This window comes from Periplaneta americana, chromosome 6 (genome assembly GCF_040183065.1).
Source record: "Periplaneta americana isolate PAMFEO1 chromosome 6, P.americana_PAMFEO1_priV1, whole genome shotgun sequence".
Classification (NCBI taxonomy): Eukaryota; Metazoa; Arthropoda; class Insecta; order Blattodea; family Blattidae; genus Periplaneta; species Periplaneta americana.
The window spans coordinates 27,419,215-27,491,303 of NC_091122.1; the positions used below are offsets into that span (position 1 = coordinate 27,419,215).

The following is a 72,089-nucleotide window of genomic DNA, read 5'->3' on the forward strand; positions in this document are numbered from 1 at the left end:
AATGACTTTCATACTCCATCGGCAAGTCTATCGTGCTATCAAAAAGGAGTGCGTTATATGGCAGTAAAATTTTTTAATAGCCTCCCTATCGATATAAAAAATGATACTCAAACATAAGATTATTTAGGGCCAAATTAAAGAAGTACCTAATTTCTCACGCCTTCTATTCTGTGGGTGAATTCATGGCATTCAACAACGCTTCATGAAACTGATACTAAAACTTTGTGTTGTACTAGTAGACTATAGTGTAAAACATTTCTGTATATATTTCATATAATAGGCTAATATTAAGATTTTTTTTATATGTTCCATATTCTAGTTGCGAAGCGATGTATGAATACCCTGGAATGTAAATAAATACAATACAATACAACACAACACAAAAAGCTATGTTCGCTGGGACAGATGTCTCGTTTCATATTTATTACCCACTGTTTCACCAGTTTTTTTTTTTTTTTTTTTTTTCAAAGGGAACCTGCAAGAAAAGAAAAATACTGTACACATGGTATGGTATGCTGGGCTTTGTTATACATTTATGCATGAAAAAAAACGCTGCTAATTAACAAATCTATGGACTTAACTTCATAAAATTTACGTGAAATGTAATATCATTAGCCTTTTTTCTTCTGCTGTTGCAGTTCTATCAAGCAAACACAGGAGACATATACAGGGACATCACTTTATTTTTACCAACATTTTTAACATTAACCTGGCTATACTCGGAAACACTGTTGCCCCCTTCCATTACAGGAGTTTGATGTTACTACTGCAATATGTAAACAAATCATTTTACTAGGTATAGAAGGAGAGAAAAGTAGTGTATCCATTTATGTTGTAGGGAAATACAATATTACGATTTTCAGTTTGATCATCACTTTTACGGAATTTATGAAAATACAGTAGAGTAGTAACATTTTTTTTTTTTTCAAAAACTCAACTTTTTAGGCGGCTATGTTCGTTATGTACTGTCTACTTTATTTAGCATATTAATTATTGATGTTAACATACAATATAGAGAGTGCATTTAAATTGAGGGGCTCATAAGTAAAGGGCTGTAAGTGCACTTGTTACTTTTTGAGAAAATGGGGTTTAAATATTTAAGCTTTCGTAAAACCGGTGAAATTTTTATTTAAATTTTAATGTGTGATGCGATTAAAATATCCCTTTGCCACTAAAACTTTAGATACTTTAGCTTACACTGGATGCACTTAACTCATGTTATTACAAATGTCACTAGCATTCCTTTGCTTCCAGCCACCTCAATTAAAAATAAGCTAATCTGAATTTTTAAACAAGTTGCTGAAAATGGTTGCCGTTCATTACAATGCAGGCTTCAATTCTTTACGCATATTATTAAAAACATTTTGAAGCATATTCTCTGAAATTTAATTTATCGTTTCTTCAATATAATTTTTTAGTACGATATTATTAATATAGGTTCTTTCTTCTATAGAAAACGCAACCATATTTCTGAAACACACTATACACTGCAGTGTTTACTTCAGTGCTTGAAGACTTCGAATGCAACAGCGGCCGTAAGTTTGTGTGTCTGACGGGAGCAAGGACATTAGTGAAGGGGTGAGAGTGAAGTACATCCAGAAATGCAGGTACAATAAAAATGCAAGTAAAAATAAAATGATGTCCCTGTATATTTTTTTTGTTTCTTTTTTTTCCCGTAGCTTCTATCTATCTCCGTATAGGCTACACAGCAGACGAAATTATACAACGGAAGGCGCTTATTTAATTTCTTCCGTATTTCGCGGCGACACCTCTAAGAGTCTCTACAAGCCAACTTGGCCACTCTATAATCTCTCTTGTAACTCCTTGAGGATTCCATTTCAAAGCGCGCAGAAACCAATTGCTCCTACCGGTCATATTGCAGTGCGAATGAAGACGCCATTTCTCGTGAAACTCTTGAAGAGTAACGTTGTTCGTCTTTGAAGTACGGTTTAATCTACATAGTTTTTAAAATATATCACTGTTGTATTCGTACTAAGTGTATTTTCAGGTCATTCTTAAAGAATGAAATGGCCTACCTCTCTGTCACGTCTCTCGCTATCTGTTAGTGAGCGTGAAGGTATGACATCATGCGCTAAGCAGGCACGGAAGCGCTGTGTTTAGTCTGTTGTAACTATTAAACGTACATGACTGAGCGGACAGATGGCATTACATAGCTGACAACATTCTGATGGAGGTAGATAAAAAAGTTACATTTTTTTCTTCCACCATGTTAATAATGTCAAAAGAAGTGCTTATACCAATTTTGGCCACTCGACCGCAATTACGAGGCCGTCCAGAAAATGATTTTCCCTGGGGCTTTTTATAGGAAAAAGCACAATTACATGGAAAGATTTATTGAAACAGGTATAGCAATTGTTGCACTATTTGTCAACATATCCCCCACTGGAATTAAGACATCTGTCATACCATGGGATCAATTTTTGTAAACTTGTATCGTAGAAGTCAGCCGTCTGGGATCGGAACCAGCGTTTAACAGCCGTCTGCACCTCTGTGTCGATCCCATGATATGACAAATGTCTCAATTCCGGTGGAGAATATGTTCGAAAAATAGCTCAACAATTTTTCCAATGAAATTGTGTTTTCTTTCTGTTAACGGGCCCTGGCGAACTTATTTTTTACGGCTCTCGTAATTGCGGCCGAGTGGCCAAAATTTGTATAACACTTCTTTTGACATTATTAACATGGTGAAAGGAAAAAATTTAACTATTTGCCCCCATCAGAACGTTTACTTGTGAATCATAGTATCTACAAGAAAGCGGCCATTCAGACTCAATCACTCCCACATTAAAGAAGTGGTAAGGACCAATAAGCCCGTTTGAGATTTCAGTGATAGCTTCTATGGTAATCCTCCGTATACAGACTTACAAAAATGGCGAAAAATTGTAATTGAATGTTGCGTTAAGGAAGGAGAGTACATACCTCGGCAGAGAAGTTGAGTTTCCCACCCTCTTTGCATGCCTATTGCATCACGTGACATGCGACAAGAAATCGATTACTCAACACACTCCGCTTGTTGAGCGAGCATTGTATTCTGAAGGTCATGGGTTCTTGAATAGTTCGATAATCTTTTATTCAAGCTTTAATTTCGTGATCTTTTAGATAATATGGGCAGCTAATTTTTTTTGCACTTTTTTATCTGCTATGGAGCTGTAACAATGTGGCCAGTTCGAGGGAAGATTTCAGGATGAGCTCATTAATAGTTCCCTTGTCAGTTTTAAAATAATTATCATTTCGCTGTAAAATGTAACACTAATAACATCCTACAATATCCTCTCAGCATAATAACAAGGGATGAGAATTTTATGTTCTAAAATCATGTCAAATTTTCATTTAAACATGCTCTTAAAATCACCTAAATATTCGCTTAAAATTACCCAAATATTCTTTTAAAATTGCCCAAATATTCCCTTAAAATTACCCAAATATTCTCTTAATATTACACAAATATTCTCTTAAAATTACCCAAACATTCCCTTAAAATTACCCAAATATTCTCTTAAAATTACCCAAATATTCTCTTAAAATTACACAAATATTCTCTTAAAATTACCCAAATATTCTCTTAAAATTACCCAAATATTCTCTTAAAATTACTCAAACATTCCCTTAAAATTACCCAAATATTCTCTTAAAATTACCCAAATATTCTCTTAAAATTACCCAAATATTCTCTTAAAATTACTCAAACATTCCCTTAAAATTACCCAAATATTCTCTTAAAATTACCCAAATATTCTCTTAAAATTACCCAAATATTCTTTTGAAAACAAGAAATATTTCTCTGAAACATTAAATTGATTAATGCAATATACGAAATAACACTTATATTTTATGAAATTAATGTTCATAAATCATTTTCCTTTCAGTTTTCTTTGTACAACGTTTAGGCCAACTTGAAATGACATTGTGATACCGAACAATCTCCATATCCTACTCTGAGTCTCAATCTTCTGTCATTTAACATGAATTTAAAGGCTGAGAAAGTCGTCTCCACTTCATATGATGTCACTGGACATATTTTGTAAAATGGGATGCACTCTGTTGCTAACCCAACTTCATTGCTGAATATTACTTGACCATCACTGGTGTCCACACCTGTGGAGTAACGGCTAGCGCGTCTGGCCTCGAAACCAGATGGCCCGGGTTCGATTCCCGGTTGGGGCAAGTTACCTGGTTGAGGTTTTTTCCGGGGTTTTCCCCTCAACCCAATATGAGCAAATGCTGGGTAACTTTCGGTGCTGGACCCCGGACTCATTTCACCGGTATCACCTTCATCTCATTCAGACGCTAAATAACCAAAAGATGTTGATAAAGCGTCGTAAAATAACCTACTTACGACCATCACTGGTTAACGACTTATCTTCTTTCACCCACTGATTTAGCAATCAGTTACAGCTGATTCTTAACTTTCCCATTTAGTTTCCAAAAACTATTTTACACAATGCTTTCTTAAACAGTACTACACCGGGATTTATCACAGGTCAGCGGTCGATGAATTTAATATTTCAATATTCAAAAGAGGACGGCGAGGCCCTCAAATAAAAATCTAGATTCTGTTCTGATGGTTGAGAAACTTTGACTCTCACTTTGAGAGAGGAACAGAGATTAAGGGCGTTTGAGAATAAGGTGCTTAGGAAAATATTTCGAGCTAAGAGGGATGAAGTTACAGGAGAATGGAGAAAGTTACACAACACAGAACTGCACACATTGTATTCTTCGCCTGACATAATTAGGAACATTAAATCCAGACGTTTGAGATGGGCAGGGCATGTAGCACGTATGGGCGAATCCAGAAATGTATATAGAGTGTTAGTTCGGAGGCCGGAGGGAAAAAGACCTTCGGGAGGTCGAGACGTAGATGAGAAGATAATATTAAAATGGATTTGAGGGAGGTGGGATATGATGATAGAGACTGGATTGATCTTGCTCAGGATAGGAACCAATGGCGGGCTTATGTGAGGGCGGTAATGAACCTGCGGGTTCCTTAAAAGCCAGTAAGTAAGTAAGTAGGCCTAAGTAATAATAATAATAATAATAATAATAATAATAATAATAATAATAATAATAATATCAGCAATGAATCTAATAAAAAAAATAAGACTGATTCAAACTACAACTCAGAAATACGTATAATGAAATAAATATCGACTGACTGTGCCGGGGAAAAACGGGACAGCCCTGAGAAAAACCCCATTCCGAGCTTGAGCACGGATAAAGTACATATAATATATTAAGCATATTATGCTTAGACAGATGCAGTATACTGAGTATGAGGATTCGGAACCGGTTAGAAGGCTCAAGCTGTTTCCAAGTATAAGCAAATCTTGATCGAGTATAACCACAGTTTTGCAAGGTTCTATTCCCCATATTGATCTTGTTTAGGAATAAAAGTGAACTTAAAAGTAATGAAGAGTTACATATATTATATAATTACCGGTAATGCCGAGGCGAAGAATAGCAGATAAACCGCTACAAGCAGAAGCAGAGAACGTAGCATTTTGCTGTAGTCTGTAACTATGAACATCGAGACCCTCCATGTTTGCTTTTATAGTCGTCCACACGTAATAAAATTGCAATATCGATGTATGCTCAAATGAATACACGTGTCTGACTAATTATACAACATTTGTGTCAACATTGTGTAATACAGATACCGTAAATAGTAAATATTCGATCATCACCAAGTGTTGCATATTATTGCATTTTGCATACAATGTTATCACAGTTGCACATGTTTATCGTATGCAACTTCTGCCAATATATATGACGACATTAAAAAAGTCTGTGGCAGAGGATTTTTTAAAACACATTTTTACTTCTGCACAATTGCACACATCGCTACCGAAATTACCGGAATAATATTGTTTATTATTATTATTATTATTATTACTATTATTATTATTATTATTATTATTATTATTATTATTGGAAAAAGGAAATTGTGCCAGAACAATGGAAGGAGTCCATAATCGTACCTATCTTCAAGAAGGGGGACAAGACTAACTGTGGTAACTTTCGAGGAATATCACTTTTGTTGACGTCGTACAAAATTTTGTAGAATATTCTTTGAGAAGATTAACTCCATATGTAGATGAAATTATTGGGGATCATCAGTGTGGTTTTAGGCGTAATAGATCAACTATTGATGAGATTTTTTGTATTCGACAGATAATGGAGAAAAAATGGGAGTATAAGGGTACAGTGCATCAGTTATTCATAGACTTCAAAAAGGCATATGACTCTGTTAAGAGAGAAGTTTTATATGATATTCTTATTGAATTTGGTATTCCCAAGAAAGTAGTTCGATTAATTAAAATGTGTCTCTGTGAAACGTACAGCAGAGTCCGTATAGGTCAGTTTCTGTCAGATGAGTTTCCAATTCACTGTGGGCTAAAGCAAGGAGATGCACTATCTCCTTTACTTTTTAACTTTGCTCTAGAATATGCCATTAGGAAAGTCCAGGATAACAGAGAGGGCTTGGAATTGAACGGGTTACATCAGATGCTTGTCTATGCGGATGACGTGAATATGTTAGCAGAAAATTCACAAAAGATTAGGGAAAATACGGGAATTTTACTCCAAGCAAGCAAAGCGATAGGTTTGGAAGTAAATCCCGAAAAGACAAAGTATATGATTATGTCTCGTGACGGGAATATTGTACGAAATGGAAGTATAAAAATTGGAAATTTATCTTTTGAAGAGGTGGAGAAGTTCAAATATCTTGGAGCAACAGTAACAAATATAAATGATACTCGGGAGGAAATTAAACACAGAATAAATATGGGAAATTCCTCTTATTATTCGGTTGAGAAGCTTTCATTATCCAGTCTGCTGTCAAAAAATCTGAAAGTTAGAATTTATAAAACATTCATATCACCGGTTGTTCTTTATGGTTGTGAAACTTGGACTCTCACTTTGAGAGAGGAACATAAGTTAAGGGTGTTTGAGCATAAGTGCTTAGGAAAATATTTGGAGCTAAGAGGGATGAAGTTACAGGAGAATGGAGAAAGTTACACAACACAGAACTGCACACATTGTATTCTTCACCTGACATAATAAGGAATATTAAATCCAGACTTTTGAGATGGGCGGGGCATGTAGCACATATGGGCGAATTCAGAAATGTATATAGATTGTTAGTTGGGAGGCCGGAGAAAAAAGGACCTTTAGGGAGGCCGAGACGTAGATGGGAAGATAATATTAAAATGGATTTGAGGGAGGAGGGATATGATGATAGAGAATGGATTAATCTTGCTCAGGATAGGGACCAATGGTTGGCTTATGTGAGAGAGGCAATGAACCTCCGGGTTCCTTAAAAGCCAGTAAGTATTATTATTATTATTATTATTATTATTATTATTATTATTTACTTGTTTATTTAACGACTCAACTAAAGGAGTTAAATGTTGTCCCTGTCAGAGACAAATTAATGCCTTTTCAGAAGGTGACGTATTTTCTTCCGCGAGGGGGGGAAGATCCCTTTCATCCTCCCCGTAAATTCGCACCCTGCCTATTTTACATTCTACTAAAACGATAGATTGAAAATATATAAATTGAGCGGCGTTTGCATTGCTTGTTGTGGACTTTCTACAATTGAGGACATCACCCGAATAAGGACGTATAGAACAAAATGCGGTTCTGATATAAACTAATTTCAATATTTGTCAGTTGTCAGGTTCATCATATTGTGTCGAAAAAGTATAATTTAAACAGTGAACAAAAACTTTTTCGACACAACTGTGATGAACCTGATAGCTGACAAACATTGAAATTAGTTTATATCAATTCTATATATATATTTTTTTTATTTTAAGCTTTCTTTTATTTTTATGATTATTTGGATTCGTGGTACAATATCACGTTTGCGTTATGACGTTACTGCATTTTGCTCTATACGCCCTTATTCGGGTGACGTTCTCAATTGAGGCATTGACATGGGAAAGGTTGTAGTCAGAAAAAATCGATTTTTCGTTTTTCAATGCAAAAATAGTAAGCGCTCGTGTTAATGACGTGGAAACAATGGCAGGTCAGTAGACGTAGGCCTAGTCGATTCGTTCCAATGCTCTACGTAAGACGGTATGTGTGTCAAGTCCACGGGGTATGGCTTAGGGAAGATCAGACCTGCAGAACTGTAGCTCTTCAGAACGACTGTATTCGTATCTCTTCTACCCCACCCACCTTTTCTACCAGTGCGGTCATAGCGTTCTAGTTACGCTCGGCCGCATTATCATTTATTCTCGCGGCGGCAGGTACACAATATGCTATCAAGAATTACAAATGAACAGATAATAAAATCCTTAGGAACATACCTTTGGAAAATAAGAGAAAAATGAATGAGGGAAATAAGTAAGTTAAAAGACATGTAAAATAAATTTTAAAATGTATGTGTGCATATAATGTAAGAAGGTCTACCTATGTATATATCGTCCTATTTCTAGTAAAACCGATTAAGTCAGTCCATTTTTTGTGTAAAATAAGTTAAGTACAGTCCCCGACTTGTCTTTCCGTGCTCTGTATTCTACTAAAATAGAATAAGTCCGAAATGTTGTAGGCAACAAACCAATTACTTTATTTGAAGAATTTATTATTATTTTTCGTGCATTAATAAAGTTTTAATTCTTGTTTTTTTTTTTTTTACAAAACTTGCATTACTGAACTTAAGTGGTTTTACTAGTAATAGGGCGATATATAAATTGTATGTTGATAAGTGAGTGATAGCTATATGACCGAAGACCAATGCTGTCATTTAGCATTGTAACGCACTGCAGCCAAATAAATAAATAAATAAATAAATAAAAACCACAGGCGTAGCTCTGTCGGCTAAAGCGCTTGCCTGCCGATCTCGAGTTGCGTTCGGGCGCGGTTTCGATTCCCGCTTGGGTTGATTATCTCGTTGGGTTTTTTCCGACCCTCAACCGTAAGGAAAATATCAGGTAATCAATGGCGAATCCTCGGCCTCATCTCGCCAAATACCATCTCGCTATTACCAATCCCATCGACGCTAAATAACCTCGTAGTTGATACCGCGTCGTTAAATAACCAAGTAAATAAATAAATAAATAAATAAATAAATAAATAAATAAATAAATAAATAAATACGCGTACTGCAGTTTGAAGAGAACTGGAACATGGCAAAATCCAAAGGAAATGGGAATATGATTATTTTATTGTTCAAGAAGACGAAAGAATTGCTTGTTCACTGTGTCTCATCCAATTTATTTCTACTCGCCATTTCAATATTAAACAACATTTCAACAAAGCCCATATTAAGAATTATGGAATAGACGAACTTTCGGGTAAGTTCATTATTACGAACTGTATATTGATTATTTATTTATATACTGTTAAATTAAGAACGTCACTCGTTGTGTTCATTTTGTATTGAAATTAATAGTGACTTTCAAGGTTCATTACTTAAATGCTACAAATTTATGTTTCCGTAAGTGATGATGGGAGGAAATTTTTGAAAATCTACAGCAGGTTAGGTGCAAAGAAATCTCAAAGAAACTACCGACAGGGAATCTAGCATAATTGTAAACCCTGAAACGAGATAACGCATTATAAATACAATGACTTTATTACAATCCTTTTTGAAAATTACAGTGACGCCACTAATGGAGCTTTCAGTCGTAAAAAATGTAAATAACTCTACGCAGAAGTCGATCATTCCCAATAGAAGTGGAGTGAGGCTGACGTCATATTTCCCCTACTTACGAGTTCTGCAGGTCTGGGGAAGATAGTGAGTCACCAATCGCCGACGCGTCTGACCTGTCTGTCCCACTCTGTGACAGCAAACAGAATACTTTATTGGTATTGCCTGTCTTGAAGATTGATTCAGATGTCCTAAATGCCTCGGAAAACTATTCCATTCAGAATGGTAAGTTTAATCATCATCTCAACTACATGAAGTTCATAGACATTCTTCTCTTTTGTACCTAGGTGCTGCATTTATTTCGTTATTTTCTTTGTGCAGGCTGCTTGTAGGTAGAGATGGTCGATATTTCACAAACCGATATTTTGCCACAGGTGTTTTTTTGTCACAGATAAACCTGTGACTGATGACGCGAAATATCTGTGACAAAATATCGCTATCGAAATCTGCTCCGAATTCAGTAGGTGGTGTTGATTCAGTACTCTGTGACTGATATTTTCCCCTCTGCGTCGCGGGTTTGCGCATGCGCATGATACAATAACAGGCATCGGGCGGTGATATGATTATTTTTTCGTGATATTTTGTTCAGTATTAATTTTTGCAAAGTGATGATTTGTTGCAAAGTCTCCTTCAGTCCGGTGGAGAGGAAGGACGTATTTTTCGCAGCGGAGAAAAGGTTAGAACAATGGGCTGTGAGTTGGAGTTGTACCGGGCAAGGATAGGCGGCTGGGCGGCCAGGTCAAGGATGCAGCGGAGCGTGAAAGGGACAGCTTTCGCAGGTCTGGCTGAGTGTCTCTTCTTTCACATACACTGGTGGCCATAATTCTGGAAACTTTTTGTTTTTGTACTGAATTATTATAACATCTGCATTGATTCACAGATATGTACAACTGAAAATGTTACTCGTGACTGATTCTTTAATTATGGGGTTATAATAAAGGTATTATATGAAATCCTGAATATTTTAGCAATAAATAATCATTACTATGTGGGAAATTATGTTCCTGTCGTTTACGTTCTAAATATTAATTTCAGATTTCATTATAATTTCCCATTATTTATTGTAATAAAAACTGGTCCATTGTTGAGTTTAAGATTATTTTTGATCAGTAGAAGCATTGTTGAGCACTGTTAGCATAAAATATGGACATTATTAATTTGTGTCTATCATTAGTCTGACTTAAGATTTCGTTAGGTGATCACCTGATTGCTTTACAACAAACTTTATTGATCATTTTATCACAATGGTTCCACGAAAGGATTTCCTTCGATCTTTCAATGCTAATCGACAAATCTGCCTCACATCTCTTGGAATTACTTTAGGCTTTCTACCAGTCCTAAGTGTTGTTTTACAAGATTTTGTGGATTTGTACTTCTGCCATACCTTCTGGACGCTAGACACTGTAGCACCATTACCAAGTTTTCTTGCAATTTCCTTGGATGTGTAGCCTTCTTCCCGAAATGTGACTGCCCTAGAAGGTATTCAGTCCTTTCGTGGAACCATTGTGATAAAATGATCAATAAAATTTGTTGTAAAGCAATCAGGTGTTAACCTAACGAAATCTTAAGTCAGAGAAATGATAGAAACACACTGATAATGTCCACATTTTATGCTAACAGTGCTCAACAATGCTTCTACCGATCAACAATAATCTTAAAATCAACAATGGACTAGTTTTTATTGCAGTAAATAATGGAAAATTATAATGAAATCTGAAATGAATATTTAGACCTTAAACGACAAATATAATTTCCTACATAGTAATGATTATTTATTGTTAAAATATTCAGGATTTAATATAATACCTTTATTATAACCCCATAATTAACGAATCAGTCACGAGTAACATTTTCAACTGTACAAGTCTGTGAATCAATGCAGATGTTATAATAATACATTACAAAAACAAAAAGTTTCCAGAATTATGGCCACCAGTGTAGTGATCGCGATATTACTAATTATTGGTGGTATCGAACTGAATCCAGGACCTGCAAGCGACAACGAGGCCACCTGTAATAAATGTGGAAGCTGCAGAAAGAATCTACGAGTAGGCGTGCTGTGCAACCAGTGCGAGAAGTGGTTCCATCTGACTTGTCAGAAGATCAAGAGGGAACAGACAGTAGAAGAAACGTGGCTGTGCAAGGACTGCGGGAACGAGGCAGGCAACAGGGAGCTCATCGGTCTACGGAACGAGGTGAAGAAGCTACGGGAGAAGCTAGAGACGGCGGAGCAACGGATCAAGTTTCTGGAGGACGAAAATAAGTTGTTGCGACGGGAAAAGGAAAATGGCGAAGAGAGGGAGGAGAAGAAGAAGCATGGTGCGGCAAGTGTTATCATCGGAGACTCCATCATTCGACACGTAGGGAATCTACAACCGGAGCTGGCGACAGAGTGTTACCCTGGGATTAGAGTGAAAGAGATGAAAAGCGTGATCGAGAATCAGGAACGAGGGGACCCGAAAAACATCGTCCTTCACGTAGGAACAAACGATTTGCGAAGAGGTGTTGATTATATCATGGCAGATGTATATGACTTGGTGATGGAAACGAAGAAGAAATATCCGGCAGCTGGGATTGTCATCAGTGGAATCGTCAGACGGAGGGATGTGAACTGGAGAAAAGTGGGTCGTGTGAATAAAGCTTTCGAGTGGGTAGCGGAATGTCTTGGTGCGCGTTTCGTCGATCCAAATTCCTGGATAGACGACAGATGCTTCGGAAGAGACGGAATCCACCTAAATCGGAGGGGAGCTGCAGACATGGGATCCCTCTTCGCGCGGGTAGTTACTACAACATGGCGGGGCGGGATCGAGGATCCAACAGCGGGCAGCGGCACCGAAGGACCATCAGTGGACGGCGGGGGCGTGGGACTACCAGCGGTCAGCGGGGGTGAGAGTGTACCTGCGGGAGGAGGGGTCGAGGGACTACCAGCGGGCGGTGCGGTCGAAGACCTATCCGCGGGCAGCGTAGACCTGCAGTGACGGCGAGGTGCCACGGGGATTCAGAATGTACAAGTAAGGACAGGCCTACTCTTGGTTTCACAAGTAAAGAACCTTCGTTGCAGGGTTGGGTTCAGGAAGCCATAAATCTGACTGACACGCTCCCCCAATTAGTGAAACTGTGGACAAAGATACCGCCAGGAGACCGCCGAGAATGCTGTGTTGTGAATTTTCCATTTTTGAAAGAATCCAACCAGTTGCAAAAGAAAATACATTTAAAGAGTCCAGCCAAGAGCAAACGTGGCAACAGCTTCCCCTAACTGGCCTGTCAATCACTGTCATCTGTGCAGAAGTGGTGTGAGGCCAGGGTTCTTTACTTGTGGAGCCGAGAGTACTAAGACTACTGCAGGTTAATTGCCGAAGTATTAGAAATAAACTTATTCCGTTTTGGAACTTGGTCGATGTTTATAATCCAGATGTAATAATTGAGACGGAATCATGGCTTAGGGAAGACATAAATGACTCGGAAATTTTTAGGTCGGATTATAGAGTCTTCAGAAAGGATAGAAGTGAAAATGGAGGGGGAGTGTTCGTTTGTACTAAGATAGAAATAAGTAGCAATCTTCTGTGGATACATGAGGAAGTTGAAATATTGAATGTTCAGATAAGAAATGGGCGGGAAACCTTAGATGTAATAGCATGTTACAGACCACCCAGTGAATTAAACAATTTAACTTTGCACAAACTAAATGAATATCTTAATACAGTATCAGAAGACCGAAACGTAGTAATTGCTGGGGATCTAAACCTCCCGAAAATTAACTGGAACGGGATTTCAGGTACAAATTCAGATGCACAGACCCTTGTTAATGAATTGATCTGGCGTAAAGATTTCACGCAGGTAGTAAATGGTCCGACGCGTGACAATGCCATCTTAGATGTTTACATACTAAGACCTGTCTCTCTCTTTGTCAACTCTGAAAGTCTTCATAAAATAAGTGATCACAATAGCGTCTTATTAGAAATCTTCTGGGAAAACACAGTAAATCCGAGGTCAAGTCCACTGTCTGTCTGGAATTTTAACAAAACCGATGTCCATGAATTACAAACGTTTCTACGACAAAAGCATGATGACTTTCTAAGGACTGAAGAAAATATGGAACATGTGTGGCATAAATTTAAGAGTATAATATTCGAGGCATTAGTAAAATGTGTACCTTCTAAAATAATTAAGAAAAATCCGGACCCAGAATATTACACTAATTATATTCGCTACTTAAAGAAAAACACAAGGTGCGCATTTAGCAAACGTAAACGAAGCCATGAGCATTGGGAAAAATATGTCGAATTAATTAAGAAACTTGAGTGTGAAAAAAGGATAGCTCAGGAAAATTTTCTGAAAACTATTTTAAAAGAAGATGAAAGTAACAATTGGAGACAGTTTTATAATTATGTACGCAGGAGAAAAGGAAAAAACGAAAGAGTAGTGCTTTTACGAAATCAGAACGGAGAAAGTATAACTGATGACAAAGAAAAGGCCGACTTATTAAATTCCTATTTCATTTCGGTTTTCAATAATAATAATAATAATAATAATAATAATAATAATAATAATAATAATAATAATAATAATAATCCCGCTGATAGGAGTGGTTGTGTCACAGACCATGAATGTGAACCAAATTCGACTTTCAAAATAACTTCCAAAGGGGTTAGAGAGAGAATAACGAAATTAAAAAATCGGAAGTCTCGAGGACCAGATAGTATTGCTACAGAGATTCTTAAATTAGGTTCCGAGGCCATAATTCCATACTTAATGCGTATATTTCATGTTTCCATAAACAATGCAGCTATTCCATGTGACTGGAAATCAGCTATAGTGGTACCCATACATAAAGGTGGAAATAAATTAGATGTCGGAAACTACAGACCGATTAGCCTTACATCTGTCGTATGTAAAGTCATGGAGCATTTGATATCGGATTATATTCGTCATGTTCTAATTGCGAAAGACTGGTTTTACAACCGCCAACATGGTTTTAGGGAAAGCTTCTCATGTGATAGTCAAATTACGTCGCTGGTTCAGGATCTAGCTGAAGAGGTAGATAGAGGCGGAAGAATCGATGCAGTTATGATTGATTTTTCGAAAGCATTTGATTTGGTGCCACATGACATATTAATAGATAAGTTAAGTAGGCTAGGAATAGATAAAAGAGTGGTGCTATGGATCCAAGAATTCTTAAACGGTAGAACCCAGAGAGTTAGAGTAGGTCATGAAATATCGGAAATTGGAAATATAAGTTCAGGGGTGCCACAGGGCAGCGTTCTGGGTCCATTACTCTTTATAATATACGTAAATGACCTATGCCAGAATATTACATCAAATATGAGGCTATTTGCAGACGATTGCATTAACTATAGAAAGATTAGAAATAATTCAGATGTAGATGCTATTCAAACAGACTTGAATAAAATTTATAACTGGGCGTTAAAGCATAGGATGAAAATAAATGGTTCTAAAAGTAAATCTACAACATTTTGTAAAACCCGAGAGGAAACTAGTCTTAATTACGAATTCAGTGGTGTTGTAATTCCGCAAGAACAATGTTGTAAATACCTAGGAGTGTATTTAAACTCCAAACTTTCTTGGGGAGAGCATGTTGATAATGTTACGGGTAAAGCATGGAGGGCACTTCACTTTATTATGAGAATCTTGAGAAAGGCTAGCCCCAAATCGAGGGAAATAGCATATCTAACGTTAGTGCGACCGTTAATGGAACACGGAACTACATGTTGGTATCCCTATAGAATATACCAGATAAATTCCTTAGAAAGAATCCAGTATAGTGCAGCGAAATTTGTTAAAGGTAAAAGAGAAGATGGAAACGATACGATAAAAGAACTTAAATGGGAAACTTTGGAAAACAGACGTAGGAAAACTAGAATAACATCATTGTATAGAGCACATCTAGGTCAGAAAGCATGGGTAGACATAACGGCTCGGTTAGAAAAGCCAACGTACTATGGTAGGAACAATCATGATTTTAAAATCAAATGTAGGAAACAGAAAAGGGATGTAGGTAAATTCTCATTTTTAAATAGAACTATAAATGATTGGAATGACCTACCTGCAGCGGTCTTTGAGGGCTGTCCTTCCTTAAGGAGATTCAAGAATAATTTAAAAAGTTGTATATAAAGTGAAAATTAAAATTAAGGTGACATTCAACATTTAATTTTTTAAGGTGACATGTATTTGTCTAAGCTGACGAGTTTACTTCCTTGGTTTGAATTGTAAATTATTTAAAACTAGCGTGTAAGAGGGCCTTAGACTAGAAATGTTTAGTTTAAATGTAGTTCTGTTTATAAGTATGCATAAGGATGTAATTATGTGACTTATTTGAACTGTTGTATCAGTGAAGCGAGGTGAGTCAGTGAAGTTATGGTTTTACAGTGCAGTGAACAGTTCCGATCAGTGATAATTTATAGCGTCAATGAAATGTGTTCTATAGTGTCAGTGAAATGTGTTACAGAGTGTCAGTGAAATGTGTGCTAAAGTGTCAGTGAAATGCGTCATAGTGCCACTACAGGGAATGAGATGAGAGTAAAGTGAAAGACTATTGAAACTTATGTAGGCCCTCTACATAATTATGTAGGTTGTATTGTAAAATTAGGTATTTTATTTTATGTTTTATTATTATTGTGTTAAATTGTATTGTGTATTATTATTGTATTGTGTGTAAAATTGTATATGTGTTGTAAAATTGTATTGTGTATTGGTTATCATTTTATTGTGCATTGTTAATATTGTATATACCACTGCCACCGGGTGCTTGCCCACTTGCAGTGTAAATAAATACATACATTAGCGGCATTATAATGATATAATCATGAGTCTGACATTTTGTTTTCATAGTCTGTATATATGTTTTATAAATGTTTTATGTGTTCCGCGAGATCTTTACATTTTCATATAACTGTGAATTTATATTAACTTAAATGTATTTTCCACTCAATTTTTACGTAGTAACAATATTTTTTCAGTTATACTTTTAATTACAAACAGAATAGTTAAATGAACCTACAACATTATTTTAATAACTTTACCTGTACTTCTGTCGTTTATGTATGATCCAGTTTTAATGTACATGTATAGCTCTAATACGAACAGTGCAACTTAGTATTAATTAAAATAATTGAACTTAAAATAAAATTCTTTGTAATATGTTCATTATGTTGTTTAAGTTTATTAACTCTTAGGAAATAGCACAGTGCTTCCTAACATTGGTACTCATGTGGAGTGTTATTTCACCCCAATTAATAGGCCTAATAAATGTTCTAAACTTGATATTTAGTGATATTTGTCTAGATATTGTTAAAATCATCAACTTGCGAGTAATTTTCAACTTTTAAATATAATAATATGGGGGAGTAAGCAAAAATTGGCAATTTTATAAACTCCAAAAAGATCTGACATCTAGCAGACCTGCTCCATCAAATCATTCTCATTGTATCAACATCTAGGTTATTTAGTGTCCGAATGAAATGACGGTGATAATGCCGGTGAAATGAGTCCGGGATCCAGGACCGAAAGTTACCCAGCATTTGCTCGTATTGCGTTGAGGTAAAACCCCGGAAAAAAACTTCAACCAGGTAACTTGCCCCGAAAGGGATTCGAACCCGGGCCACCTGGTTTCGCAGCCAGACGCGCTGACCGTTACTCCACAGGTGTGGACGATGTTAAAAAATAAATTAAAAAATACAATACAATTTTGCTCATTTTTCCTTCCTTTTTTGACGTAAAAATTGATTTATATGAAACATTTGAGAGCGCGTTTTGGGAAAGCCATTGATTTAATTCCCAATATGCTCAGTCGGTTTAAGAGAGCAATGTATTGTGATACGTAATAAATAATTGAAAGAATTTTAGTTTTGTTCTTTAAATGTGCAGGAATTTGTTTCGAACAACAGTAACTTTTCGTTCAGAAAGGCAATTTGAAAATGTTATATTTGTTCGGATAAAGTTTCTGCACATTTAAAGGGCAAACTAAAATTCTTTCAATAATTTATTATCATAATACACTGTTCTCTTAAATTGACTGAGCATATTGGGATTTCAGTCAGTGGATTTTTCAAAACACGCTGCGAAATATTTTATGTAAAACAATTTTTATCTCGGAAAGAAACCGTACTCACACGTGAGTGTTTTTACACCACCCACGAACAGAATCCTCAGCTCTAATGTGACGCCGTGCTTCACACTGAGGACTTTTCAATATACATTTAATATTTTTCAACATAATTGTTTCATCTACAACTTTTCATGTACCTAAGTACCTCTTTTCTTCTGGTTTTACGGAAGTCAGGCAAACCTTAAAAACAGCATGGTGATACCATTCAATACTATACAATGGCGAAAGATGATGAGACTATCATTACTGTACCAGGTCATACAATGAATACAAAAGAAGAATAAAAATATTAAGCCTTCGATCTGAGAAGGCTGCGTACAAAAGAGAGACTCCTTCAGATGTGGATGCCGTAAATGAATCGATAAAATGGCACCAAGAAGTGAATCACGTACTGACAGGAATGAGGCCTTAGGGACTTCAACAAACATTCCATAATGAGAAGGGCGCAATAAGGGTCAGGTTGCAGTGCAAGCCTTTGGGCCTTCCTCAAAAAAGGAGGTAAAAAACAACACTCCACAAATATATTTCAAAATTTATTTGTATATTGTTGATAACACTGTTACAAAACTTTCTATTCTGTTATTTACTGTTGTCATGATTCAGGGACATTTTTCGTTTTCATCCACCTTTGACGTAAGGCGTAGGACTAAACAAAGCAACGAAGAGCGGTACATAAGTTTGTCGCCACTAAAAAAGAAAAGAAAGTTGCATATATTTAATATAACAGAACTATAATACAGAGTGATTCAAAATTTATTTTTCTGGTAAGGCAGGTGTTGCTACAATTTAGTAGAATGCGTCTGAGTCTGAAGAAAGCAGAAAACGTGGTGTGTTGTGACGAGAATCCAAGCCCCCGTATACCGGTAAGGCATCATGTCACAAACACGTTCATGTCTGAGTATTTCTGACAAAGTAATATTATTCAACGCCTTGAAAACGGCACAAATGTTAAGGATAATGCAGGAGAGAGTAAGGTAATATTCTTTTTTCTTCATTTAATCCTTTATTTATTGATTTATTTCTTTATTTATTTCTTCATTAATTAATTAATTAATTAATTCATTTATTCCTTCTTTGTTCCTTCATATCTCCACTCACTTATTCATTCCTTTCTTCCTTTCTTAATTTATTTACTTATGTGTTTATATATATATATATACATATATATATATATTTATTTATTTATTCATGCATTTATTTATTATTATATTATATTTTCATTATATACAGTATATAGTCTAGTAAATAAAATTAATTTGTATTAACGTTGTATCAGATTCTCTTTTTATAATGAATCAACAACTCTTAAATACTCATTTCCGTATGATCTTCTTTTACTGTCCATACTAATCCTTGGCTTTCTTGTTCTACCTCAGTGGTATTCAATGTTTTTTGTTAGAATACCCCCAAAATACATTGTACCCCAAACTGAATTGCAATTAGGCCTACGTAAGAATTAACAAAAGACCATGATTGATGTACTCAAAAAAATTATTATTATTATTATTATTATTATTATTATTATTATTATTATTATTATTATTATTATTATTATTATACAGTAATTGTTGATGCAATAATAATAGTAGAATAATTATTTATGTAAAATTATATTCAAGTAAAGGAAAGCAATAGTTGATACTGGAAAACAAACTATAATATAATGCAATAATAAAATTATCAACAAGTATACTAAAATAAATTTTTACATACGTAATCAGTGGGATACGTTAGGAGACAACCTCGCGTTGCCCTTGGGGTACGCGTATCATAGATTGAACACCACTACTCTACCTAAACATGATGCTTGTCGATTGCAGGGGATTTGCTCCGCGTGTTATATCTATGTAGGTGAACATTTACTTTCTACTATATCGACGGAGCAGTGTATATATGTGAGGCGATCACATGTTGTAGTGCATTACTTCTTGACATTTTGTAGTGCGCTACATTAACAATTATGGATTGCAGTACGATTTTTCTCTTGTACACTTCTCGCTACAGGAAACGTTTTTAGTTGGTTATTTTATGACGCGTTATCAACTACTATGGTTATCTAGCATCTGAATGAGATGAAGGTGATAGTGCTAGCGAGATGAGTCCAGGGTCCAGTGCCGAAAGGTATCCAGCATTTGTTCTGAGTGGGTTGAGGGAAAACCGTGGAGAAAATTTTAACCAAGTAACTTCTCCATCCAGGATTTGAACCCGGGCCCGTTAGTTTCATTCTCAGACGTCCTAACCGTTGCTCCAAAGAGGTGGAATACAGGAAACTGACAATACACTCGGCGAAGATTCTTCTGCGATTATTGAATCCACGTTTATATTCTAACATGGGAGAACAGTTGGTAGAAGAACAATTTGGCTTCAGGAAAGGAAAAGATACGAGAGATGCAATTGGACTGCAGAGAACAATAGGCGAAAAATATTCAGAGAAGAATAAAGAAGTGTACTGTATACACTATTTGTGGACCTAGAAAAGGTTTTTGGCAGGGTGGATTGGAATAAAGTGATGGGGACCCTAAAGAAAATCGGTGTGGATTGAAAAGAGAGGAGACTGTTCAGTAATGTTTATATGAATCGAGTCAAAGTCAGGATAGGAGAAAAAATGTCAAAGGGAAGTGGAATAGGGAGAGGAGTTGGGCAAGAATGCCCTCTATCAGCCATCATGTTCAACATCTACTTGGAGGATTTAGTGAAGAATTGTTTTCAGAACATGCGAGAGATGTTAGTAGGAGGAAGAAGAATAAAGTGCACAAAGTTTTGCTGCTCATAAGGCGTTGTTAGCAGAAGAGAAGATGATACTAAGAGATATGCTACAGCTTTGAACAGCACGGAATGAAGATAAATGAAAACAAGACCATGGTTGGCTGAATAAAAATAAAGAAGGTAAACGTGCGAATTCTAAATACGACATTAAAACAAATAGACAGCTTCATATGCTTGGAGTGTACTGTAAGAAGTAACATGAGCTGCTGCCAGGAATTCAAAAGGAGGATAGCAATTTATTACAGAGGAAGTTTTTAATATAAAAAGGCGCATCTTCTTCGGACTTTTGGAAAAATAATTAAGGAAGAGACTATTGAAGTGCTTTGTGTGGAGTGTGGCATTGTATGTGGGCAGAAGCATGGATATTACGATGAAGTGAAGAGAATCGAATAGAAGCATTTGACATGTGAATATGGAGAAGAATGGAGAATGTGAAATGGACAAACAGAATAAGAAATGAACTCTATTAGAAACACTGAGTGAAGAAAGAATGATGCTGAAACCAATCAGGAAGAGAACAAGAAATTCGTTGAGTCACTGGCTAAGATAGAACTGTCTACTAAAGAATGTACTGGAAGGAATGGTGAAAGGGAGAAACGTTGGGGACAGATGAAGATATCATATAATATTCAACATTAAAATATATAGATCGTATGCGAAGAGATAGACGGAAAAAAGGGGAAGTCTGGAGAATGTAGACTAGTGTTTGCAGTGGAAGACCTGCCCTTGGGTAGAAAGCTATGAATGAAGTGAATACTTCGCGCGGCATGTGATAATCAAAAAGTCACTTTTGGTCGTCGTTGGATTGGTAGGGGAGGATGTATCATCTGTCCCCCATGGTCGCCGGATTACAGTCTAATGATTTTTTTTCTGTGAAGATGAATTAAGGATATCGATGTAACGTCCTCATACTAACAGAAGAATACCTTGCGCCACGCATCCACATTCCAGTTTAAACATTAACTTAATAAGCAGGCTATTTTGGTTTATTATAGGTGCAGAACACACTATTTGTGTACTTTACAATACTTATAATTTGAAACAGCCTGGTGATGTTTATTTTGATGGTTATTTTCTTCACATGGGTTTTCTTTCTTTGCCGTTCCTACACCTTGTATGCGCATTGGTACGATATGAATTGCATTAATCTCGTCCTGGGACACTTAAAACTTCGTACACATAATTTTTAATAAAGTAGATACACTCAGGGACAAAAAAAAGCGGACACTTCTATATTTGCTTGTATTTTGTTGCCAATTATTTCAAAATGAAATAAAACCCATTTGAACAAAACAATGTTTCATTTAGAACCTTATACGACAAAATTTGAAAAAAAAATCTCTGATGAGAAAATTTACAAAAAATTACAAAGGGCGTATAACTATGGCATCGTTTGGTCTAACTGTTTTTTCATTTTATGATGCCTTAAACATTAAAAACTCTTTTTAGTAACGGGTATTACCCTCTCTGGCTTGAATAACTGCATCCATACGTCTTGGCATGCTCTCAATTTGGTTAGCAATGTCTTCTAGAGGAATAAGTTCCCATTCTTCGCCAAGTGCTCGCCTCAACTCTTGTAACGATTCTGATCTCGGTAGTCTATTCTTAACACGCCGTCCCAGCATGTCCCACACGTGTTCAATTGGGTTCATGTCTGGACTCCTTGCTAGCCATGGAAGAACATGGATTCCCACTTCTTGGAGATAATCTCAGACCGCATGGGCAATATGCGGCCGTGCATTATCATGCATTAAAACAAAATTATCGAATACAAATTGGCCAAATGGCACAACATGATCAGCCAAACATTCATTTATATACCTATCAGCTGTTAGTTTTCCATTTTCAACAAAACTAACTCTGTACGAGCATCCGTACACACTCCTGCCCAAATCATCACTCCACCACCTCCATACGGCACATTTTCGGAAATGCAACACTGTGAAAATCGTTCTCCCCTCCTTCTCCAAACTCTTTCACGTCCATCAGGTGAGCACAAATTGAAACGGGACTTATCGGTGAACAGAACACAGCTCCACTGTCCATTTCTCCAATCCCTGTGATCATTTGCAAAACGCAGTCGTTCAACTCGATGCATTCTGAGAAGTCTGGGACCAGTTGCAGGTCTACTTGATATCAGTCCACTTTCTTTCAACCTCCTTCTAACTGTTTTGGCCGAAATTGGGCGTCCATGCATGTTAACAAATTGCTGGGCTACACTAGTAGCTGGCAGGTTGCGCTCCCTAAGAACTCGCAACACCATATACCTGTCTTCATTTGGATTTGTAGCTCTTGGACGACCCGAACCTGGTCTTCTGGTATATTCTAGGGTCTCTCTATACCGTTTTATGGCATCATGGATTGTGCTTCTAGCCATATTCATAACATTTGCAATGTAACGTACACTACGTCCATCATCGTAAAGGGCTACAGCTCGAGCCACATCTTCAGGTCGCATCTTGTTTTAAGACAAATGTTACAACCCCACTTAAACTCAGAAAATGTAAAAATAAAGAAATAACGAATGATAACGATAATGAAGCACAAAATGGTTGAGACAAAATTGTTATAGCTGAAACTCCGAAAGCAAAATTGGAATATTTGGTTGTAATGGCTTGTTTTAAAACAAAAAACAATCAACAATGTATACGCGTCTCCATAACAACAGATTGGCTACCATAATATTGTATGAGAAGATAATGTTTTGTAAATTACCAGCAAATATTAAAGTGTCCGGTTTTTTTTGTCCCTGAGTGTATTATAAAAGAAATTTATCCTTGTACTTACGCCGGTCGTATTTGTGTAAGGTCCATAAAGGATACGTTTCTGTACCTGTAATTAAAGAAAACATGCAATTTAAGTGGTTACTTTATCATATTGGGTTGATGCAAAAGTTCGAAGTGTCTTTTTCGCTGTGATGGAAACTTTTATTTGAGATGAATAAAAGACAGAAATTAATCAGTAATACATTATCCACATTATCTATGACTCTCTGCCAACGCTGAGATAGTTTTTCCATTACGCATGGTTTTGAGTTAAAGAAGTCGTCAAGACAAGTATGCAAAGCATATTCGTTACCAATGCAGTTCATTATATATATGACAATACCAATTGTTTTCATAAAAGCGAAAATTACTGGAAAAATTTAGCTTGCAGTTTTATTATTAGTGCTTATAGATTTATTAACCCTACCTAGGTCTTCTGGCAAACTATATTTTGTCAGTAGACCAAGTGGCTGGAAACGAAGCCAAGATGTTCATATTTTAACATCCACGACACTTCACAAAATTAGAATATTTTATACAGCTATTATTTATTTCGCCTATAAATAAAAGTGAGCTTAAAATAATGAAGATTTAGGCTACTCATTTTACTGTATTCTTACCGTCATTGCAGCACCCATGTGTAACATGTAAACCGCTACAAGTAGAAACAAGAGACGGAGCATTTTGCTGTGTTTCTCTACGTATGAATATGAAAGACTCTCATCTTTGTTTTTATAGTCGTCATCACGTGATGCTAATGTTGAACTTAACTCTAAAATAAAGACAGATGTCCTACGAATTATGCAACATTTGTGTCAATTTACTGCAAAATAGATAAATACTCAAATACTGCGTATTAGTATATTTAGCATACAATGTTACCACAGTTGCATGTATTTATTTATGCAACTCCTATAAAACATTTATGACAATTTCGGGATATGTGATATAACCATGCAAGGGCTAGTGCAGTCGACTCATATGTAGACAGGTGTGTTACTAATTATGCAACATTTGTGTCAATTTATTGCAAAACAGATAGGTACCCAAATACTGCATATTGATGTATTTTGCATACAATGTTATCACAGTTGCAGTCATTAAAATATACATGCCTATCTGCAGTATACACCGTGAATGTGTTTTTGAATTCTATCTACATTTATTTATTTCACATATTTTTTTGTCTAATGAAATCTATTATTAATAAGTTACTAGATTTGTTGATTACAGCCATTGTCCAATCATGTATAATTTGTATTTGTTGTTTGCATTATTAGTTGTCCTTTCTCGTTTAGTTATTTAGATTAATAATATTAATATAGATCTTAGGCTTTGTTTAATAGTATACAAATTAAAAATTTTGAATGTTTTTGTATTTTTTTTTGTGTGTTACTATAATTGAAAACGTTCCTTTTTTTGTGTCTGTAAGATTTTGTGTAATTGAATGTTATTAATTAGTTTCTTCGCTGCATTCCTGAAATGTTAATAATAATAATAATAATAATAATAATAATAACAATATAATTTATTTATTTATCTATTTGTCTATTTATCTATGTATCTATGTATCTATCTATCTATCTATCTATCTATCTATCTATCTATCTATCTATCTATCTATCTATCTATCTATCTATCTATCTATCTATCTATCTATCTATCTATCTATCTATCTATCTATCTATCTATCTATCTATCTATCTATCTATCTATCTATCTATCTATCTATCTATCTATCTATCTATCTATCTATCTATCTATCTATCTATCTATCTATCTATCTATCTATCTATCTATCTATCTATCTATCTATCTATCTATCTATCTATCTATCTATCTATCTATCTATCTATCTATCTATCTATCTATCTATCTATCTATCTATCTATCTATCTATCTATCTATCTATCTATCTATCTATCTATCTATCTATCTATCTATCTATCTATCTATCTATCTATCTATCTATCTATCTATCTATCTATCTATCTATCTATCTATCTATCTATCTATCTATCTATCTATCTATCTATCTATCTATCTATCTATCTATCTATCTATCTATCTATCTATCTATCTATCTATCTATCTATCTATCTATCTATCTATCTATCTATCTATCTATCTATCTATCTATCTATCTATCTATCTATCTATCTATCTATCTATCTATCTATCTATCTATCTATCTATCTATCTATCTATCTATCTATCTATCTATCTATCTATCTATCTATCTATCTATCTATCTATCTATCTATCTATCTATCTATCTATCTATCTATCTATCTATCTATCTATCTATCTATCTATCTATCTATCTATCTATCTATCTATCTATCTATCTATCTATCTATCTATCTATCTATCTATCTATCTATCTATCTATCTATCTATCTATCTATCTATCTATCTATCTATCTATCTATCTATCTATCTATCTATCTATCTATCTATCTATCTATCTATCTATCTATCTATCTATCTATCTATCTATCTATCTATCTATCTATCTATCTATCTATCTATCTATCTATCTATCTATCTATCTATCTATCTATCTATCTATCTATCTATCTATCTATCTATCTATCTATCTATCTATCTATCTATCTATCTATCTATCTATCTATCTATCTATCTATCTATCTATCTATCTATCTATCTATCTATCTATCTATCTATCTATCTATCTATCTATCTATCTATCTATCTATCTATCTATCTATCTATCTATCTATCTATCTATCTATCTATCTATCTATCTATCTATCTATCTATCTATCTATCTATCTATCTATCTATCTATCTATCTATCTATCTATCTATCTATCTATCTATCTATCTATCTATCTATCTATCTATCTATCTATCTATCTATCTATCTATCTATCTATCTATCTATCTATCTATCTATCTATCTATCTATCTATCTATCTATCTATCTATCTATCTATCTATCTATCTATCTATCTATCTATCTATCTATCTATCTATCTATCTATCTATCTATCTATCTATCTATCTATCTATCTATCTATCTATCTATCTATCTATCTATCTATCTATCTATCTATCTATCTATCTATCTATCTATCTATCTATCTATCTATCTATCTATCTATCTATCTATCTATCTATCTATCTATCTATCTATCTATCTATCTATCTATCTATCTATCTATCTATCTATCTATCTATCTATCTATCTATCTATCTATCTATCTATCTATCTATCTATCTATCTATCTATCTATCTATCTATCTATCTATCTATCTATCTATCTATCTATCTATCTATCTATCTATCTATCTATCTATCTATCTATCTATCTATCTATCTATCTATCTATCTATCTATCTATCTATCTATCTATCTATCTATCTATCTATCTATCTATCTATCTATCTATCTATCTATCTATCTATCTATCTATCTATCTATCTATCTATCTATCTATCTATCTATCTATCTATCTATCTATCTATCTATCTATCTATCTATCTATCTATCTATCTATCTATCTATCTATCTATCTATCTATCTATCTATCTATCTATCTATCTATCTATCTATCTATTTATTTATAATATTAATGTGCAAAAGAACAGCACAAGGCCAATTACAGTTTAGCACGAGATACAGAACAAAACAAAGCAACAAATGATGATGAGAATGAATGATAGAAAATGGCAGTGAGATGAAATACAGTCAATATAATAGGCTACATTAATCATTGACCAAATGCAACAAAATATATAGCATAAATAATTATTAAAATTAGTACAGTGAAATAATTAAAATAATGGCAATAAAATAAAATGAATCACAAATGAATTAATGAAATCATATAAATAACGACTGGAATAATATAAGGCACAGTGCATACAAATAATTATTAAAATTAGAGACAAATACAAACAAACAATAATGACAAAAATGAATAGATAATTACAAAAATACATGATACAGAAGAGCTAAAAATACACACACACACACACACACACACACGAAGTTAAAATGAATATGCTTAATATAAGAATAGCCAAACAACAAACTATACATTAAACGGATCTGAATTATTATAATGTAAATTGGCAGCTTTTATGCATCTGACAATTGGAGAGAGAGATTTAGGCTTACAGGTCTAAAACATTTTTCGAAATCTTAAACCATTCGAAGGGGCTCGAAGGTAGATATTGCTTATGAAGGATTCACAATCAATATCACCCTTTAAGGCCTTACAAAAGAATAAGTAGTCAGGCTCAAGACGTCTAGCATAAAGGCTAGAAAAGTTAAAATATTTACAAGTACGCTCATAATTGAAAACAGATGAATTTGGCAAAAACCTAAAAGCACATAGGGACATAAATTTTCTTTGGATGATTTCCAATTTACCCGAATCAGCAGAAGTAATAGAGTTCCAGGCGACAGATGCGTATACTAGTTTAGACCTGATTAATGTATTAGTATAGAATTACAAGAGTAGCTGGAGTAGAGAAAGAATAAGTTATAGACCTTATAAGTCCGAGCATTCTAATGGAATGATTATAAATATTTGCACATGATTATGAAAATGTAATGTGGTATCGAGTAGAACTCCCAGGTCTCTAATACAGTCTTTCCTTATTATGTTGATATTATTAAGAGTGTAATTAAATTTAATAATAATAATAATAATAATAATAATAATAATAATAATAATAATTAGAGAAACGAAGAAATAAGGTAAAATTGAAGAAAGAATAAATAATAATAATAATGTGATTATTATTATTATTATTATTATTATTATTATTATTATTATTATCATCATCATTATTATCATTATTTCTTCTTTCTTCAATTTTACCTTATTTCTTCGTTCCTCAACATTTTTTTCTTGTCTTTTCCTTTTCTGCTTTTCTTTTTTCTCTCTTTCCTATTTTCTTTTTTATCTAGGTGGCGTGTCTGTCGGAAAAGAAATAAGTAATGCTTTTTATGAAAATAATAATTGCTGTCTCCGATTGTATGAAGAAGAGTTTAATAGACGGCTATGCGCAATTAAAAGTGGGCGTTTCTATATCAAATATACAGAGCGTTCGCCTACGGGTGGGGCCAGGAAAGCGGCCTGCCTGCGGTGTCGCTTGCGGGAATCGTCTATCCGTAAGCTTCCGCTTTCTATACTATACTCTGTAGGGTTTTAATTTTAAAAGTTTAGTAGCAGTAAAGACTGATGTTTTTGAAACACTAACTTCCTGTGAAACACGTCTTAGAGATTTATTAGGAGAGCGTATAAATGATGCACCGATTTCATCAATTGTTTCTTCCGTCAATACTCTTTGTTTTCGCTTAGGAATTGTAGCATTTATCGACCCTGTTGTCCTTAATTTGTTAACAAGACGTCTAACAGTTTCTCTACCCTGAATTGGAGCACCCGAATATTTCACTTCAAAATTGACTACGCACCTCTCTACATGACTCTGTTTTCACATATGCATCAAACATAAAAACTCTCTGTTCAAGCGTAAATTTTGCGTTTTGCATTGTTAACAAATTTTACACAACGCTGAATATTTAAGCAACTGTGTCAAGAAACTGCACTGTACGTGTTAAATACTGCAACATCTGGCTCACAACTGGTAACTTGTCGACCTTGATGTTCTTGATTGTCGAGCGTGTCTCAACAACTGCGCGCACAAAGCGGCGTATCAGTACATGCCGCTTTCCTGGCCCCACCCGTAGGCGAACGCTCCGTATAAGATTATTCAAAAGTAAGTTCCCATTTTGAAATGGTAATAACTCTGTCAAATTTTTAGATTCAACAAAAATAAAAACACCAATTTGTTCGTAAAGTAAAGGGATTTTATTAAAGCACGAAACAATTAAATATGGCCACCAGTGTGTTGTTCAATAAGAAATAATCTTTGTTCTGTGCTATAAACAACATTAGTAAGAACATTCCTAGGGATGTTTTCAAAGACATCCGATATTGACTGTTTCAGTTCCTCACATGTAGTAGATCTACTAAGAAATACCTTTACTTTTTACATAACCCCATAACCAGCAGTCAGCTGGATTTATGTCTGGTGACCTAGAAGGCCAACTATTCGGAAAATGCCTACTAATTACACGATCACCAAATGTGTTGCGCAATAGTGTTTTACATTGTTGTGTATGTGAGTTGGAGCGCGTCTTGCTTGAAAACAATGTTTTCGATTTCATGACTCTGTAACGCTGGTTTGCAAAGTCTTGCAACATTTGAAAATATCGCTACCCGGTTACCGCCACTGTTTTGTTTATCCATTTTCAATTTCTTCATAGAAATACGGTCCTATTATGAAATGTGACGTAAAACCACACCAGACAGTAACCTTGATATCATGTAATCCTTGCTGTATAATATTATGTTCTGATTATCTTCTGTCCATATCCTGCAATTATGAGTGTTAACACCTCCATTAAATTGGAAATGTGCCTCATCTTTCCATTTCTCAATCCATGTAACCTTCGACATCTCCTCAATGCATACACATATTGTCTATTACATTCGTAATAGCACTGGAGGCATTAAATGTTAAACACAGGAACACCATTTCGTAGTTTTATTTACGAAACAAGCCAAACGAATTATCTTTGCATCAAAAACGGATGCTCCCTGGACCAAATTATCGTATTTTATAATTGTTTGAATGTAACAGAAGCCAGAAGTCTTGCTAAAGATGTTATTGCTAAAGCACTACGAAATGGCGTTCCTGTAACTTACTTTTCAAATACCGAGGGGGAAAATTAGAACACGTAAAGGTAAAACCATTGTAAGGATTATTAAAATTATTCTCCTACAACTGCCATCTGTATTCTGAACAACAATTATTGTTTATACAAGCGTGACACAGTTACCATAGCAACGAAGCACGCATAAATAAAAAAACCCAAGCCTTCTAAACAGTAATGGTACCTGTATTTATTTATTTATCTATTTATTTATTTAATTATTTATTTATTTATTATTATTATTATTATTTATTTATTTATTATTTTGCTAATAATTGTAACATAAAATATAATATATACAGAAAAACTTTAGCTCGCCCCTGAAAGAGTAGAATTCGTGCTCAGGGGCGGATTCCTGAATAGAAATTAATAATTATACAATACAATTTGTCTTATGTCTACTATGCAATTATAGTATATAAATTTAAATTTACAATTTTTCAATTTTTATAAAATCCATACATAACTTTTTAAATTTAAGACTAGAATTATTAGAATTGACAAGATTAGGATATTTAAATATAAATTTGTTATACATTCTTGGGCCTAAATTACTACTATGATTAAATACTGTAACAGTGTTGCATTTTGGTTCAAACAATCTTAAAGAATTCATACCTTTTCTTTCATAACTATGAGAATACAATTCAAAATTATTTCGATTTTTATGTATGAATTTTATTAATACAATGTAATAAATTTGTCTTACGTTAAGTACGTTAAAGTCTGAAAACAAATTTTGAGATGGAAAATCAATAGGTTTATTAAGATACTTTAATTATTTTCTTCTGTAATAAATAAAGTGGATTAAAATTGGATTTAAATGAGCTATCCCATCCTATAATTCCATACATAATTACCAGACCTCTAGTATGTATAGAAGATACAGCTGTTTCAAATTGGGAACTTACTTTTGAATAATCTTATATACCTCACAAAGTGAAGTCGGAATTCAGTTCTGTTTAGACCACATTGCGGCAGGGTAGCTCAGTTGGTAGAGCAGCTGGCTATGGACTGGAAGGTCCGGGGTTCGATCCCAGGTGGTGACAGGAGTTTTTCTCGTTGCCAAACTTTCAGAATGGCCCCGAGGTTCACTCAGCCTCCTATAAAATTGAGTACCGGGTCTTTCCCGGGGGTAAAAGGCGGTCAGAGCGTGGTACCGACCACACCACCTCATTCTAGTGCCGAGGTCATGGAAAGCATGGGGCTCTACCTCCATGCCCCCCAGGTGCCTTCATGGCATGTTACGGGGATACCTTTACCTTTTTACCTTTAGACCACATTAATTTTGAAGTTTTAATAATTATTTTACTTAAATTTCATAAGAATAAATGCTTGCAATATTGGATTCATATTTTCTGAAACTTGTTAACATTTTTTGTACAATAGTCATAAGTCGCAAACTATTATTTTAGTATATTTCCATGCTATTTTGGAACAATTTTATCTTCTTGCTTTTGTTGCTTCTTTTTACAGCATGGCTTTTTACTTTCAGTAGGTTTTACATCGGCAGCATTTGTGGCCACAAGGATATTTTTCTCTGCAGCAATTTGTTCTGGTAGAGCTTGCACTTCTTCTGGCTGTAGTCTGAAAGCCATTAAGGGGACCAGGATGTTAAAAAATATTACAAAATGCTTCCTTTTATTTTAAAGCGACTGATCTAAAGATACTGTTATGTTAATGTTTTTTTTTTTTTTTTTTTCTCTCCTTTAAATGAATGTTTGTGTAACAAGCTTGGAATGCATGTTTCGAGAAGAATTGCGAGGTCGTGAATATGAATCATGGAAGATCCTTTCAGGACGGGGAAAAGGTGTTGAGATGTATAGCGAAGTAGCAGCCGCCAACAGTTGGATTACAAACAAGAAAGGACTTTCGACTAGTGAATGGATATCTAGCCTGAAAATTACATCAAATTTAGCAGCTGTTCGTTCCGTTCCCGGCAGATCTCTCGACGGTACCCGGTGCAGACATGGCTGCCCGGAGATTGAAACTTTAGCACACGTCTTGGGATTCTGTGAACAGGGATTGCTCTTGAGGAACTCTACACATCATCTTATAAGATCCGAAATTGCTGCCGCATTAAGAAATAAGGGCTGGTTAGTAGAAGAAGAAATCTCCTGTCTAGCTGAAAATGGGTCAACGAAACGAGTACATATTTTAGCGTACAATGCTGACACTAAACAGGGCATCATTGTGGACCCCACGATACGTTTTGAAGTAGGATGTCATCAGTCAGCCGAGGTCCACCTTGAGAAGAAGTCGATCTATGAGCCTACAGTCAACTATTCAAGCTGAAATATGCCTTAATTCACGTTGAGGTATTCAGCTTGCTCATTGGTGCTCGAGGGACTATACCAGCTTTTTTCGAAGAATTTCGACGGCAGTTTGCTCTGCCAACATCTCTAAGGGAAGACATTGTGATAATTGTGCTAAAAGAAATTCTGCCAAATCCTAATTAATCACATGGTGCCACATTAATAGCAATTGTAATTTTTCACGTCCTTTTCTTTCTTTCCCTTTTTTTAAATTTAATATCTATGTTTACATATGTATATTAATAAAATTCTTTTGAGGATATACTGAGTCCGTAAGGGCTACCCTCAATGGGGGGCAGTTTCTTAATTAATTCACAAAACAGTGGTTTGTAAAGCATCATTTATTAACATGATTTGTATACAATATTTGAAGAAAATATAAATATTGCAGTAATTACGAAACAACAAAAAACGAACACAGTATTTTGTTTTACATTGTAGGTACTGATTAGTTCAAACTAATACTCTTCCATTGTTAGTCAACCATTATTCGCACCATTGCTGGACAAATGTTAAAGAACATATTTCACTCCGAATTACATGCAATAGGACATTGTGAGGCTTTTTTTTACACTGGAATCATATCCTTGCTGTGTGTTAATATAAATTTACGTTATTATTAATAAAATGGATAAATTAAGCTTGAATTTAAATTTACACATAGTTTGTTTCGAAAACGTTGGAAGCAAGTATCAGCAAGTTGGGAGCGTTACTGAAATGAGATAAAAGCGTAGTTCACTAGCTGTGAATCAAGGATATTTTGTTTATATCAGGTTTAAAGATATATTAACGCAAGTATATTAACATAATATAGTAACGTGAGATGGAAAATTCGCCATTATAATATTTTTTTCCAGAAAATTTTTCCGCCTTACAAATAGCTGCTTTCTTCGTTCCCTTACAACCACAAGAGCCTCAGATGTATTCTTCACTCAATACTCTCATCACTTACCAGCTTATCAAATAAAAGTTGTAAGTCGTCTGACCTTTGATGGCTGTGTTAGTACAGACTCCAAAACAACGCTATTGTCACGTTTGTCTTGCCGTGAGAGTACTGATTAAGAAATAAGCGCTGGCGAATATCATATTTTGAGAACTTCACTAATCTGATCTAAATTCTCAGGTCACTGTTAGGTCCACATGAGGTGATGAAAGGATTTCATTTTAAAATAATTACTGTTGGCTGAGGAAAACATTATAACAATTATGTTATATGAGTCGCGAGTTCTATTGTTTGTTATCTGTGGACTCCACTCTTTTTTTTTTTTTTCATAACGCATTCACAGTCACAGCTCAATCAGCACCCGTACTGAACTGTGTTACTGAAACAAAAGCTGATCTGCTACTGCAGGTACTGTACGGTACAGTTAGAAACTGAGTGGAACTTACTGGTACAAACTGAGTGATATACATCTACAAAGATGTATGTGCAAAGTTTATCCTGAATATTTTTGCATATTTCACACGTTCCTACTTATAACAATATTTTCAGGATTTTGTTGGACGAATACTCAAATTTGCATATTTTGCCAAAAAAAACATGGATTGCTTGGTTCTGAGCATGTTCCTAGGTAATATCTTTTGGTTGACTGTATTCGATGACTGGAAATTCCTTACGTATCTGGAATAGCTGTAGAAAAACTACAGTCGCGCTCAAACCTCCTGACGTTTCCAGGTGTGTCCGCTTATCGGCGATAGCCAATAGCGGCAGTGCTGCGTTGCAACATATGGGCACGCAGACTCGTCGCTTAGAAAGTCTCAAAATCAAATAACAAGTGCGCTCGGAAAATCGATACGTTGTAGGGATCCTGCATGTATACAGGGTGTTTCAAAAAATACGGGGCATAATTTCAGGTATGTATTTCCCACATGTAGACAATCAAAATAGTTCATTACAACATGTGTCCGGAAATGCTTCATTTCCGAGTTATGGCCTTCACAACATTGAAATTCACCGGAACGTTTTTCTTTCCGCAGGTCGTTGTCATTACAGAAGATGTTCAAAATGTCCACCTCCTGCTTGAATACAGACCTCATATCGATGTCTCATTGACCTGCGAACACGATCCCAAACTCCAGGAATATTGCGTATGTCCTCAGAACATGCCAAAATTCGATTCGAAAGGGATTCCAAATCAGGCACCGGAGACGAATAAACCAATGATTTTAAATGGCCCCACAAGTAGAAATCGAGAGGGTTCAGATCAGGTGAGCGTGGAGGCCAAGCAATTGGGCCACCTCTACCTATCCATAGATCAGGAAACCTTCGATCCAAGTACCGGCGAGTCGTACGACTGAAGTGTGCAGGAGCGCCATCATGCAAGAAGTGAATGTGTTGACGATTGATCAGTGGAGTGTCTTCTAAAACATGAGGTATGGTGTTTTCCAGGAAGTTTGTGTACACCTGCCCCGTAAGTCTGTTTACAAGTACATGGGGTCCAACTAATCGATCACCAATAATACCGGCCCACATATTGAGGGAGAACCACACCTGGTGATGAGATGGAACAGTTGCACGTGGGTTTTCATACGCCCATACATGCTGATTGTGGAAACTTGTTATGCCATCTCGTGTGAACTGTGCTTCATCTGTAAATAATACTACGTAAGGTAGGAAAGTTCGGATTTACACCACACTGCTGCAAGAACCACTGACAGAACCTAACTCGTGTAGGGTAATCTGCTGGTGACAGGGCCTGTACACGTTGCAAATGATAAGAATACAATTGATACTCTTTCAACAGTCTCCAGACAGTCGTATGAGGAACATTGACTTGCAACGCTACCCTTCGTGTGCTGATAGAAGGAGTCATGTTCACAGCCTCCAGAATCTCCTCCTGTACTTCTGGAGTTGTTGATCTTGGTCGTCCCCTTCCCAAACCAGGAGAGTTAAATTTTCCATACTCGCACAGACGGTAATGGAGACGTACAAATGTCTTCCGATCTGGACATTGTCGCTGTGGGTACCTCTCCTGGTACAAACGACGAGCCAGCGCAGCATTGCCGTCCGCCTTACCGTACATTAAGTGTATCTCTGCCAGCTCTTGATTTGAATACATGTCGCACAGTCTAACGCCTACACAACACTGAATGTAACCTTCGCCTCGGAATGAACTGTCAGAGTGCCCTCTTAATGTCTCCTTTGACGGCAACGACCTGCGGAAAGAAGAACGTTCCGGTGAATTTCAATGTTGTGTAGGCCATAACTTGGAAATAAAGCATTTCCCGACACATGTTGTAATGAACTATTTTGATTGTCTACATGTGGGAAATACATACCTGAAATTATGCCCCGTATTTTTTAAACATCCTGTATATAGACCATAGACTACAGCGTGTTCACAATATCTGCGTTCGTTTCGTTTGTAACATTAGAAAATTCGATCATGTAACACCGTCACTAGAATTGTTGTCTTGGAGTCCACTTAAAGAAAGAAGATTCTTCAACTCTCTCTTATTACTATTTAAAATCATCCACACCTCCACACCCTCTTACCTACCATCTCGTTTTGTTTACCTTTCACTACCTCGAACCCGGAACACGTACCTTCTCTCTATTCCTCTGCACAGAACATCCTTCTACTCATCATCTTTCAGCATATCTATTCCACGCCTCTGGAATTCTCTCCCTGACCACGTCAGAGACTGTCGGACAATATCAAAATTCAAATTTAAATTAAAAAATCACATTCTAGTTCGTGGAATTGTTTGTTGAACACATGTCAGGTTGCGCAACTTCACCTTAACCCATGACATATAGTAAATATTGTAACTATGCTGTTGTAAAATTGAAAATTAATATGTAATGTATTTATTATTATTATTATTATTATTATTATTATTATTATTATTATTATTATTACTACTACTACAATTATTATTATTATTATTATTATTATTATTATTATCAGTTATCAATATCATCATTGCTATCTCTGTTTTCTTTCTTTTTGTTGTATTAGCTCGATGAGAGCTATATAACGTACTTTTGACTCTGTTGACCCTCTATAGGGCTTTAACTTAAATTGTATCATTTTCATCAGTGTTTGTATTTCTTTTTTGTATTTATATGTGCTATCTGGTAGGATGGAAGAGAAGGCCTTATGGCCTTAATCCTGTCAGATTAAATAAATTAAATTATTAAAAATTATTATATGATGAATGTTTCATTTTTTCTGAACACACAGAAACAAAAATCACATTTCTACCCCTATTGGTTCCAATTGTATGGATTAACACAGTAAAACTCCAAGGGACCGTGTGTATACCGCGTATTAACCGGGATCGCGTATTAGGCGGGTGTACTAATTTTGACTTATTTACAGTATATGCTAGCATTTTCTTCGTTGAAATACATGATTCATGAAAGATAATACCGTTACTGCATTGCTCCATTATGTAATAACTGTACTGTACGTCAAAGACATTTACAATTGTACTGTACGTAATATTTTTCGAAAAAAAAAAAGTCATTTATAGTTGTTTGCCGCGTACGTGTTCTCCAGGTCCTCACGTTTACCACAATTCACTTTTTACTCCAATCGTCCACACCTGTGGAGTAACGGTCAGCGCGTCTGGCTGCGAAACCAGGTGGCCTGGGTTCGAATCCCGGTCGGGGCAAGTTATCTGGTTGAGGTTTTTTTCCGGGGTTTTCCCTCAACCCAATACGAGCAAATGCTACATAACTTTCGGTGCTGGACCCCGGACTCATTTCACCGGCATTACCACCTTCATTTCATTCAGACGCTAAATAACCTAGATGTTGATACAGAGTCGTAAATAACCCAATAAAATAAAATAAGAAAATTCACTCCAATCATACTAACATTTCACTCCAATCATACTGATTTAAACTTTCACTGACTACATTGTTACTTTTTTCTTTAGACATCATCCTGATTGTGCTGTATTTACAAAATTGTCTCATAATAATCTCTTTCTATTATCTAACATTATTTGAAATATAAAATTCTACGTATTTTAGCTTAATTCTGCTGCATAGTTTGTATTTCAGTGTTTAACCCAGATAAGATTGACGTCCTACATATAGGACACCGGACGTTTCACACAAATATGATAATAACATCATATGACAGACTAAATATAAGAAAAAAATTGGAGGCAATTTATAACACATAAGGATTATGATATCGTGATTGCCGACTATGAAAATCTTACACAGCAATGTTAAAAAAATAAAACGTCCGGGTCCTATATATAGGACGTCAGTCTTATCTGGGTTAATTAATAGTTCCTGGTATTTTGTTCTTTAATTCGTAAATAACTCTTGTATACATGTAACTCTAATCTAAATCAAATTGTTGAATTCTTTGTAACTTCATGCATATGTATATACACTTTTTGCTGGTTGAGTGGAAGAGAAGGCCTTACGGCCTTAACTCTGCCGGCTAAAATAAATCATTATTATTATTATTATTATTATTATTATTATTATTATCATCTTCTAATTCCATGTCCATTGTATCTAAAGAAAATAACACTCCATCATAACAACTGTTCATTTGATTAGTGCATTAATTATTTGTAATTATACTTCACTTTTCTGCGCTTACATCCTCCCGACGTCGCAGCTGCAGTGCTTGAGTCACGATTTTTTATTATCGTCCTTAATGTCGATGATGGCATTCCTCATTAATGAGAGAGTTGATTCTGATTAAGAGTACTGTTTCCACCGTACTTTCGTAAGATTTCAAATTTTTCCGACATAGAAAGGGCTTTTCGTATAACACTCATTATAACCACACTCACAGGCACTTCAATACACTAAAAAGACAACAAACTGACCAGCAAAAATTACATCGAAAATATTCCACAAAAATAACGTAATATGCGGGACATGAGCGCAACAAACGGGGTATTTTATAAAGGCGTTATACTCTATATGAAAAATAGAGTTGGGTCGATTCGTGAACGAATCGTAGGAATCGATTCGTGGTATCGTCGTCGTTCAAAAGAATCGTAACGAATCGTCGTTCAAAAGAATTGACATGGTATAGTAACCCATGATTCTATTTACTTGTTTGATGTAACCTGTCAACGGACATTTCCGAATCGTGCCGAATGCTCCCGAGCGAGAGTGAAATCAAAATACTGCATTTGTTAAGTATGGAAAATAATGAACACAAACCTGAAATTTGCATAGTTCAATAGAGATGTAATGCAAAAAATGTACTTCGTAATAAGGTTCAGTTGATAAATTATAATTTAGAAACATTATCTTGGGTAATTTTGTAGACTAACGGAGGTCATGCTGAATGGTTCCAGCCAATGAGAAAGAGACAATCCAATGTCTCGCCTCTTATGCCATCTATGCGAGATATATAGAACGTTTTTGTACTACGCGTGGTTTGCAAAGGAAAGTGTCCTGTAAGTCGTTCGTTGACGAGTCGTTGGAATCGCAGAGTAGGAAGAATCCAAAAGAATAGTTGGAATCGCAGATTGAGAAGAATCGTGAACGAATCGTTAGAATCGATTCGTAATGTATGATTGAATCGTTGGAATCGACTTCTGAAAAAGAATCGTGTTGCCCAACTCTAATATGAAATGTGCGGGCATATACGAGTAATAACCACTATTTTTGCAAGAATATGCTTTGACAGCATGAACATAATGCGCTTTTGTGTTATTCGACAACTTTATTAATCCTAATACAAGTAAAACTTTTACAAAAACTTACATAAACTCAGCGAATATGATAATTTACGTCTGACTCAAATCATTATTCTGTATTTTGTGACTTTTAATTTAATTCGATGCACTCTGATGATAATATTTTTTATTTATTATTATTATTATTATTATTATTATTATTATTATTATTATTATAAACTTGTAGTTGCTATTTGGGAAAAGGAAATTATACCAGAACAATGGAAGGACTCCATAATTGTACCTATTTTTAAGAAGGGGGACAAAACCAACTGTGGTAACTTTCGAGGAATATCACTTTTGTTGACGTCGTACAAAATTGTGTCCAATATTCTTTTGAGAAGATTAGCTCCGTACGTAGATGAAATTATTGGGGATCATCACTGCTGTTTTAGGCGTAATAGATCGACTATTGATGAGATTTTTTGTATTCGACAGATAATGGAGAAAAAATGGGAGTATAAGGGTACAGTACATCAGTTATTCATAGATTTCAAAAAAGCATATGACTCGGTTAAGAGAGAAGTATTATATGATATTCTTATTGAATTTGGTATTCCCAAGAAACTAGTTCGATTAATTAAAATGTGTCTCAGTGAAACATACAGCAGAGTCCGAATAGGTCAGTTTCTATCTGATGCTTTTCCAATTCACTGCGGGCTAAAGCAGGGAGATGCACTATCACCTTTACTTTTTAACTTCGCTGTAGAATATGCCATTAGGAAAGTTCAGGATAACAGGCGGGGTTTGGAATTGAACGGATTACATCAGCTTCTTGTCTATGCGGATGACGTGAATATGTTAGGAGAAAATCCACAAACGATTAGGGAAAACACGGAAATTTTACTTGAAGCAAGTAAAGCGATCGATTTGGAAGTAAATCCCGAAAAGACAAAGTATATGATTATGTCTCGTGACCAGAATATTGTACGAAATGGAAATATAAAAATTGGAGATTTATCCTTCGAAGAGGTGGAAAAATTCAAATATCTTGGAGCAACAGTAACAAATATAAATGACAGTCGGGAGAAAATTAAACGCAGAATAAATATGGGAAATGCGTGTTATTATTCGGTTGAGAAGCTCTTATCATCTAGTCTGCTGTCAAAAAATCTGAAAGTTAGAATTTATAAAACAGTTATATTACCGGTTGTTCTGTATGGTTGTGAAACTTGGACTCTCACTCTGAGAGAGGAACATAGGTTAAGGGTGTTTGAGAATGAGGTGCTTAGGAAAATATTTAGGGCTAAGAGGGATGAAGTTAGAGGAGAATGGAGAAAGTTACACAACGCAGAACTGCACGCATTGTATTCTTCACCTGACATAATTAGGAACATTAAATCCAGACGTTTGAGATGGGCAGGGCATGTAGCACGTATGGGCGAACCAAGAAATGCATATAGAGTGTTAGTTGGGAGACCGGAGGGAAAAAAGACCTTTGGGGAGGCCGAGGCGTAGATGGGAGGATAATATTAAAATGGATTTGAGGGAGGTGGGATATGATGATAGAGACTGGATTAATCTTGCACAGGATAGGGACCGATGGCGGGCTTATGTGAGGGCGGGAATGAACCTTCGGGTTCCTTAAAAGCCATTTGTAAGTAAGTATTATTATTATTATTATTATTATTATTATTATTATTATTATTATTATTATTATTACTGAGAAGCTTTCTGCAACTCCATATGAAACCAATCTCAGGTAAAGGGCCGCGCTCCACAGTTTTAAAACTACTGCCTCTGAGAGACAGAGACGGAGAGAGTAGTTGTGACAACGTCGCGCTCTCATGTTACTGGCGCTCGAGAAACGTCAGGAGGTTTGAGCGCGACTGTAAATTAAACACTCCCCTTTCTTTGTTAACTGTGTTTAAATGCGACAGGCTCATATCAGTAGATTTACTGACATGTAAAAGAACTCATGCGGGACAAAATTCTGGCACACTGATATAACCTCTGCAGTTGCGAGCGTTAAATAAACCATAATTAAAAACAAGGAGCATTCCCAAACCCCTCTACCTACCTTACTCGCATAACACTCTCCAATCACTTTCCCTCTGTTTCACTTATTCTCAAATGCAGCTTCCGCATTCCGAGTATGATTTTGTTGTATTTTCTGTACAGTTGTGTGGGTGCGTTCGTGGTGTTTCCTGAATTTTGTTTGAAAGTAGTAGAATTTCTAAGAGGACTAGTTTTTCACACGGAAGGATGCATTTGGTGAGGACGTCAAGATAAAATTAGACATGGCGCTAACGAAAAACTCTGTTTACAACACTGTGTTACAAAAAGGTTCTGTGTTAAGAAAGTGAGGTTTGCTAGAACCCTGATCATGTAATTTCCTTATTAAATTTTATTCAGTAAGATCATGTGATAATGAACGATAATTTTGAGCATTTAAAAGTATCCTTGTAGATAACAAAGTAACCTGAAAAGACAAAGTATATGATTATTTCTCTTGACCAGAATATTGTACGAAATGTAATGTAAAAATTGGAAATTTATCTTTTAAAGAGGTGGAAAAATCAAAATATCTAGAAACAACAGTAACAAATATATAAGTGACACTCGGGAGGAAATTAAACGCAGAATAAATATGGGAAATGCCTGTTATTATTCGGTTGAGAAGATTTTGTCATCCACTCTGCTATCAAAAATTCTAACAGAATTTATAAAAGAGTTATATTAACAGGCTGTTCTGTATGGTTATGAAACTTGGACTCTCCCATTGACAGAGGAACATAGGTTAAGGGTGTCTGAGAATAAGGTGCTTAGGAAAATATGTGGGGCTAAGGAATGAAGTTACAGGAGAATAGAGGAAGTTACACAACACAGACCTGCATGCATTGTATTCTTCACCTGACATAATTAGAAACATTAAATCCAGATGTTTGAGATGGGCAGGGCATGTAGCATGTACGGGCGAATCCAGAAATGCATATAGAGTGTTAGTTGGGAGACCGGAGGGGAAAAAGACCTTTGGGGATGCTGAGACGTAGATGAAAGGATAATATTAAAATGGATTTGAGGGAGGTGGTATATATTGATAGAGACTGGATTAGTCTTTCCTATCGTTATTCTTTGAGATATTTCAAATAAAATGGTACAATACAATTTTGCTCGTTTTTGCTACCTTTTTGAGGTAAAAATTGCTTTATATGAAACATTTCACAGCGTGTTTTGGGAAAGCCATTGATTTAATTCCCAATATGCTCAGTCAATTTAAGAGAGCAGTGCATTATGATAATAAATGATTGAAAGAAATTTTGTTCTGTCCTTTAAATGTGCAGAAAATTATTTCGAACAAGAGTAAATTTTCGTTCTGAAAAGGGATTTTAAAATCTTATATTTCTTCGGATGAAATTTCTGCACATTCAAAGGACAAACTAAAATTCTTTCAATAATATATTATCATAATACACTGTTCTCCTAAATTGACTGAATATATTGGGATTTCAATCAGTGGCTTTCCCTAAACATAGTACGAAATATTTCACATAAAACAATTTTCATCTCTGAAAGGAAGCGAAAGCGACCAAAAATGTACTCATACGTGACAGTGTTTTTCCATCACACACGAATAGGATCCTCAGCTCTAATGTAACGCCGTGCTTCATACTGAGGACTTTTCAATAAACATTTAATTTTTCAACATAATGTTTCATCTACAGCTTTTCATGTACCTAAGTAACTCTTTTCTTCTGGTTTTACGGAAGTCAGGCAAACCTTGAGAACAGCCATGGTGACACCATTCAATATTATACAATGGCGAAAGGTGATGAGACTATCATTTCGGTACCAGGCCATACAATTAATAGAAAAGAAGAAGAAAAAGAAGAAGCATTCGATCTGAGAAGGCTGCGTACAAAAGAGGGACTCCTTCAGACGTGGATGCCGTAACTGAATCGATAAATTGGCACTAAGCAGTGAATCACGTTCTTACAGGAATGAGGCCCTAGGGACTTCAACAATCATCCCACAATGATATGGGCGCAATAACGGTCAGGCTGCAGTGCAAGTCTTCGGGCCTTCCTCAAAAAAAAGGAGGGAAAAAACAACACTCCACAAACATATTTCAAAATTTATTTGTACATTATTGATAACATTGTTACAACATTTTCTATTATGCTATTTACTGTTGTCATGATTTAGCGACATCTTTCGTTTTCATCCACCCAAGACGTAAGGCGTAGGACTAAGCAAAACATATATGAGAGGTACAGTAGTTTGTCGCCACTAAAAAAGAAAAAGAAAGTTGCATATATAATTAATATAACAGAACTGTAATAGGCTACAGTGTTATTCAAAATTATGTGCACAAATTTATTTTCGTGATAAGGCAGGTGTCGGTACAATGCTCCGCCTATTTAGTAGAATGCGTTTGAGTCTAAAGAAACCAGAAAACGTGGTCTGTTGTGACAAGAATCCAAGCCTCCGCATACCGGTATCATGTCAGAAACACGTTCACGTCTGAGTATTTCTGATAAAGTAAATATTATTCAATGACTTGAAAACGGCACAAGTGTTAAGGATACTGCAGAAGAGAGTAAGGTAATATTTATTTTTATTTAATCCTTTATTTATTTCTTCATTCACTAATTCGTCAATTAATTAATTAATTAATTCTTTTCTTCCTTCATAACTTCACTCATTTATTCCTTTCTTTCTTTCTTTCTTTCTTTCTTTCTTTCTTTCTTTCTTTCTTTCTTTCTTCGTTTATTTAACTTTTATATATATATATATATATATATATATATATATATATATATATATATATATATATATTGTAGGAAATAAAATTAATTTGTATTAACGTTGTATCAGATTCGCTTCTTATAATGAATTATGAACTCTTGAATACTCATTCCCATTATGATCGATTTTTTACTGTCTGTAATAATTAGTGGTATTTATTAATTTTTGTTAGCGTACTCCCAAAATATATTTGTAACCCAAACTGCATTGCAATTATAAAGAATTAACAAAAGGTCATGATTGATGGTGTACTCGAAAAATAATAATGGTAGACTAAAGATTTACGTAAAATTATATTCAAGTAAGGGAAAACAATAGCTGATATTGCAAAACAAACTATAATATAATGCAATAATTATCAACAAGTATAATAAAACAAATATGTCAACATTTTTAAATACGTAATGAGTGTGATGCGTTAGGAGACAATCCCACGTTGCCCTTGGGGTACGCGTGTCATAGATTGAATACCACTACTCTACCTAAACATGATGCTTGACGATTGCTGGGGACTTGCTCCGCGTGTTATATCTATGTAGATGAACATTTACTTTCTACTAAATCGACGGAGCAGTGTATATATGTGAGGCGATCACATGTTATAGTGCATTACTTCTTGACATTTTGCAGTGCGTTACAATAACAATTATGGATTGCAGTACGATTTTCCTCTTGTACACTTCTCGCTACAGGACACTTTTTTAGTTCGTTATTTTATTACGCGTTATCAATTACTATGGTTATCTAGCGTCTGAATGAGATAAAGGTGATAATGCCAGCGAGATGAGTCCAGGGTCCAGGGCCGAAAGGTACCCAGCATTTGTTCTGAGTGGGTTGAGGGAAAACCCTGGAGAAAACCTTAACCACGTAACTTCTCTAACCAGGATTTGAACCCGGGCCCTTAGTTTCATTCTCAGAAGTGCTAACCATGCCTCCACAGAGATGGAATACAGGAAACTAAACAACAAACTAAAAAAAAAAAAATGATAAGACGAGAGAAGGCTGAATGAAATGGAAATGTACTCGTAAATAAATAGAGGATGTAGAGAGAAATGGATGATATAGTTTAATATACCGCGATGAAAAATATTTGGACTTCACAAATAGGAACATCACATCCACGTGGTTCATAGAAGACGAAGTCGGTGATGAAATAACCTCCAAGGAATACTGAACAAATAGACGAAATATGTGAAAGAGCTGAATGAGACAAAAATAGTCTGGATGTCTTAGCTATAGAAGACGAAGCAGCCTTACTTGAAGACGAAAAGGGATGAAGTTGAGCTAGGGCTTAGGAGATGAAGAATGGGAAAACAGCAGCATTTTAAGGGATCCCCACTAAATAAGTGAAATTCTTGAGTGAAGACAATAAGAAATTTTATTATTATGCAACGAAATATACCAGAAAAGCGAATGAACTAAAGATTTCACGGAGACAGTGTTGCTGCCAATACCGAAGAAAAATAATGCCAAGAAATGTGAGTTCAGGACTATCAGCCTGATATTACAGTCGGCCAAGATTCTTCTGCGAATACTGAATGGACGTTTATAATTTAAGACGGAAGAACAGTTGGAAGAAGAACAATTTGGCTTCAGGAAAGGAACAGGTACGAGAGATGCAATTGGACTGCTACAAACAATCGGCGAACGATACCTAGAGAAGAATAAAGAAGTGTATGTAGTATGTGTGGAGCTAGAAAAGGCTTTTGACAGAGTGAATTGGAATAAAGTGATGGGGATCCTGAAGAAATTTGGTGTGGATTGGAAAGAGAGGAGGCTGTTCAGTAACCTTTATATACAACAACGAGTCAAAGTCAGGATAGGAGAAAATACGTCAAAGGGAAGTGGAATAGGGATAGGAGTTCGAGAAGAATCCTTCCATTACATACCATGTCCAACTCTACTTGGAGGATTCAATGAAGGATTGTTTTCAGAACATGGGAGGGATGACAGTATGAGGAAGAAGAATAAAGTGCCTAAAGTTCTGCTGTTCATATGGCATTGAAGATAAATTCCAACAAGATAAAGACCATGGTTGTCGAAAGAAAAATAAAGAAGGTAAACATGCGAATTCTAATGCGGCATTAAAATAAATGGACAGCTTCAAATGCTTGGGGTGTACTATAAGCAGTAACATGAGCTGCTGCCAGGAAGTCAAAAGGAGGAGTTTTTAATAGAGAAAAGCGCATCTTCTGTGGATCTCTGGAAAAATAAGTAAGGAAGATACTAGAGAAGTGCTTTGTGTGGAGTGTAGCATTATATGGGTCAGAAACATAGATATTACGATGAAGTGAAGAGAAGCGAATAGAAGCATTTGGAATGTGGATATGGAGAAGAATGGAGCGTGTGGAGTGGACAGAGAGAATAAGAAATGAACTCTGCTAGTAACAGTGGGCGAAGAAAGAATTATGCTGAAACTGATCAGGAACAGAAAACGAAATTCGCTTTTGGTCGTCGTTGGATTGGTAGGGGAGGATGTATTATCTGTCCCCCATGGTCGCCGGATTACAGCTTAATTATTTTTTCTGTGAAGATGGATGGAGGATATCGATGTAACGTCCTCATACTAACAGAAGAATATCTAGCATTCCGCAGCCACATTCCAGTGTAAACATTAATAAGCAGGCTATTTTCATTTAGAGAAAAGGGGAGTCAAGGTGCAAAGCGTGCGTTCAAAGCAGAACAAACTATTTGTGTATTTTATACTGGGTGTTCAGTTCAAAGTGTGTCATGGCTCGCCGTATGTCGTCATGTGGCTAGCCGATGAGCCTAGAGAATTCAGTCTTCCTACACTTCCGCAAAGGCGCATTACCTATGTGCCAGAGAAGTTGCCTAGCAAGTACGGCGTTCATTCTGAAGAGTACCGGTACGTACCGATACGTACTGTAGCGCCGGTAGTGGCAGGAATGTGAACTGTTTGGAAACACGTACTGAGGTGAGCTTTTTTCTTACTGTCGGGATATGGCGAGAGGGTTAAGACGATTACTTACGTATTTGTTGACATTAAATTTGGACGGTCAACATGGACACGGAGATTTGATTTGTGTTGTGGAATGTTACCGTACGCAACCGATGATAACAAATACCCTGCGTACGACTTGCCCACGCAAAACACACTTCGAAAGAGGTTATGATAGCACACAGACCGTACAGACCGCCATCTGTTGCTACGACGTTCAAGTTGTACCGTACACATTCTCAAGTTCAGATTGAACGCCTTGAATAATAGCCAACTTCTCTGATATAAAAGCTGAAACTCGCTTCAAATCGCTGACTCACAACAGTGACGTCATGACACACTTTGAAATGAACACCCAGTATTATAATTGAAATAGCGTGTGAAGTTTTTTTATGGTTGTTTTGTACACATCCGTTTTCTTTATTTTCCCTTCCTACAACTTGTATGCGCATTAGTATGATATGAGTAGCATTAATCTCGTCCTTAAAACTTAGTGCACATAAGTTCTAATAAACTAGATACCGGTATTATAAAAGCAATTTATTCTTGCACTTACGCCCCTCGTATTTGTGAACAGTCTAAGAAGGAAACTCTGCAAAGCCTGTAATTAAAAAAAACATGCAATTTGAATGGTTAGTTTGGTGCATTCCTGTAAAAAAAATATTTATTATTCAGTAGTTATTGACGCAATAATTTAGTAGACTAATGAGTTACGTAATACAGTGTGTCTGCAGAAACATTCCCGTGTTATAAACTGCTATAATTCTGTCACTATGTGTTTTACGAAATTCATACCGATGTCATTAAAAAGAACAGCTCAAAGAATTTCAGGAAATGCGTAATTGATAATTGTTGAGTGAAACAAGAGATGGCAGCACAAGAAGAAAGAAAAAAACACCGTTGCCGCTATTTCCCTTGTTATTAAGATATTATTGGATATAGGTAATCAAATTTTGTTAAAAGATCTGAATGTTAAATTTTCAAATCTGAATGTTAAATTTTGAAGTCTGTGTGAATTCTGCAGCATTTAGAGGGTTATTTAGAATGATGAAGACCTTTCAACCAAACTCATTTTTAGTGACGAGGCAACGTTCCACGTCAACTGAAAAATAAAGAAGCACAATGTTAGGATTTGGGGGAACGCGAATCCACATTTCATTTTGGAGGTTGAACGTGACTTCCCTAATGTCAGGACGATAGCAGTAGCTATTTCAGGTCATTGTGGATTTGTAGGCAAAAGTTAAAAAAATATCAGGTTTGCTAAGCTTTCGAACAATAGCATTTTCGTATAGCTGCTGCATGTAGAACTTGAAATGTACAGCGTAAAATCATTTTATCCTTCTAAGAGATCTTGCTGAAATGATCTGGAGACTACAAAATTTTCTACGCCCCTTATTTTATCAGTAAGTAATACCTTTTTATCTTTCCTTAGGAACAGTAATTTTTGCGCTCTCTCGAGCCAATACTGAAGACAATGACACATGTCAATATCTACACTACACCGCCAATAAGTACATGAAAAAGACCCAACCCCACTGGGTTAATAAGTATAAAAATATTTGATTTTTAATAATATTATTATCTTACTTAAGTTTTGTAGTTATATATAGCAGCCACTCAGTAAATTATGGAAATGAAGATCTAAATTAAGATATTCTCTACATTTACTTACATAACCTCAAAACGTTTCACTTTCATGTCATCAATATAGCATCAATATTCTGTACAATTAATGAAAAATAGACGCATCATGATATTAACTATAATAATATTTAATTTCTAATGGTAATAATGTCATCAAACCACCTCAAGTTTCGTAGATTTGAATATCCAATACACAGCTGTTCTCAGAAAATTATACACTGCAGAATCAGTTTTTAATAATAAATTGAATTGAGCTCTATATATGTCGGCAATCCTGCAGGTCATGGCCTTCGTGTAATAGCCTATTGTTTATTGTAGTGTGTGTTTTGTTCTGAAATTCAATCAAGTCGGCCGTGATTCAATAAAATTAGTTATCAAAACTGACAACAGGTGGATTTTGGAAAATAGGGAAAATTATGTAGGAAAATTGACATTTCACTGAAAATTGCTATTTTTTGCGAAAAACTTTGGATGACAGGCATGAAAATGAGGGGTCACTCATTAAAATCCGTTCAGCCGTTTTCCCGTAATTTCCATTACCAGTTCAAATTATATATAGTGTATAGATGTGCGTAAGGAGACACCCCTCGTTCCCCTTGGGGTACGTGTATCATAGATTGAATACCATTATTCTACCTAAACATGATGCTTGCCGATTGCAGCGGTTTTGCTCCGCGTGTTATGTCTAAGTATGTGAACATTGTGGCGGGGTGGATTTGCTTACGTTTTTCCCTCTCCAATTAATCCTATCCGAGATTTACCAGTGTTATCAAGTACACAGAAGATGCCTTTCTTGGGAATAACGAAATAACGTCTTTTGCAGGCTCCTGTGATTTTCACGTAACTGTACTAGGTATCGGAAAGAGTCGTAATGTACCCCTCCCAAAAAGGCTCGATTATCTTGGGAATTGCTGCTGTGAGACACCGTGCACTCTGACTATGAAATCACCCACCACTGGTCTGTCACCTCTCGCCGCAGTCCAGCTGTCGGTGTGATTCCTGACGCACATGACGTCATTCATATTCGTTTCCAGAGATCGCAAACAACCCTCCGTAAATGCGAGGCTACGAAAATAGTACTACATGTAATAGAGCTTTATAATAATCAACATTCTTGAACATTAAGAAAGTGTTACATTGTGTTCTGGCAACAGATGTGGAAAGCAGTACATTATATTGCGTTCTAACATACTTACTTACTTACAAATGGCTTTTAAGGAACCCGAAGGTTCATTGCCGCCCTCACATAAGCCCGCCAGCGGTCCCTATCCTGTGCAAGATTAATCCAGTCTCTATCATCATATTCCACCTCCCTCAAATCCATTTTAATATTATCCTCCCATCTACGTCTCGGCCTCCCTAAAGGTCTTTTTCCCTCCGGTATCCCAACTAACACTCTATATGCATTTCTGGATTCGCCCATACGTGCTACATGCCCTGCCCATCTCAAACGTCTAGATTTAATGTTCCTAATTATGTCAGGTGAAGAATGCAATGCGTGCAGCTCTGCGTTGTGTAACTTTCTCCTTTCTCCTGTACCTTCATCCCGCTTAGCCCCAAATATTTTCCTAATCACCTTACTCTCAAACACCCTTAACCTATGTTCCTCTCTCAGAGTGAGAGTCCAAGTTTCACAACCATACAGAACAACCGGTAATATAACTGTTTTATAAATTCTAACTTTCAGATTTTTTGACAGCAGACTAGATGATAAAAGCTTCTCAACCGAATAATAACACGCATTTCCCATATTTATTCTGCGTTTAATTTCCTCCCGACTGTCATTTATATTTGTTACTGTTGCTCCAAGATATTTGAATTTTTCCACCTCTTCGAAGGATAAATCTCCAATTTTTATATTTCCATTTCGTACAATATTCTGGTCACGAGACATAATCATATACTTTGTCTTTTCGGGATTTACTTCCAAACCGATCGCTTTACTTGTTCCAAGTAAAATTCCCGTGTTTTCCCTAATAGTTTGTGGATTTTCTCCTAACATATTCACGTCATCCGCATAGACAAGAAGCTGATGTAACCCGTTCAATTCCAAACCCTGCCTGTTATCCTGAACTTTCCTAATGGCATATTCTAGAGCGAAATTAAAAAGTAAAGGTGATAGTGCATCTCCCTTCGCACGATCTATACATGATATTCCGAAAGTCGCTTTTGATTATCTTTGAATTGAAAGGGAAATACTGCATGTATGCTCTGTTCCCACCAAGATCACCAGATTAGAGTCTTATGATGTTTTTATGTGGAAATGCATGAAGGACCTTGCGTTACTATATGAGTAGTACCAGACGAGAATATTACATCACGCATTCACTCTCAAGTAAAAACAGAGGCGCAGCAATGTGATTTTGTTTGGGGAATAGAATATATTTTTTTAAGCAACAGTGCATATTTCTGTACAGATTACTGTTCCCTTACTGTGGAATCCCGGCCAACAAGTCACTCAACTGAGTGCGCTCCTTGTATAATGGCAGTTGACTTGAATAAAATGTCAACATACATGCCCAACTTGGAGTCAGGCTACAAAGGGAAAAACGCTGGAGGATAGGAGTTCGATCCGGTACTGTGGATTGGACTTCGGCGTAGCTCAATGATGAGAGCGCTTGGTACGTAGAGCCAAGGACCGGGTTCGATCCCCGGCGCCGGAACGAATTTTTCTCCTCTAATATTAACTGATTAATTTCTACATTAGTTAAGAAAGTATTAACTTTTGTTAACAATTGAGAGATTATTTTATTTTGTATGTTTCTCTTATTTAAATAAAAATTTTAAGTGTGAATTTATTTTAATTCTTTCGTGATAGTTTAGAAGTGAATGTCATATCGTTTATAAAACCTTTCTTATTTTGATAATTTAGATAATATTACTTTAAATTATTTTGTTTCATTGCAGTCTGTTATACTTATGTGAATAGAAATGTAGGCTGTGTTCAAAATTCGAAAGCATTATGTACAGTAAAAAATAAATTATGAATTTAATCCCATGTCCTAAGGTAAAAGTGATTGTGTTTGGCTACACAATAAATTATTTGATTACCTGTTACACCATGAAGACCTTCTTGGAAGCCTGGACGATAGACAACCACCACAAGCTAGACCTCCGCGTTATTAGAGAAAACAAATCGCCTGGACATATTAACTAACCTAAAAACATTGTATTTTTCATATCTAAAAAATAACTTCCTAAATTGAGAAATTTTTACATAATGTGGTTGAATATACATACTATAGCCGATTATCTATAAAAATATTTGCACATATACTGCTAACACCCTATATACATAGTTACGTTATTACCTTTATGTTTTATTTGTCTTTTTCTTTTGAAATAAAAATATGTGATCTTAAAATATTAATAACTAGCCGTACCCGTGCGCTCCGCTGCACCTGTTACAAATAAATATAAAGTAATTACATAATTAACCCTTCAGTACTCGCGTGGATTACAATAGTAATCCACTGATATTTAATCCTGTATTACGTCACCGCCTGCAGCACTGCGTAGCTGAGCGTCAATGCAATTTCTCGTCACAGTCTAAGTGAGGCATTACTGGTGTTTAGACATATTTGTCGCAACGCTTTGGAAAGTTATACGGAGTTTTATCAAGTTATACGCAGTTTTTCCGAGTGGATTACCATTGTAATCCACGCGAGTACTGACGTCAGTTTCTTGCTCAGGTAAGTGAAATAGTTTTTATATGGTTATGAGTGATGCAATGCAGGAACTTTATGAAAAAAGTGTGTGATATCGTTCCATCCTCTTTGTAGTTGGCTCCAATGGGTACGGAAAATACAAGCAATATTTGCAAGTGGCTAGATGAAGATCTGGATGTTGGCATTGAAAATGAAAGTGATGATGAAAGCAACAAAGAAGATCTTTTGAATGAAGTTCACGATTCTAATTCAGAACAAGACAATGAGGAGGAGGATGATGATTATGGTGATGGTGATGAAAGACTAATGTCTATAAATGATGGAAACTGCTATACGGGAAGAGACAACACTACAATTTGGCAGGAAGAACCAGTATCTCTACGAGGGAGAAGAAGAGCACAAAATATAGTGATTCATTCACCGGGCCCTAAAAGAGCTGCAAAAAATGCGCGGACACACACAGAGTGTTTTGACTGCTTTATTGATCAGACAATAATCAATGTAATAGTAAGGTGTACTAATATTTATATTGAAAAAGTGAAGCGTAATTACGGACGTGACAGAGATTGCAAATTAACAAATGACGTTGAAATTCGAGCACTCTTAGGTATTTTGTATCTTGCTGGTGCTTTGAAATCGGGAAGACTGAACGTAAGAGAACTATGGGATAAAAATGGCACAGGTATAGAGTCAATTTACCTGACTATGACCTACAATAGATTCCAATTTTTGTTACGATGTCTACGCTTTGATAACATTCATGACAGGCAGGAAAGGAAAGAAATTGATAAACTGGCTGCTGTACGTGAAGTGTTCGAGTTATTTGTTCAGAATTCACAAAGGTGCTACATTCCAAGCGAATATGTAACTATAGACGAGCAGTTGGTTGCATTCAGAGGACGATGTCCCATGAAAGTGTATATACCTACTAAACCAGCAAAATATGGGATCAAAATTTTTGCTATGGTGGATGTGAAAACATATTACACTCATAAGTTGGAAATTTATGCTGGTATTCAACCAGATGGTCCATTTCACCAAAGTAACAGTGCACATGCAGTGGTGAAGAGGCTGGTTCATCCCATCAAAGGAACAGGAAGAAATGTGACCACCGATAACTGGTTCACGAGCATACCTCTGTGTTTAGATCTTCTGGAAAATGACAAAATTACACTTGTAGGAACCTTGAAAAAAAACAAAAGAGAAATCCCTCCTCATTTCACAACTACTCAAGACAGGGAAGTTAACAGTACATTGTTTGGATTCAATGAAAACTGCACAATTATTTCGTACAGTATGTACCAAAGAAAAACAAAACAGTGTTAGCATTATCAACCATGCATTATGATAAGGCAATGGATGGGGAAACAGGAGGAAGCCAGAAGCCTGAAATAATATCTTTTTATAATAGAACTAAATGTGCTGTGGATGTCCTGGACCAGTTATGCTCAGCCTATGATGTAAGCAGAAATTCACGCCGCTGGCCTCTGACTATTTTCTTTGACTTACTGAACATAGCAGGTGTCAATGCTCTTGTTGTTTATTCTGCAAACAAACAAAAAATTCTACGGAAAAACTTCCTAAAAACCCTTGCTCTGGACCTAATGAAGCCACTAATTTCCGAGCGTATCACCCAACAGACAATTCCAAGAGAAATAAAGAGAAGAGGAGAGCAACTGTTAGGCATTCCACAAACAGGTCAAGAAGAAGGAATACGGCCAGAAGGTATTGGTAGGTGCTACATGTGTGGTAGAACAAGAAACAAGAGCACAAGACAATCTTGTTCCCAGTGCTTGAAGAGAATTTGTCCTACTCATTCAGATGTAATTTGTTTGAACTGAGTAGAAGAAATGCATAGGCCTACTCAGATAATTGAATCAGATGTAGATTAGACTCACGTGTGTAAAGTATGAAATGCAAACATAAACATGAAAGTGCATCAATATCCTTCTTACAATACACAAAAACATCTGTAAAATATTGCAAGTGAAGTGAGAATGATTGTTACATCCCTGAATTTTTTCATTGCTACACCCCTGAGTGAGGTATTCGGTTATCAAATATGACGTAAGTAAGGTCAGCAGTAGTGAACTTGCGTTTCCCGTGGGAGAGATTAAGAGAGATCAAGAGTTCAGATGACCTTCAAACATCGAGTGAGCAACAATGCTAGATAACCTACATAATTATGATGATAGTGAACTAACTCATAACTATGATGCAACAATAAATTATGACTCAAAGACACGACCAGTGTTGAAATATTATGCAAACATGTCACTTGAATGCTATTTGTGTACTATCCATTTCATTATTAATATTTATAATTAATACGTTCCGTTATGCGTACCATATCTATTCTTATTACTGTAATAACTGAAAACAATATATTTCTTAACATTTAAATCTAATTCCAATGTTTAAACCTTGTCTATAAACAAAAACAAATGTGGATTACCATTGTAATCCAGGTGAGTACTGGCGTTACGGAATTTAACGCGAGTAACGAAGGGTTAAAATAGGACGTTTGATCCAGGGAACAACTTTTACAACAGCGCAAGATAATCTGCATCGCTCATTACCCAATTTTTTTGGCATTGCATTTATTGCATATATATTTTATGTAATTTAACACGATTCAATTGAGCATAGTTAAAATTTGATTATAAAATAATGGATTGCTAAGCTAACGTACTATTACTGCATACTAAATCAATACACTCTCGTTGTTCGTTAATTCTCTGAGATTAAAATGCGTGTACATAAATATTATTTTAAGAAATACAGAAAACGAATGTACAAAATAGCCTATAAAATTTTCTGTGCATTAGAAGCTATTTTAATCTTACGTGTCCTCGATTTACTCAGACGCTACTGTAATAACATTATAGCATTATGTCCATCTAGAGAAACTACACGTTCCAATGGTGAAATAATAATTAATTATATAAATCGGTTAATATAGCTTCTGATATTACTTCATACAAACACAGAAACATTCTCTGTAGGCTATGTTTAATAGCTTTCGATTGTTGATGTCAAAGGCCCCTGTTTCGATTGTTGTTGTCCAAGGCCCCTTATAGACGAAGTCATTTGTTCTTAATTCATTGCACCGTCTTAGATGGCGTTATTTTAATTTTAAAACTCATTTATCTCATTAAATATCAGTCGTATCAAAATTTTGTAAAGAATACAACTTATCGGAAATCAATTTTAAAGAAGCTTTTGTTATGTAACATTTTTCACAAAAATCAATAATAAGCGAGATATTTCGATTTATTTAATTCAGGCCCCCTTATAACCCCCATTGTAAATATAGTATTTTGAAAGCCATATAGTCTAAAATCTAAGTTACAACGAACTTAATTTATATTCCAATTTTCATATAAATCGGATCAGCGATTACCGCGTGAAAAGGTAACAAACATACAGACAGACATACAAACAAAAATTTCAAAAAAGCGACTTTCGGTTTCAGGGTGGTTAATTATATATGTTAGGACCAATTATTTTTGTAGAATCGGAAATTACCAGAAAAATTTCGGCTACAGATTTATTATTAGTATAGATCCGACCTCGTCATAACGATAGTTTAATCTTAATAATACTTCGATCGATAAAAAAAACTAAAAAATTCCACCATAAAACTTTAATTAAATCGTCACTAAAATAAAAACAGGCTAATAAAATTGATGAACTCACAAAATTCGAAATCACACATTGAGGTCCCGACATATAGGCCTACAACGCTTTTGAATTCATTGTTTCCTCGTTTTGAACCACAGATAAAAAGAGAATTAATTTTGTATGCTTGCCACAGTGGTTTGAATTTAGTTTTTTTTCTTTTACTTTGTTATTTAACGACGCTGTGTCAACTACTGGGTTATTTAGCGTAGATAGAATTCGTGATAATCAGATGGTATTTGGCGAGATGAGGCCGAGGATTCACCATAGGATATTACCTGTCATTCGCCTTACTGTTGGAAAAAATCTCGGGAAAAATCCAACCAGGTAATCAACCCAAGCGAGAATCGAATTCACGCCCGAGCCAACTCCGGATCAGTAGACAAACGCGCTACCGCCTGAGCTACCCCGGTACTTTTGATTTTGTTATTTTTTGTTATTATAGTAAATTATGAACTTGAAATTATGGTCACAAGGAAGAGTGTGTCTATAGTATTTTAAAAGGGTATAAACTATACAGTTTATCACTCTGAATTTTTAGGGGTTAAGGCTGGTTCACAATACACCGGTAACGAAAACGACAACGAGAACGAGAACGGAAATAGTGTTAAAATAAATGTATTTAAATGAGAGCATTTACAATTAACTGTTGTGAATACTCAAATTTAAATGCATTTATTTTAACATTATTTCCGTTCTCGTTCTCGTTCTTTCCTTTCTCGGTTTATTGTGAACCAGCCTTTAATTTTACTCCCTTCCTTCCCGATCTTGCGCCACTGATTGGGGGCATAAATGTCCACTCCGATTTCCATTCAGAGAGTACGGGATCATTGTGTCACGGAAAAGAATAGAGCAAACTTTTGTCCACTTCATATAAACATTATTGAAAATGTCTGGCGAACAGTGGCGGCTCGTGAACTTGTGGATTGGGAGAGCTGCAGTAGATTTTGGTACATACAAATTTCACTTCTTGATACCATTACTAATAAGTATAGGACAAAAATAAATGCACTACATATCGAAAAACCAAAACTTACTGACTTAGTTGGGAGATGTCTATGGCATCATTTGCTAATCGTTAAAAAAAAAAAACTAATACCATCGATTTCAGTCTGAATTTCAGATCGGCAGACACTCAACTTGCAATCTACCAGTTCATTCTGAATTGTCTTAGAATCACCTTTCAACAGTGGCATGTTCCAAATGAGTTTTGAGAGGCTCGTTTAGATTACTCGCGAACTGTAGCAACCCACGAAATACACCAGGGTTCTTCGAATCGTTTTTTCATCATGTCCCCTAAGGGGAAGTTCATATTGGCCACAAAATTTGATACAATCAATATTTTTTTTAAATAATTTCACGAATTTTTCTCACTTCTTGATTATTTTTGGGAATGTTTGTTCTGTTCGTTTCACTTAATTGCACAGCAATATTAGTTTTGCCTAACATAGCCAATGAAACAACATTTTTCAGGCGAGACTGCGAAGATTCTTGCATTTTGCATTTTAGGGGCAAATGTCCTAAATTTGTCGCACCACTCCTAGTCCATGCAGCATCACCACCGAAGAGGAGGCAAGGAAAACAAAATACAGATTTTTTTTTGTTCACATCCACGTAACCACAAATGCTTAGCGTAAATTTCATTGTTATACCTCCTTACATATATGCACTATTTCGGCTGGATGAAGCTTGAGTAAGATTTAAGTCGGGTAACGGACGACCCTTTAATTTCACTTCATTACATCAATCTTCTCCGCGAGGAAAAGTTGAGAAAAATAAAATTAATATTCTGTCATTCACACACACTCATGCTTGCAAATTTGCACTGGTTAATTTACGGTACTAAGACGTCACACCAAAGCAACACTCAGATACACTGATGGTCAACAATTTTCTAAAACTGGAAAAGAAGTCTCTTTCGTATTTTACGTGCTATATCAAAAGGATTCTACTCGTGCAATCATTTTGAGTTAAGGAAAATATTAGGTTCTGCTGGATATATACGTAATAATAAGGCAAAAGAGAATATTAATTTCATTATATTAACTCGATAAGATTCTACAACAATAAGTATGTGAAAAGAAAATAAAAATTTTTGTCATTAAGTTCCAAGGGAATAGGGAATCCATTTGACGCAGCATTAGCCTACAATAGCGGTGTGGGAGGGGAGGAAAGATCCCTTGTGGCCTGGCTCTGCAAGCCACTGCAGCGAGATATGGGTTTTAAACAGCAGCAGTTTCCCTCTGCTTCCCTTCACCTCTCTACCTCCTAACCATGCAAGACACACTCTCTATGAGCTGACCACCCTGCAGATCCCAGGACGACTTTGAATGCAGTGTCAATTACAATACAGTCGACGCGCAAAAAGATTATGCATAAGATAATAGTACATATTCCCGGTCAGATGAAATATAAAGCAATTTACTATAACAATTCTTCTACAAATTAAAATAAACATTATTTTTATTTTCCTGTCAAAGCAGGGAGTGCTGCAGCTCCGCAGCTCTTATGGACGAGCCGCCCCTGCTGGCAAAATTAAATTTTGATACTTGTTTTGTTAACGTAGGATTTGTTTCATTACTGCTCCTATATCTTCGACGCAACATTGTCGCGCATTAGGAGAATATGAGTTACACTCATCTCTTCCTATCATATTTTAAATTTTGTACAACGCAATAATACGTCGTTGGACTTACAGTAGATGTCTCTGTGGAAGATCCATCACTCGATTTTTGCTCCATCTGTAATTAGAAGGATATAATATTATAAAAGAATAAAAGTATAAAATTAAAAATATTATTATCATGCGTTATTGTAAATGTGCCGCATAATAATAATAATAATAATAATAATAATAATAATAATAATAATAATAATAATAATAATACTTACTTACTTACTTACTTACTTACTTACTTACTTACTTACTTACTTACTTACTTTTAAGGAACCCGGAGGTTCATTGCCGCCCTCACATAAGCCCGCCATCGGTCCCTATCCTGAGCAAGATTAATCCAGTCTCTCTACCATCATATCCCACCTCCCTCAAATCCATTTTAATATTATCTTCCCACCTACGCTTCGGCCTCCCTAAAGGTCTTTTTCCCTCCGGCCTCCCAACTAACACTCTATATGAATTTCTGGATTCGCCCATACGTGCTACATGCCCTGCCCATCTCAAACGTCTGGATTTAATGTTCCTAATTATGTCAGGTGAAGAATACAATGCGTGCAGTTCTGTGTTGTGTAACTTTCTCCATTCTCCTGTAACTTCATCCCTCTTAGCCCCAAATACAGTATTTTCCTAAGCACCTTATTCTGAAACACCCTTAACCTATGTTCCTCTCTCAAAGTGAAAGTCCAAGTTTCACAACCATACAGAACAACGGTAATATAACTGTTTTATAAATTCTAACTTTCAGATTTTTCGACAGCAGACTGGATGATAAAAGTTTCTCAACCAAATAATAATAGGCATTTCCCATATTTATTCTGTGTTTAATTTCCTCCCGAATATAATTTATATTGCACTCATAATAATAATAATAATAATAATAATAATAATAATAATAATAATAATAATTCACCTTCGACGCAACATTGTCGCGCATTAGGAGCATATGCTTTGTACTCATCTCTTTCTAACATATTTTAAATGTTGTACACATAACTTTGATCAACGTGAATATTACAATCGCAATAATATGTCGTTGAACTTACATCAGTCATATTTGTAGAAGGTCCACAAATCGATTCTTGCAGCATCTGTAATTAAAAGAATATTGTATTATACAAGAATAGAAGTATAAAATTTAAAATATTATTTTCATGCGTTACTGTAAATGTGCCGCAATATACTAATAATAATAATAATAATAATAATAATAATAATAATAATAATAATAATAATAGTAATAATACGCCTTAGACGCAATATTGTCGCGCATTTGAAGCATATGGGTTGTATTCATCTCTTTCTATCACGTTTTAAATTTTGTGCACGTAACTTTATTCAACGTGAATATTACAAACGCAATAATACGTCGTTGTACTTACACCAATCTCGCCAGTGTCTGTGGATAATCCACAAATCAATTTTTCCAGCATCTGTAATTAAAAGAATATTGTGTTATACAAGAATAAAAGTATATAATTAAAAATATTATTTTCATGCGTTACTGTAAATGTGCCGCAATTTTATAATAATAAAATAATAATAATAATAATACACCTTCTACGCAACATAGTCGCGCATTAAGAGAATATGAGTTGCACTCAACTCTTTCTATCATATTTTAAATTTTATGAACATTACTTTAATCAACGTGAATATTACGAACACAATAATACGAGTATGTCGTTGGACTTACAGCAGTCAAATCTGTGAAAACTTCATAATCCAGACCTTTCGCCACCTGTAATTAAAAGAATATTGTGTTATACAACAGTAAAAACATAAAATTTAAAATATTATTTTTATGCGTTATTCTAAATATGCCGACATATATAATAATAATAATAATAATAATAATAATAATAATAATAATAATAATAATAATAATAATAATACACCTTCGACGCAATATTGTTGCGCACTAGGAGAATATTAGTTGCACTAATCTTTTTCTATCACATTTTAAATTTTGTACACATAACTTTAATCAACGTGAATATTACAAACGCAATAATATGTCGTTGAACTTACATCAGTCATATTTGTAGAAGCTCCACAAATCGATTCTTGCAGTATCTGTAATTAAAAGCATATTGTGTTATACAAGAGTAAAAATATAAAACTTAAAATATTATTCTCTTGCGTTATAGTAGTATACAAAGTGGACTGACGTCAAGGGCTTCCGGGCTCCCATGGGCGTGGCCAAAGGAGGGGAGGGGAAGGAGGCGTGGCGTTGCTTCGTCATTGGTTGAAACAGAAGTGGGGGAACTCAATTTTGATTGGTGCATGGGGGAGGTCTCAAATGCGATTGGTTAATGGGGTTGGAAGGCTATTGTGATTAGCGAATGAGAATGGAGACCTCATGTATGTGAGTGGTCGTAAACGGTGGTTGGGTGGGATAATCCGCGTGTGCAATTGGATAATGGGAGAGAGATAATTTTGGGGGGGGGATGGGAGTGTTGAATTTCGATTAATTGTTGGTATTACAACATTTGATTGATAGTGAGGAGAGGGGAGGAGTTGTGGTTGCCCCTGCGTGATAGTAATTCACCTTGAAAGAACTAGGTCACACGTGTCAAAAGGAAGGCGATGTTTCGAATACGCATGTTCCTGTGGGTCTTATTTGACACTTGTATTATTTTTTTTCGACCACCGCCTATTCCTGGCCAGTTGAAAATAATTTTCTGTTGTGAAATATGTATGAGTATGTATTACGCAGGCGGTTTAGCCATCTGTGTGAGAGGTGAATCCCGCACGTGGAAGTGAAAGTGAGTCCTCGACTACATGACATTGACTGGACGCGGCTGTCTGAAGCACGCAAACAGTAATTGAAAGAGAAAGTATATCACCTTGGTGGAAGTAAAACAATGCATCAAATCGAATTCAAAAAGATGAAATAGCGGAAAGGTTAGTAGAAATGAATAAAATTACTCAAATATGTGGAGAAAACTCAATTCTCACTTCAAAAATCACCTATGATTATTAGAAGTGAATAAAATGTATAAAATAATAACAATGGAGAAAACTCACTTCAACAGTCACCTGGTTGCTGTATTTAAAGAGGCATAAATACATAAAGTTAGCATGATTTATACTCTATCTATGGCTGGAAGTAAAATCTTTTACCTGATTCCAGACATTCGCGGAGAAGACTGTAATTTCTCACAGCAGTTGTTAAAAGTACAAAGGGATATACATAAAAAGACTTGGACTTTTCACGATAGATTGACGCATAACCACAGTCAGAGAAAGGTTTCAGTAAGGCAGAAAAATCTTTCACCTTACTCCTTCCGCAGAAAATTTAATAATAATAATAATAATAATAATAATAATAATAATAATAATAATAATAATAATAATACTAAGAATAATAATAATAATAATAATAATAATAATAATAATAAATATTTTTCCAAAAATAAATGGTGTTTACATTTATAATTACACATCGTAACGCATAAATCTAACGCATGAGTCTTATCAAAGTGCAAAATGCTCCATGCACCATATTGTAGGAAACTTTTAATATTTCTTTTTAATTATATGTTCGGAGAAGGTATGTAAATAATTATAAGTATTAGTTTATTATGGGGATTTTTCAAATTTTGCTCAACAAATATGTTAAATTCTAAAGCAGATTACTCACTTAAATGTATCTTTAAAATGTCTTGCATTTCATCAGTGATGCATTCTCAAATATCTTTTAATTCACTCTCATGATTTGTTAGATTTAGAGCACATTCACGGAGCAGACTGGTAATTCTCACATCAGTTGTTAAAAGTACAAAGAGATATACAGAACATGTATAATTAACCATCCTGAGACCACAAATCGTATTTTTGACATTTTTTGTTTGTTTGTATGTCTGTCTATGTTACCTTTTCACACAATAATGGCCGAACCAATTCGCATCGAAACTAAAAACAAGTTTATGCACAAGCACTGTAAGTTTATTATGAGTAAATAAAAGTATATAAAATATACTATTATTATTATTTAAAGACGCTCATGCACACATCTTCTTTTACATGGAGGTTCATAAAATCCAAGTAAATGCTCACTTGAATAATTACCTATAATTACTAGTCAATCTCCAGAATTAATAATAATAATAATAATAATAATAATAATAATAATAATAATGGTGTTTTTATAGGTGCATCTAACATTGAAACATACGATTAGCTGTGTGTGTTTTAATGTCACAATGAATAATATTCCCTGTTTGTTGTGCAAGACCGCCTTAAATAGATGGAATCATTTTCGTAATACGCTGGATGGGTACAAACAGACATACCCCATTTCTTTATTTTACTTCCGTATTCAGACTACGAAGAGTGATACAAATGTGTTTCTTATAAGTGAAGCTAACATTGAAACATACGATTAGCTGTGTGTCTTTTAATGTTGAAATACTCTATCAGTCATCTCACGTTACAATAAGCTCAGTGATAGTATGTGAAAACTACATCACAATAATTCTCGTTATGTTTAATATAGTATTTTAGTTAAATATAAAAAGAAGTGGATCAAATTCTCCCTGTTGGCTTAAAATGTAAGTCTTTAAGTGGAAATTATTGATTTATAAATATATTATGATACACAACCGAGAGAGTTTGAGATTCGCTTCTGGGAGATCATGGGTTCAAAGTATCTGACTGAACTTTTTCATGATTTCCTTAGATGCATATTACTATTGGCTCACTGCAGCGGAGTTATTTTACAAAGGAGCAATTTTATCTATATGAGTCGGGTAGAAGTGAAGATTGAATTTACAGTACGTAAGGTACTCTTTTACAGGGTAGAATTATTTCAACCTGAGTTACTAGTACGAAGGACGAAACTGGTAATTGGAATTAGACGCAATAGTCTATAGTGCGATAATATGCACATGATTTATAAATAGATTATGATACACAACCGAGAGAGTTTGAGATTCGCTTCTGGGAGATCATGGGTTCAAAGTATCTGACTGAACTTTTTCATGGTTTCCTTAGATGCATATTACTATTGGCTCACTGGAGCGGAGTTATTTTACAAAGGAGCAATTTTATCTATATGAGTCGGGTAGAAGTGAAGACTGAGTTTACAGTACGTAAGGTACTCTTTTATAGAGTAGAATTATTTCAACCTGAGTTACTAGTACGAAGGACGAAACTGGTAATTGGAATTAGACGCAATAGTCTATAGTGCGATAATATGCACAAAAGAACTGAAGACTGTATCGAAATGAAAGGTCACAATTTTAAAAAATTTGTTTAAATACCGGTATACATATTATGATTATTTTTCAATTTAACTTCATGTCTGTCTATCGGGATGTTTGTTACCTTTTCACATGATAATGGCGGAACCGGTTTCTATGAATATTGGAATATTATTTCGTTTTTTGCACTGTCTTGTTGATCACCCCGAGTACACATATAACATATTAATGACTGCTGATTAGATGTAATGAACTTACATTAGCCTACTGCAGAATCATGTTGAAGCTCACATCCCAGCCACTCGATTGTGAAAGAGACACGTGTGAGAGTACCACATGACCCAGGACCTTCCTTTAGATTTCTCAGTATGACATTCAGTTCAAGGTCCATGTGTGCGTTAACTTTCATTTTCTAGTTGCGACATTCACCGCGCTAACCATGATTGAGAAATGGATAGAGAAAGTAAAATAACGAACTGTGGCATTAGCGAAAATTTTGAATGCTATCGTTAAATATAAAAAAGAAGTGGATCCAATGCAACAAGTTGTCGATACCAAAGAATAGTTGGTTTGATGGGGGTGATGTATTGAAATAAAAGCAAGTTTATGCAAAAGTAGTGTAAGCTTATTATGAGTAAATAAAAAGTATATAAAATATACTATTCTTATTATTTAAAGATCTCTTGCACGCGTCTTCTTTTACATGGGGGGTCATGAAATCCATGTCCCACTCTATTAAGACCATATTGTAATACAAGACAATCACATCTCCAACTATCACAAAGAAGAAACGTCAAATTCCAGAACTGCGATAAATTGTGGTTGTGATAGCTGAAAATGTGACTGTAATTACTTAAAGTACTTTAATCTTAACAAAAATATCCCCACTCAGAGGTGGGGGCTTTATTTTCATGAAACAATAATCAGATTAATGAAACTTGACGTCACTCAATTCATTTTCGTCAGTCACTTTTATACCAACCTCTATATACCCATAATTCTTCCGCTCCATTCCTAAGATGTTAATTCCAACATTAACGAATACAACCATCATCTGCACCTCATTACCTATGTTAAAATAAAACATGTTTGACACCGATTGTATCTAACGCTACTGAAAACACTGGGGTAGCTCCTTTATTTATTGCTCTGGTGTTTCCTTAGATGCATACGATAATATATACGTACCTAATTTCATTTTAATTTATTTTATTTACATAAACAATGATGCAGAACCGAGAGAGTATGAGACTCGCATTGAGGAGGTCATGAGTTCAAATTGTGTGGCCGAGTATAAAGACAACTGCTCCACTCCTAAGATGTTAATTCCAACATTATCGAATACGACCATCACCTGCACCTTATTACCTATGTTAAAATAAAACATGTCTGACACGGATTGTATCTAACGCTACTGAATATGCACCTAATTTCATTTTAATTTATTTTATTTACATTAACAATGATACAGAACCGAGAGAGTATGAGACTCGCATTGAGGAGGTCACAGGTTCAAATTCTGTGGTCGAGTATAAAGACAACTGCCCTTCCGCTCCACTCCTAAGATGTTAATTCCAACATTATCGAATACAACCATCATCTACACCTTATTACCTATGTTAAAATAAAACATGTTTGACACCGATTGTATCTAACGCTACTGAAAACACTGTGGTAGCTCCTTTATTTATTGCTCTGGTGTTTCCTTAGATGCATATGAGTAATTTAGCATTGAGCTCACTATTTTAAAAAGTGTCACGAAATAACGTTCCTGCGCTTATAATTTACCCACACTATTCGTTTCCCATGTTCCTTAAAATAATATATATGTACCTAATTTCATTTTAATTTATTTTATTTGCATAAACAATTATGGTTATTGCTCTGGTGTTTCCTTAGATGCATATGAGTAATTTAGCATTGAGCTCACTATTTTAAAAAGTGTCACGAAATAACGTTCCTGCGCTCATAATTTACCCACACTATTCGTTTGCCATGTTCCTTAAAATAATACATATGTACCTCATTTCATCTTAATTTATTTTATTTACATAAACAATGATGCGGAACCGAGAGAGTATGAGACTCACATTGAGGTGGTCACGGGTTCAACTTCTGTGGCCGAGTATAAAGACAACTGCCAGATTGGAAATTTACATGTCATGATTCAGCACCACCTCAATTACCAATACGATAAACATTAATCAAAATCTATAATTAGTTATGGTTACGTCACCTTTCTCGGGGGTTGGTTGCTATCCCAACATGAACATCTGGCATGGTTGCACAACCGACCTCTGGAGCGGATGCTGTCCCAATGGTGGCGCCAACATCCAGTCAAGTATGTTCCGGATCTGTGTTTGCGTTATCGGATAGAGCTTTCAAAAATCGTTTGAAGACTTATATTGCTCTAAATCTAACAAATCATGAGAGTGAATTAAAAGATATTTAAGAATGCATCACTGATGAAATCCAAGACATTTTAAAGAGACATTTAAGTGAGTACTCTTCTTTAAAATTGAACATATTTGTTGAGCAAAGTTTGAAAAACGCAATGATATTTCAATAAATGTGTTTGCACTTGACGAGAATGATTATGTATTTCCTCTCAGGATGTGCGAAATGGAATTACCAAAACATAGGGCTTTGTTATACATTAGTAATGATTGAGAGTTGTGGATTTGAAATACACAAGTTCATTGTATGTTTGTATGACGAATGGTATAAAACCAGAGGATATGGAAGCATGATTGAGAGTCATGAACATCACAGTTGTGTGAATGTTAATGATTAAACTGAACCTAGTCATTGTGGATTGAGGATGGGGATGTGCTTGGTAAAAGCAAATAGTAACAAAATAACATTATGTGTATATATTGATTCATAAAAAAAATAACATGTAGTGAGTATTCAAATACAGTTTCAGTTAGTGAATTCCAGGGCAATCCATTTCTTCCAAATTATACACATAACTGGTGATAAATTGTTCCAAGAATTCTTCCTTTTCCACACCCTTTGTATAAATACACTGAATCAGCATCATTGTAATTAACATAACCAATACGACGGGGTGGTTTCAGCACAAAACAGCATCCTTGCTTAAAATACAGTGTTGTTTATTAAAGCTTCTTGGAAACCTTGTACGTCAGTTATCATAATGTTACATATAGGTCACATTTTCGACAAGTTGTTGCATACATGTCACATTTTCAACATATTGTTACGTATAGGTCACATTTTCAACATATTGTTACGTATAGGTCACATTTTCGACAAGTTGTTGCATACATGTCACATTTTCAACATATTGTTACATATAGGTCACATTTTCAACATATTGTTACATATAGGTCACATTTTCGACAAGTTGTTGCATACATGTCACATTTTCAACATATTGCTACATATAGGTCACATTTTCGACAAGTTGTTGCATACATGTCACATTTTCAACATATTGTTATATATAGGTCACATTTTCGACAAGTTGTTGCATACATGTCACACTTTCGACAAGTTGTTGCATACATGTCACATTTTCAACATATTGTTACATATAGGTCACATTTTCGCGAAGTTGTTGCATACATGTCACATTTTCAACATATTGTTACATATAGGTCACATTTTCGACAAGTTCTTATATATAGGTCACATTTTCAACATATTGTTACATATAGGTCACATTTTCGACAAGTTGTTACATATAGGTCACATTTTCGACAAGTTGTTGTATATATGTAACAAGAATTCCATTTTCGCATCATTTGCAATGATGGGGATAGAGAAACTGGGTGTGCAACTATCTTCTTCCCCGATTACATATGATGGAGTTTCTCAATATGATTGTATAAGTCATTGGGTTCAAAAATCCCATTGAAAGGGAGGAAGAGATGTGCTCAAAAAGGGTGTAAGAGCATTGTTCGAACACAATGTTCAAAGTGTCTTATTGGATTATGTATAAAGTGCTTTTACTCATATCATATGTTTAAAAATTTAAGTATATGTATTTAATTTTTTCTTTTCTGTGACATTATACAATTTACAATAGGTATCATGCTACACCGCTTTTATTTTGTTTCAGGACGTCCATTATGATAACTGACGTACAAGGTTTCCAAGAAGCTTTAATAAACAACACTGTATTTTAAGCAAGGATGCTGTTTTGTGCTGAAACCACCCCGTCGTATTGGTTATGTTAATTACAATGATGCTGATTCAGTGTATTTATACAAAGGGTGTGGAAAAGGAAGAATTCTTGGAACAATTTATCACCAGTTATGTGTATAATTTGGAAGAAATGGATTGCCCTGGAATTCACTAACTGAAACTGTATTTGAATACTCACTACATGTTATTTTTTTATGAATCAATATATACACATAATGTTATTTTGTTACTATTTGCTTTTACCAAGCACATCCCCATCCTCAATCCACAATGACTAGGTTCAGTTTAATCATTAACATTCACACAACTGTGATGTTCATGACTCTCAATCATGCTTCCATATCCTCTGGTTTTATACCATTCGTCATACAAACATACAATGAACTTGTGTATTTCAAATCCACAACTCTCAATCATTACTAATGTATAACAAAGCCCTATGTTTTGGTAATTCCATTTCGCACATCCTGAGAGGAAATACATAATCATTCTCGTCAAGTGCAAACACATTTATTGAAATATTATTGCGTTTTTCAAACTTTGCTCAACAAATATGTTCAATTTTAAAGCAGAGTACTCACTTAAATGTCTCTTTAAAATGTCTTGGATTTCATCAGTGATGCATTCTTAAATATCTTTTAATTCACTCTCATGATTTGTTAGATTTAGAGCAATATAAGTCTTCAAACGATTTTTGAAAACTCTATCCGATAACGCAAACACAGATCCGGAACATACTTGACTGGATGTTGGCGCCACCATTGGGACAGCATCCGCTCCAGAGGTCGGTTGTGCAACCATGCCAGATGTTCATGTTGGGATAGCAACCAACCCCCGAGAAAGGTGACGTAACCATAACTAATTATAGATTTTGATTAATGTTTATCGTATTGGTAATTGAGGTGGTGATGAATCATGACATGTAAATTTCCAATCTGGCAGTTGTCTTTATACTCGGCCACAGAAGTTGAACCCGTGACCACCTCAATGTGAGTCTCATACTCTCTCGGTTCCGCATCATTGTTTATGTAAATAAAATAAATTAAGATGAAATGAGGTACATATGTATTATTTTAAGGAACATGGCAAACGAATAGTGTGGGTAAATTATGAGCGCAGGAACGTTATTTCGTGACACTTTTTAAAATAGTGAGCTCAATGCTAAATTACTCATATGCATCTAAGGAAACACCAGAGCAATAACCATAATTGTTTATGCAAATAAAATAAATTAAAATGAAATTAGGTACATATATATTATTTTAAGGAACATGGGAAACGAATAGTGTGGGTAAATTATAAGCGCAGGAACGTTATTTCGTGACACTTTTTAAAATAGTGAGCTCAATGCTAAATTACTCATATGCATCTAAGGAAACACCAGAGCAATAAATAAAGGAGCTACCACAGTGTTTTCAGTAGCGTTAGATACAATCGGTGTCAAACATGTTTTATTTTAACATAGGTAATAAGGTGTAGATGATGGTTGTATTCGATAATGTTGGAATTAACATCTTAGGAGTGGAGCGGAAGGGCAGTTGTCTTTATACTCGACCACAGAATTTGAACCTGTGACCTCCTCAATGCGAGTCTCATACTCTCTCGGTTCTGTATCATTGTTAATGTAAATAAAATAAATTAAAATGAAATTAGGTGCATATTCAGTAGCGTTAGATACAATCCGTGTCAGACATGTTTTATTTTAACATAGGTAATAAGGTGCAGGTGATGGTCGTATTCGATAATGTTGGAATTAACATCTTAGGAGTGGAGCAGTTGTCTTTATACTCGGCCACACAATTTGAACTCATGACCTCCTCAATGCGAGTCTCATACTCTCTCGGTTCTGCATCATTGTTTATGTAAATAAAATAAATTAAAATGAAATTAGGTACGTATATATTATCGTATGCATCTAAGGAAACACCAGAGCAATAAATAAAGGAGCTACCCCAGTGTTTTCAGTAGCGTTAGATACAATCGGTGTCAAACATGTTTTATTTTAACATAGGTAATGAGGTGCAGATGATGGTTGTATTCGTTAATGTTGGAATTAACATCTTAGGAATGGAGCGGAAGAATTATGGGTATATAGAGGTTGGTATAAAAGTGACTGACGAAAATGAATTGAGTGACGTCAAGTTTCATTAATCTGATTATTGTTTCATGAAAATAAAGCCCCCACCTCTGAGTGGGGATATTTTTGTTAAGATTAAAGTACTTTAAGTAATTACAGTCACATTTTCAGCTATCACAACCACAATTTATCGCAGTTCTGGAATTTGACGTTTCTTCTTTGTGATAGTTGGAGATGTGATTGTCTTGTATTACAATATGGTGTTAATAGAGTGGGACATGGATTTCATGACCCCCCATGTAAAAGAAGACGCGTGCAAGAGATCTTTAAATAATAAGAATAGTATATTTTATATACTTTTTATTTACTCATAATAAGCTTACACTACTTTTGCATAAACTTGCTTTTATTTCAATACATCACCCCCATCAAACCAACTATTCTTTGGTATCGACAACTTGTTGCATTGGATCCACTTCTTTTTTATATTTAACGATAGCATTCAAAATTTTCGCTAATGCCACAGTTCGTTATTTTACTTTCTCTATCCATTTCTCAATCATGGTTAGCGCGGTGAATGTCGCAACTAGAAAATGAAAGTTAACGCACACATGGACCTTGAACTGAATGTCATACTGAGAAATCTAAAGGAAGGTCCTGGGTCATGTGGTACTCTCACACGTGTCTCTTTCACAATCGAGTGGCTGGGATGTGAGCTTCAACATGATTCTGCAGTAGGCTAATGTAAGTTCATTACATCTAATCAGCAGTCATTAATATGTTATATGTGTACTCGGGGTGATCAACAAGACAGTGCAAAAAACGAAATAATATTCCAATATTCATAGAAACCGGTTCCGCCATTATCATGTGAAAAGGTAACAAACATCCCGATAGACAGACATGAAGTTAAATTGAAAAATAATCATAATATGTATACCGGTATTTAAACAAATTTTTTAAAATTGTGACCTTTCATTTCGATACAGTCTTCAGTTCTTTTGTGCATATTATCGCACTATAGACTATTGCGTCTAATTCCAATTACCAGTTTCGTCCTTCGTACTAGTAACTCAGGTTGAAATAATTCTACTCTATAAAAGAGTACCTTACGTACTGTAAACTCAGTCTTCACTTCTACCCGACTCATATAGATAAAATTGCTCCTTTGTAAAATAACTCCGCTCCAGTGAGCCAATAGTAATATGCATCTAAGGAAACCATGAAAAAGTTCAGTCAGATACTTTGAACCCATGATCTCCCAGAAGCGAATCTCAAACTCTCTCGGTTGTGTATCATAATCTATTTATAAATCATGTGCATATTATCGCACTATAGACTATTGCGTCTAATTCCAATTACCAGTTTCGTCCTTCGTACTAGTAACTCAGGTTGAAATAATTCTACCCTGTAAAAGAGTACCTTACGTACTGTAAATTCAATCTTCACTTCTACCCGACTCATATAGATAAAATTGCTCCTTTGTAAAATAACTCCGCTGCAGTGAGCCAATAGTAATATGCATCTAAGGAAATCATGAAAAAGTTCAGTCAGATACTTTGAACCCATGATCTCCCAGAAGCGAATCTCAAACTCTCTCGGTTGTGTATCATAATATATTTATAAATCAATAATTTCCACTTAAAGACTTACATTTTAAGCCAACAGGGAGAATTTGATCCACTTCTTTTTATATTTAACTAAAATACTATATTAAACATAACGAGAATTATTGTGATGTAGTTTTCACATACTATCACTGAGCTTATTGTAACGTGAGATGACTGATAGAGTATTGCAACATTAAAAGACACACAGCTAATCGTATGTTTCAATGTTAGCTTCACTTATAAGAAACACATTTGTATCACTCTTCGTAGTCTGAATACGGAAGTAAAATAAAGAAATGGGGTATGTCTGTTTGTACCCATCCAGCGTATTACGAAAATGATTCCATCTATTTAAGGCGGTCTTGCACAACAAACAGGGAATATTATTCATTGTGACATTAAAACACACACAGCTAATCGTATGTTTCAATGTTAGATGCACCTATAAAAACACCATTATTATTATTATTATTATTATTATTATTATTATTATTATTATTATTATTATTATTATTAATTCTGGAGATTGACTAGTAATTATAGGTAATTATTCAAGTGAGCATTTACTTGGATTTTATGA

At 35.2% G+C, this 72,089-nt stretch overlaps 1 long non-coding RNA gene across 1 annotated transcript; it reads right to left on the minus strand.

Annotated features, from left to right (window-relative positions):
- Window positions 1-18,318: 18,318 nt before the first annotated feature.
- Window positions 18,319-24,027, minus strand: LOC138702190 (uncharacterized). The gene is made up of 3 exons (XR_011332795.1): window positions 23,950-24,027; window positions 23,352-23,396; window positions 18,319-18,485 (listed from the first exon to the last, which is right to left on the minus strand). It is a non-coding gene; the product is annotated as an uncharacterized lncRNA (long non-coding RNA).
- Between the last annotated feature and the right edge of the window lie 48,062 nt (window positions 24,028-72,089).